A 58,027-nucleotide genomic window follows, 5' to 3' on the forward strand; every position below is an offset into this window, starting at 1 on the left:
TTCACACATTTTGTTTTTAATGTCTATAAAATAGTGTCTCCAGTCCCAAATTCTAGTTTGACGCCCCTGTACCAGAGGACGCCCCAGAGGGAGAGTGGAGAGACCGCTTATAAGCCGCTGCCAGGAGAGAGAAAGCAGTGAAAGTTGGACTGGGACTTTGCCTGACGTGTGCCCGAGAAAGCTGAAAGCCTGTGACTGAAAAGGAATTCGAGAGGAGCGATCCAGATCATGTTTATAGAGTGAAACGCCACTGAGCGTATTTTGTTTATCTTTTTGAAGAAACTGAATAAAGAGAGCAAGTCCCAGTCACGCCGACCCCTGTCTTCTTCCTTCCTATCATACGAACCTCTTCACACTGGTGTCGAAACCCGGGAAGGGAGAAGACTGCCGCCACGCAAACTCCGCCAAAAACATCACTTGCGGACATTGTCCAGTCGTTCGCGGGTCTTCACCAGGAGCACCATCAGGATCTGCTGGCCGTGAGGGAAGAAAAACAGAAGCACTTTGAAGCTCTCCTCACGGCCCAGCATGAAGACCGCAAGCTGTTCCGGATGGACCGGGAGATTCGGGCCGTTCACCAGAGACAGATCAATGACTCGGCCACTGCAGTTCCCCTCGCCAAAATGGGGCCAGAGGACGACCCCAAGGCCTTCATTGAACTGTTTGAGCGGGCGGCCGGGTTCCAATGGCCCAAAGCGGCCTGGCCAATGCGGCTACTTCCCTTGCTGTCCGGAGAGGCTCAGGTAGCCGCCCACCAACTGCCAGTCCAGAATCTCCCGGTCTACGACAACCTGAAGCACGCCATTCTCCAGTGGGTCGGCTGGACCCCAGAACAACACCATCAATGTTTCCTGACCCTGGACGAGTTTGGCGGGCCCTTCTTGTTCGCACACCAGCTCTGAGACTCGTGCCACAAGTGGCTGATGGCCGACAGGAGTGACGTCGAGGTAATCATCGACCGTGTGGCACTGGAGCAGTTTGTGGCAAGGCTGCCAAAGAAGACTGCTTAGTGGGTCCAGTGCCACCGCCCGACGTTGCTAGACCAGGCCATCCAACTGCCGGAGGACGAAATGGTGGCGTGCCGTGGGGTCGGCGAGCCATTACCAGCGGCTTCTCTCTCTCTCTCCTCCTTCCCCCTCCCCTTCTCTCTCCAAACCTGTCCCTTTGCCTTGGTCTCGAGGTGGTTTGCTTCCCCAGCCGGCGCCAAGGTGGAGAGGGGGTGTTTCGGGCGAACATTCTCCCACGTTCCAGCCGGCACAGAGGGGAGGATTTGTTGGAGAATCTGTGGAGAATTTGTTGGATATCTATGGAGAATTTGTTACAGGCGCAAGACAAACAGAGACACTGGGGGTATGTGGCAGAGGGGGCATGGTTTGGCGAGGTCTGCAGTGGGACATCAAAACCCAGAATCCACTGTTCAGCACTAAGGACCAAAGCTAGCGGATCCACAGTTGCATCTGAGTGCCTAGAAGAGATCAGTGAAAGGAAGGTGATTGTGCCCTCATTAACCCGGTGAAACTCCTTTTATTATGCCTAGGTTCGGATCATAGAAATGCCACTAACTGACATTAACAATCTATGGACACAGATTCAGCTGAAATGTACTGTATGAATGACAGGGAATACCAGTTTCTGAAGGAATACTGCTTCATTATGAAGCCTTTCAGTGTGGCACTGGAGATCCTACAGGGTGAGGAAACTTGTTTTTATGGGACACTTCAACCAACACTTGAAGTTCTAATGGCCAAAACTTTAGCAATGAAAAATGGCCTTTCACAAATGTGCACTAGGTTGCCTGAAATAATTGTTGGAGCAATTAAAACTCGCTTTGCCACAACAATTGACTCCAAGAATGCCCTACTGGCTGCCTAAGTTTAAACTGTGCCAGGTAAAAGAAGAAACCAGAAAAAGATCACATCAAATACCTTCTCACCACTGAGTGCCGCGCCCTAACAGTAGAAGAGCCTGCCACCCCCGAGTGATGCTCCTCAACCTGCTGCAGTCACCTCCTGTGAGGATGACTTCTTTTCATTGATGAAAAGCCTAATGCCATGGCATATGCACTCATGTCAGTGAAAACAGAGGTAACCTCTTATATAAATTCTGATCCAGTTATGAAAAGCCTGCATCCCTTTCCAAGAATTCAAAAAATGCACTACGCTATAATGCACCAACACCATCCAGTGCACCAGTTGAAAGACACTTCAATCTTGGGAGTCTGGTACTCACCCCAACAAAAGGCAACCGTCTTGGTGATGGACGCTTTCAGCTCCTTATTCTGATGTGATTCAACCTATATCTCAATCAAGTGGGTATAATGAAATAGGCCAGCCCCCACCATAGCCGCAAGCAAAGCTTTAATTTCCATTTACTTTAATTTTTCCATGGTCAATCCAAATTTCCTGTTGGCAATGTCTGACCGTTAATGAAGTGTCTGATTTTTAACCATATTTGCTGTGAGGCCTTGTGGGGCCAAACACCTTCATTTCAGTTTTGTATTTCTAAAAGTTTTTATTTCCTTTTTTTTTTCTCATATGACTTTCCTTATAACTGAACTTTTTTTTTGAGTTTGACTTAAAATGATTGAGCCGTATTTCCTGTTAGTTACCTGGTAGGCGCAAGCACTTTTTTGTATTCTCGAAAAGCGTCTAATCCTATAGTTTCATAGACCCAATTGCAATCTGTCTTGTTGTAGCGTAAATGGAAGCTTCAGCTTAAGTTCTGCCAGGAAGATTTAATCACTTCGTCACTTATTAACCTAATCTCTATCCAATCACGTCTTCATATTTCTGTACAAAGGTCGTACTTACACATGTTTGAGTTCGCAGATGCCGATGCGACAATTCACCGCATGCTGACGCTCCAATCATGGTGCAGATGCTGACGCGACAGTTAGTTGACGAACCTAACGTCTCGTAGGGTCGATCGAAGGCCCTACTATAAAGTAGCAATGTACAATATAGTGGCGTTAAGTCCATGTCAGCCTATCATTTGTTCCTTGGGCTGTCGCGGCAAAAGTCGCTCGTTCCTTAAGGCGAGCAAATCTCGCGTTCAGATTCAGACAATCACTTTCACGGAGGACTACTGGGCATGTTATCAAAGATACGGCTGCATTCTTCATCACCATTCTGGCGTCATAACTACATCAGCATTCATTGCAGGGTTATGGTTATGCTTGTCGATGGAAACTGGGTGTAGTATTTCTCTTCTCATTTTTGTGCAAGCGTGATTAGAGCAGCCGCACGCATATGGGACGCTGCACCTGCTCGTGCAACGCGATCGGTCATCGTTGTGGCTGGTTGTGTCGTAAACTAACCATATAAGGCCTTGAAAACATTATGCACGGGCTATCATTAATAATAGTTTTGAACAGAACCGATGGCACAGCATATTAGCCTCTATCTTTCTCCTCACAAATGCAAGCTAGGTAATCTCATGGGGTTTAAAGTAACAAGCACCCATTTAATCGGGGCTTCACAATGAACTAAATAAGCTGAAGTGCTCAGTGTTATGAGATTGCTGAAGTAAATTAACATGTTAATGCGCTCTGAGTAGTCTTAAAAGTAGGCTACAGCTTCGACATCATTGTATTGATGGCTCATTAAATGCTGCTATTTTTGTAAGCAATGAGTTCGCCATACAACATATTAAACTGCTAAATATCGTCAAGCTTAAAGTTCGGTCTCTTCATCAGGAGAGAAAACCCGTGAAAACATATTACATGGCTTCCTTTTCTATGAGGAAGAAATGTCGCAAATGTGCTCCTTGAAGATGCTTTCATATTGCATTATAAACATGCGCATCTATTGTATTATTTTTACAAATTAATTAATCAAATCAAACACGCATATTTTGTAATTGTGTGCTTTGTCTTTGTGTTACTTCTGGTAATTTAACTCTAGCTCCGTTATATTCACCTACTGATATCTGGAATTTCTGTATTACTAGTAGTAGTATATTAGTATTATTAATACTATTAATTTATTTTAGAAACGTTATAGTGTTGCGTATCACTCAACCTTCTGTGCTCAGACACAGTGCTTCAATTATGAATAAAACTCATATGCGTATTCTCGCTTGTACTCACAGCACCAAATGTTTGGCTAAGGTTCGCATTTAAAACAAGGTTCAACTAGAAGATATTTGATAGCAGCACTAATTTATTCTGTGCTCAATTAACTGCTTCACAATGATTGCATCCTGTATAGCAACTAAACCACAGCGCAGGAACAAAATTATTTAAATCTTCTATTAATTCGGTAAGTGAGCGGATGGTGCTCCCTTTATTATAATAATAATAATAATATATATTAATTATAATGCAATTTTCATTCCGAAGAATCTCTAAAATATAGTACAAACAATCAACACATAAAAGCTTTTCTGAACAGAAACAGAGCTGATGGTGAAAGCTACTGTAAGCTCCACAGTACACTGTGGTCCACTCCATGTTTACATTCTCCCAGCGCTAGCTGCTACATATTCCCAAGGCGGCTGTGTCTGATAGCGTCGCTGAGGCATGACAAGCGCAGCTAAGGACTAGATGAAGGGGATCGCTGCAGCACCATGCAGGAGGCAAACAAAGATTTCCGGGCACTTCTGTGGACCAAGCCATTCCACAGCTGCAATGCAAGCCAAAATCAGTCTCTAACGTAAACTGTATGGTCTAATCTGATTACACTGTGACTTGAATATATTGCATGTTCTACTCTTCATGGATCGAATGTGTTCCCTTGCAGGCAGAATTAGCAGTAAGTTAATTTATCCAAAAAAGAAAAAGAAAAAATTGTAGCAATCCGTAAGCGTCAAAATAACTAGCAAAGACATGTTAGCCTTGGGTAAAAGGAGTTTTCAGGATTCTGATATTTGTCTCAATCGCACAGTTCGAACCCGGATTAGGGTATCAAAGATGACTCTTGCATGATTATCTTTTTCATGTTTTACAGGGTCCAGTAGCTAGCTATTGTCATTAGCTAGTAAAGTGTCATCATATAATACACATATCTTTCTGCAAGGGCACATTCTGACATTCTCAATAATATGAGTCTATGTTTTGATTATTTCTTTTACTCATCGGTCATGCTGTTCTGTTGTTATAGTTCTCCAACTCGTATATGAATAGGACATTCTCTTGGATCGGGTTGCTACAAATGCAGCTCAGATGTGCAGAGTCTGCTTCCTCTATCAAGGTGCCGTGTACATGGTCATCATCAGTATTATAGTACAAGCCTACTGCTGTTTTAGCTGTGGAGCTTGTTTCCGTAAAAGGAAATATCTCTAAGCACAGTATCCCTAATCATTCTGCACTTTTCCTAATCTCCAACGGGTCTCCCATATCAAGAAGGCGTTTTAAAACTCACCTAATGAAAGACCTACATTATCTCATCTGTATATCGGACATTTTTCAGGATAATGTTCAGCCACAACTACTAAACAATGATTTTATGATGGTCAAGATGGTCTTCTTCAGCACTCTATAGTATGCTCAAATCTTCAGGTAATACTAAGAATTCCCATGTGTTTTAATAAGCATCAGGTAAGTTACACTTTATCAATGAACTCGTTTTAATTAAATCTTATACGGTACGTTTCCTACCTTCACGTCCATGATCAATTATCTTAAAAGGGGGGGTGAAACACTCATTTTCAGTCAATCTCATGTCAATCTTGAGTACTTATAGAGTAGTATTGCATCCTTCATATCTCCGAAAAGTCTTTAGTTTTATTATATTTATAAAAAGAAATATAGGCTGTACCGAGTCTTTCCAAAAAAGAAGAAAAAAAAGCGCCTGGAGGCTTATCGTGTGGGCGGAGCTAAAGAATGAGCACACCCAAGCGGTGACTTCCTCAAGCGTGCAGGAAACCATGGCTATCGATCTCAGCTAATAGATATATGATCCAGAATCAAATTCGGAGGCTGAAATAAATTGAACAGGAGAAACAGCAACAGCAGGACGTCCGTCTCTGTGCTATGTACTGTATTTAGTGGCCTGTCAACATTTGTGTGTGTTTACTCGCAGTTTATGAGGACATGATTCGGTTTATGGACTATTGTATGCGACTAAACCTTAGCAGTAGCAAGCAAAACCGTTTTGCACGTCAGACTAGTGTAACGTTATACATAGAACAACAATGGAGTAACCATTAGCGCATTTGAATGACGAAGCATGTGATCGTGTCGTTTACTGATGTTTACTCGCGCGACGATAGCCAACAGCACAGACATTTGAAGCAGTTTTACTCACCGGCTGCTTCCAAAGCAGGACCGAACCTTTATCACTGGGACCGCTCCGTCAAAACACACTTCTTTGGTATGATTTGGTGAAGTCCTGTGATAGCAGTGACCGTGGAAATCCACTTTGCGACGCGACTTTCAGGGCGGAGTTGGTATCGAGGCCTGTCTACGTCCAGCCTACGTGGCTATATCTGTCGGCCTATCGAGGCCTGTCTATGTCTGGCCTAACGTGGCTGTGTCTGTCCGGTCTATCGAGGCCTGTCTATGTCTGGCCTAACGTGGCTGTGTCTGTCCGGTCTATCGAGGCCTGTCTATGTCTGGCCTAACGTGGCTGTGTCTGTCCGGTCTATCGAGGCCTGTCTATGTCTGGCCTAACGTGGCTATGTCTGTTGGTCTATCGAGGCCTGTCTATGTCTGGCCTAACGTGGCTATATCTGTCGGCCTATCGAGGTCTGTCTACATTGGCTACGTACGGTAGAAAAGGTATAAAGATATTTATTTATTCATTTTCTATCTTGCAGGAACCTCAGGATTCACGTCCGGTGTATATTCTTTTCGTTTACCATTTTGGGGGGGGAGGCTAGCCCCGTCCGGTGGATCTACAACCACCTACTTTTGGGGGTCCGCTGCGCCCCTGCCTTCATCTTCAGGCAGGAATATGCTGATCCGCTACCCTCGGATTATAAACTATGGACGGGGCCTATGCCAAAACTTTATTATGCTTGCTGGGCTGTAAATAAATGTATGCGTCATTCATCATTCTATCTTCCGAGTCTTTCCGGTAGAAATGGAAGCTTCAGCTTAAGTTCTGCCAGGAAGACTTAATCACTTTGTCACTTATTAACCTAATCTCTATCCAATCACGTCTTCATATTTCTGTATAAAGGTCGTACTTACGTTTGAGTTCGCAGATGCCGATGCGACAATAACCTCCATCCTCCCCACCACCACCAGGATGGTTCCGTCCATACCTCCAAAGGCGGGTCGGCTGCGCCCCTGCCTTCATCTTCAGGCAGGAATATGCTGATCTGCTACCCTCGGATTATAAACTATGGACTATGCCAAAACTTTATTATGCTTGCTGGGCTGTCAATAAATGTATGCTTCATTCATCATTCTATCTTCTGAGTCTTTCTGGTAGAAATGGATTTAGAGGATTTTTAAAGGTGCCCTAGAATGGAAAATTGAATTAACCTTGCCATGGCGAAATTATAAGAGTTCAGTACATGGACATCACATACTGTGAGTCTCAAACATCATTGCCTCCTACTTCTTATTTAAATCTCGTGAATCCAAAACTCCATGGAAAAAAAAGTGCTTCTCACCATAAACCCAACAGTGACGCAAGCATTGGGGATCATTTATATGCACGCCCCCAACATTTGCATCTGTCCAAATATGTTCATTGTCAGGCGGAAATGGAGTGAATCAAGCTGCAAGCTGCTCACATGGACACACTTCATGTTCCAGGCTGTTCAGGAGACCTGAGGACTTTTCTACCCTTCCCACAAATAAAAAATGTCAACAGTCATGGTTGATGTTTATAATCCGATACCACAGCAATTTAATTCAAGATCGTTCGTTTGTTCGGCCCATTTCAAGCAAGCTTTAATCAGCGTCTTAAACTGAAGAAAGTGGCAACTATATTCCTGCAAGCAATAAGTAGCGATTTTATCCACTTACTGACTGTTTAAACAATTTCTGATTAAATTGAACGTTTCTTAGAGAGACAGCATTGTCGAGATAACGCAAGATGCTAGTACAGTAACAATAGGAAACACCAAGTACCATACAAAACTAAATAGTGTGTCTAATGACAAAGGGTAATATTATTTTGTATTACAAAATACAACCGTAGATACTTTGCTTAGTTCACTCTTTAGATGCATATAGGCCTAAGGGTCTCTATTTGTCCTGTGTTTTCTTTAAGCAGTTAGGCTATGTTTAGCCTATATGTTAATTTCTATTAACTAAAATGACCGACACAGAGTTGTCGATTGCCTCCAATTGCACTTTATACTTCCAAAGAAAGCATATGCTATGTTTATCATGCGCACTTTGCATGATGAACAGTTTTGTGTTGTGAACCTCTTGAATTCAAAGAGAATAAAATGACAAAAATACGAAAAGAACAAATGTGCATCTTGTCTTGGCATTGGAGTTTACATACAGTTATGTTGCATGCATCTAAAGGCTGCAACATACTCTGCAAGAACAGCGAAAAAAGTTTTCGCTTCCAGGGCTGCGAGAACCAAATGATGTAATTTTGTTCTCGCAGCCCTGGTTTGGGAGTTCTCGCAGCTTGTTCTTGACACATCGGCTGAGCAGAACTTTTTTCTTGCGTGTCCAAGAACTATTGTGTGATTGGTCAGACATTTAATGTGGGCATGGTTAATGCGGAGAAACGCAGATGATCGGCACCTGCTTTTCTCGTGAAGTATGAATGAAATGGCCATAACAAACTTTGTTCTTGTTCTTGTCACCTTGAGAAAACGAACACATTTCTTTGTTCTTGCAGAGTATGTTTCAAGCTTTATATGAAAAGACCAAAGCTATTCCCAGATATTGACAAATAACACTTTATATCTACCATACTTTTATCAGACTTGGATCATTTGTGATTTTGTCTGTCATCCTTTCTTGCATTGTCTTGAGCCTTTATTATGCCAATTAAATGCTATATTGGATAGCCAACAGTCATTATGCTACATTATATAGCCTTCTACTGGATATAAAATGCTCCGTAGTAGTCTACATTTTGTCATTTTAGAATTAAGTTCTATTTCTGTAGTCATTTTGGTGAAAGTAACTCAAAAGTAATAAAGAATGAGATGTAACGCATTACAATTCTGAGCCAGTAATATTTTAAGGTAATTAATTACTTTTAAATAACAGTAACAAGTAATATGTAATGTTTTACAGTTTGGAAGTAACTTGCACAACACTACATAGTTCTAAGTGAATAAAGACATCTTGCAAAATCAAAAAAGTTTTAAATCTGAAAGTTCACCATATATAAATGACAGATAGACTGTCGTTTTTACTACTTTGAGTAAAGATAAAGGAGGGAGTAAGATTTGTTTTGCAAACTTTAATGTTTACATCAGTCATTCATGTTAGCGCTAGGCTAACATTAGTGCTGTTATTGATACAGTTCTTGCATGTGCACCGCAAAACATTAGAAACACACACACACATACACACACAGTGGACACACACTTGTTAATGCTGATGGTGAGGAATTACATTTGAAACATCTCATAATGTACCTCAAACTGACTAGCATCACTAATTCTTCCAGTGTTTCATCATCGATTCAGACTCTCGCTGAGGTTGATGTAAAAATCAACATCATTGTTACGGTCTTTAGTGTGTACAAACGCTGAGCTAAAAAGGAAGCCTCAGGGCGGAGTTGGTGTTCAGTTATGGTAGCGGGGGTGTAGCTTCCAAAATACACGCTGTACATTGTAGACCAATCACAACAGACTGGGCCAACTGACCAATCAGAGCAGAGTAGACTCTCGTGTAACACGCAACTTTGGGCTTTTTTTTGGCAAGTCAGTTTAAAATAATTACGTGTTGCGTTTTTTTGGGCTTATTAAAAAAAATTGTGGTTGCTTGTTAGGAAAATATGTCAAGCAGCTTTGTTTCTTTACATTTGTAAAAATCACGTTTTTGCTTTTCAAACTCCAAGAGGTTTCAGTTTAATATGTTGCAGGCTCATTTATTGATAAAAAATAATTGATAATAAATAATATTGATGATAATAAATAATATAATAATATTGGGCTTGTTTTTGAAGTTGTGGTTGCTTATTTCTCTCGCGAGAGTTGGCAACACTACCATCAAGTATTTTGAGAATCATTGTGAGGTGCAGTGTATATTATGAGAAAATTATCTTTTATGCATGATAACATGGTGCAACACACTTATGTGAGTAAAACATGTTTTTTATATGTAATATTATTGTATTGTTATAGATTGTTTTGCTTATGTGTATGTGTCTAAAAGAACATACCTTTAGCACGCTGGACTCAGATATGTATGGGCCAGGGCTCGCAAAGCCCAATGTCCCGGGGCTATGTGTTTTCCAGATCGGCTACCAAAACGGAAGCCTGTCAGGAGGCCAATGAATCTCATAATATTCCTTTCTTGTTCTGCTGTGTTCTCTCTCTCTTAACTTGACATTTGAAGGGTGCTTGTGCACACGTGTGTGTGCTCACGGTTCACGCTTATATTGACCAATCTTGCGGGGTATGTAATACAAAAATAATAGTTCAATGAACCACGGGTGGATGAGAAATAAATCATTGTGTTTGGTTAAAGACTTTTATTCCTGTTGTCGCTTTCAAAACAACCCCTCCCTCGTGTGAACTGAAATGGCCAGGGGAGCTGAAGCTCATTAAATATGCAAATCTTATCCAATCCTTTCGGTAAGCGTTCACTTCCAAGCTTCCAGTGCGTCACGCCCATCAAATCCCAGCGTTTTGGAGAGAGCAAAAAACCAGTGTATAAAATAGCCTTTTACTTCTTAGTTATGATGTTTATGAATGTAAAAACTACATGAACATCATTAGTTGACCTCAGACAACAGTATAACAATTTTTAAAAAGCCAATTCATGACACATTTAAGAAAACTGACTATGCCACTCTGACATCACAGAGAATAATTGACGATACATTTAATTTTGAGGAACACATGTTGGTTGCACTAGTAAGGAACAGAGACATATATATATATATATATATATATATATATACATATATATATATATATATATATATATATATATATATATATATATATATATATATATATATATATATATATTTTTTTTTTTTATTATTATTTTTTTTATTTATTTATTTTTTTTTTTTTTAATTTATTAATACATTGATCACATTAAGATAAAAAATACCAGGTGAGCCACGCCACAACGTCTGACCATAAAAAAAATGTATTTTGCTGGAGGAATACGGTCGATCAAAAATAAGTCACCACAAAATTAACATATAGTACAACACCCAGTGCTCAAACCACCACCAGCACACTGAGGAAACAAGGGAGGATTCCTGGGGGAAGCCCTCAGCACCTAACAAAAGAAGTTCACAATTGCGCGCGCACACACACACACACACACACACACACACACACACACACACACACAGACAAAAACACACAAGATCAGAATATCACAGTTAACAAAGAATAAATCAAGTCTACGAACAAAAACATCTAATACAAACACAACAGAAAAATAATACTAAACAAAAAACACTTAACTGAAAACTACATTTCATAAATATCAATACAATAACAAAACAAATTAATAACAAAGTCATTCAACCTACATATAACAAACCATAATTGCTAATCAAATTAAACAAAAAAACAAAAACACGAAAAACATAGGTTGTAGGACAACGGCGATTCCTCGCATTCAATACTGACAAAAGGCAGAGGAGAAGAACCTCAAACACCTTAAAAGGGAAACACAATTGTTAAACGCCCACATGAATGCCCAATATTATCCCAACCCAATCAGGAAAAGACTTACCCGACAATAGAATCAGTTCAGGCACTCAAAACAAACCCTTTTCAGATGGTTTGGTTTCGTTTTGATCCTGCAGCATTGCATAAGCTGGTTTACATATGTATGAAACAAGTTAAAATCATGCTTACTCTTCAGATTAATGCCCAAACACACAGTACCACAATTTACTGCATTAACGACTTACCAAAGGAAATCAGACTTTCAGGAACATGCAAAAGCTGGCGTAGAGCTACAGTCAAATCACTCGCACATTGGAAACAAAAGGGAAACCCTAGGTTAATGGGAAATAATGTGTCTCGACAGGAATGAAAAGAGGCTATTTATAGGTGATCAGAAATTACGTGTCTCAACAAAAATTAAGAGGCCATTTATAGGTGGGCAAGCTATTCTAATTGATTTAATTTCTTTTAACACACAACATGGGAGGAGAGCACCAGGTCACATAACCAATCAATCAACTTTATGTATATAGCGCTTTTACAATGAAGATTGTTTCAAAGCAGCTTCACAGTGTTAAACAGGACAATATTGCAACAAAATTTGATTTGGCTAGTTTGATTTGAATAGTTTATAGAATTAAATACGACCTAATTAATAAATTGAATTTGTATATTTAGTTGAATAACTTGGATCATAATTTTAGTGTACCTAACTGAGCAAGCCAAGCTAAAGGCGACAGTGGCAAGGAACCAAAACTCCATCAGGACATGATGGAGAAAAATAAACCTTGGGAGAAACCTGACTCAGGCGGGGTGCCAGTTCTCCTCTGGCCTATTATTAAACAGTGTATGATTATTATTCTGGCAACCCTGCAAGTCATAAATCATATTAGATAGGAATATTCAAAATTTGGGGTATTACGCAAGAGACGGGTTTATTTAGTATGGCGCGTTGATTACATAAGAATATGAATACTTGAAAGATCAGTTTTTGCGCTGGAGACGAGTTTATTGAGGATGACGTGCAGAGTTTTGAGACCGCAACAGACGTGATGGAGTATAATCTGTTAAAAGCTCGCTTAAGTACTGGGGAGCTAAACCATTTAGTGCTTTGTAAGTAATAAGTAAGATTTTAAAATGTATGCAATGTTTAATAGGGAGCCAGTGCAGTGTTGACAGAACTGGACTAATATGATCATACTTCCTGGTTCTAAGAAATCAAGCTGCTGCGTTTTGGACATAAGCAGGATGTTAGAGCCAAGCACAGAATGCTGTGATGTCACCTATTGTATCCATTAGTTTTCTTATTATTATTAGGGTACAAGCACCAAATTTAATTATTAAAGATTGTTTCCTTGAGTCTCTTGTGCCATGTGTATTGTAAAGCCACTCTGTAACCTGACGACAACCTTGCTATAATCCCTAAACACTATAATAGTACTATCTTGATTCATGCCAACAGTATGTAATATTTGACAGAGTAAGGTTACAGGCTACACAAACCAGTTTATCAGCTCTGTACGTAATCAAATTTTTTTAATCTGTTTTCCAGGTTCTCTCAGTATCATCATGCTGCAACAATCAGTTCGCATAACCAAAGAATTTCTGCACAAACTGCCAGAAATCATCTCAGGGAAGCTCATCTGCATACTCGTCATCCTTATCGGGGTCTCGACCTGACTGCAGTTCATCATTGTAACCGACTTGAGTGGCACTGGCACTTTGGAGAGGTGTTCTGTTCACTGTACTGGGTAGATGGCAGACAGCCATATATGTATAGTGTTGTGTTAGTGAGCAGTTTGCTGATGCCAATGTTGTGGATCTAGTTGCCCAGGCTGGCGGTGGGGTTATGGTATGGGCAGGGGTATGTTATGGACAATGAACACAGGTGCAATTTAATGTTGGCTTTTTGAATGCAAAGAGATACCATGACGAGATACTGAGGCCCATTGTTGTGCCATTCATCCACGACCGTCACTTTATGTTGCAACTTGATAATGCATGGCCCCATGTTGCAAAAATCTGTACACAATTCCTGGAAGCTGAAAACATCACATGGCCAGCATACTCACAGCATACATGTTTGGGATGCTCTGGATCGGTGTATACGACACAATATCCAGCAACTTCACACAGCCATTGAAGAGGAATGAACCAACATTTTCTAACAACCTGATAAACGTTATGCAAAGGAGATGTGTTGTACCACATGAGGCAAATTGTGGTCACACCAGATATTGACTGTTTTTTTGGATCCCGCAGTCTTTTTTTGTGTTGTACATGTCTTATGCAATCAATTTTTAAAAGTTTTTCTAAAAACTGGTGGGACAAAATGGACTTTAGTTAAAAAAAAATAGTGGGGACATGTCCCACCTACATTCAAAACCTCACAATAAGCTTTTTGAAAATCAGAGATAACGTAATAGGGGCAGGGCCAGAGAACCAGTGATAAATGTGGCAGTACTTTAGCACTGTTTAGTACTTTGAAAGTAGCAGTATTTGCTTTACATCTCATTCGAAACCTGACAGTTGAGGAAACAGCAGTCAGATCACAAACCAGATGATAATGATGAAGATTAATACAGCGTTGTGTATTGCTGGAACCATACTTTTCAACATAGCAGGTAAAATCTTTAACATGACAAAAATGATATAAAAGTTTAATAGCATTAGTTTCAATTATTTAATAACTGACAAGCAACTAAATTCCAAAGAACTTTTGTAAACACATACACAAATACTTTTGACTGAATTGATGACAATGGTGCCATTATTTAAAATGATAAAATCTATGAAATTGATAGTAAGTCCATGGTTAAAAAGCTATTAATATTTTAAAAAGTTTAGTCATTTAGTATAATTTAGTGTATTTTAACTGTCAACTAAATATGTTTCCATACATGAAAGAACCTTTATTATAACCATAGTAATCAAGAAGAATTTTCTGTATATGAGATGCAGTTCTATAAAATCAATAAACACCATTATTCAATTTTATCTTGTTTTCATGAAATTGGTGCGTACCAGCTCTGATGTAAGAGATTAACAGTAACAGTTTATCAACTGTCCAAATGAGAGTCTAACTTGTATTTGTCTACCCACACAGGTTCCCTCTGCCAGTTAGATGGTAAGTTGTCATAATGACCATAAAACTTTTGTTCCACACAGAATGTCCAAGGCATTTTAAAAGGAATTCTCATATAATCTTTTCTCTCATTAGTATGTGGCCGAGCCCCTCTCAACACAAAGATTGTTGGAGGGGTGAATGCAGCGGCAGGGGCTTGGCCATGGCAAGTCAGCATTCATAATGCCCGTGGCCATTTCTGTGGTGGGAGTCTAATCAATAAAGACTGGGTTTTATCTGCAGCTCACTGCTTCCAGAAGTATGTTGACATCTTAAATAAAGGTTAAGATACAGTTCTAGATTGATAATAGTGGAATTAAAGGATACTTTATTTGTTTATAAAGGATACTTTATTTATTTATACTTTATAAGAATTGCCAAAAATGTAAAATGTTTACCTTAAAAATGCAATGTAAGTCGCTTTGGATAAAAGCGTCTGCCAAATGCATAAATGTAAATGTAAATGTACTTCCTGTATTTACAGCCTCGGTGCATCTAGCATTGAGATGTACTTCGGGCGTCAGAGACAATTGGGCTCAAACCCTAATGAGATGTACAGGACAGCGAGGAGAATTATCAACCACCCTAACTATAACGATTCTAGTCATGACAATGACATAGCACTGGTCCAGCTCTCTTCTTCTGTGACTTTCTCTAAATACATAAAACCGGTCTGTCTGGCGGCTGCTGGTAGTGTATTCAGTGCAGGTACAGAGAGCTGGGTGACTGGCTGGGGAACGCTTAAAGATGGAGGTGAGTGAACTGCTTGTGGGAACTGAATAAAAACAAAACTGTAAACCTCAACAATATACCTATGTGTGTGTGTGTGTGTGTGTATATATATATATATATATATATATATATATATATATATATATATATATATATATATATATATATATATATATATATATATAAAGATAAATGTTTTTTTTTGTTTTTTTCTTTCATAAAATTTGTCGTCTGATCTGTGTCACAGGCAAGTCTGCGAACATCCTGCAGGAGGTGAAGTTACCAATTGTGAGAAACAGTAAATGTTATGATGCTTATGGAGGGGGCATCACAAACAATATGATTTGTGCTGGATTTTTAAATGTTGGAGGAAAAGATGCATGTCAGGTAAGAAATCAGTCATTCATTTTAACTAAATTTCATCCAAAGAAATTTACAAAACACTACTCTCCAGTTTTCAACTTCCTGCACACTTTACACTGCCAACCCTAGTTGCTCTAGCCTGACGTGGTCATACTCAATTCTAGTCAGAATATGAGTCTGAAACTGCTCCATTGGGCTGTGATTATGGGGCGTGTTTCAACCGAACCAGGAAAGACATCAATTGGATAGAGCTATAACCAATCAGAGCAACGAAGCGATGCATTACGTTAGTTGTCAAATGTCAACAGAGCTCAACTGCACTGTGTTGCCAACTCCGCGTTTTTTATCCACGGGTTGTTTTCCATGTCCGCTTGTTGAAGCGACTATTATGTGATATGTAGACCCATGAATGTGAATTATAGCAGGCAACCTTGCCAAAATAGCACACATCTTACCCCCCAAACGTCATTTTTTTCTGCGCAGATGTGATCGTGAGGTGAAGCTGCGGTATCAAGGTCCCGCCCAAACTTCCACACTCAATCACAAGCACACAATCATGTTGCCACATGCCATTTTATAGCATTAAACAACTAAATTAAACCAAACATATTAAAAATATATATTTTTGGATATACGTTCAATGATAAGAACTACCTAAAATGACAGAAACAGTTTTCAGGGAAAAACTTGTTAAAAGTAGCCTAGAAATCTAGACGCACCCTAGCGGCAGCCAATCTAATCTGCCGCGAGTATTGTCTAGCAACTCTCAATACATTCTGAGCTGTAAAAACCAAACTCTGGTCAGGCCAATCACATTTTGGTGAGTCGGTGGCCGGGCTTACGCTTGCTTGCTACTAGTATACACAGAAGCTGATGAATATCGGTCTTTCGAATCAGCTTTGACTGCGACTCTGGAAGACTTGGAGTTAAGCTTTTCTCTGAAAAAAAGAACGGCACTGAAGTCATTCTTAAAAAGGGAAGATGTGTTCAGAGTTTTGCCGACTGGATACAGCAAAAGTTTAATCTGTCAACTAGCTCCGCTTCACTTTTGTTGCTCTGGTTGGTTGTAGCTCTATCCAATTGCGTGCAGAGGGAATTTCTAAAGACAACCATTTATCCTGCCCCTTGGATTGAGCCCTGTCAATGGTGAGTTTCCAGACCAAACATCATGATGTTGGTCTGGCTTGTCAGGCTATGTTTTAAAGTGTAATTAGATTTTTTGTTTGTTTGTTTGGCTCATGTGTAATTCGTTCCATGGAGAAGACAGGGATCTTTACTGCAGCCGGAAAACAGGGGGTGATCAAAATGTTTTGGCTTCACTTTTCAGGATGTTTTTGGCCAAAGTCAAAAAAAAATTCTTGGTGATAAGAGAAAAACACTGAGATTTACTGAAGAATAGTTTGCAGTTTCATCAACAGAAGACAGCTTCAAGTCTCACAAAGAGTTCGAAACGCCACGTTCCCTTTCGCCCCGTCGCATCGCCTCACCCTATCGTACCCACAATAGTTCTCCCAATAGTTATACTCTTCAAGGTCTATCCACGTCATTACTGCAAGGTGGATTCTTATTGGCTCAGAGAAAATAACCAGTCATGGTAAATTTCCACACATTGTCAGTTAATCTGATGCACGTCTCCACAAGTGGTTTAAGTAAAATAATAACTGGAAAGAATCATTATAATATAGGAAGACAAATAATTATGAATTTAATTAGGATATAAACAGGTATTGAAGCAGGAGTGGATTTCAGAATCCCCCTTTCAGCTTCCTCTGCAAACAATTGAAAAAGAGTGCGCTGGCCTCAGGAAAAAAACTCGCAATTTGGTGGACACATGGCCAGCATACTTTTCCCATTGGGCTACACTAATGCATACTTTAGTCTGTAACAATTCACTGTATATTGTCAGAATATAAATGCTGAACGTGTATCAATGCAGGGAGAATCTGGAGGTCCAATGGTCAGTAAGAACAGCTCCCTGTGGATTCAGTCTGGCATTGTGAGTTTTGGTGAAGGATGTGCTGATCCCAAATATCCCGGTGTGTACTCAAGAGTTTCTCGGTACCAGGACTGGATCAACTCTTACATGGGCAGCAACCCACCAGGATTTGTCAAATTCAACTGATTGCCAATTAATTCAGAAATTAACCCAACATACTTTTATTCTCTATTTCGTTCACATTCTCCATAATTCCTTTCACCTTCTCCCTATATCTCCTTTCCTAGAGATTATTTAAACAGCAATTATTAGGGTTCTTTGATGAAGAGGGTATTTGAGCTGTACATGCTCTCATAAAGAGCTAAAAAGAGCAGTTATTTTGTTATTTTGTCATTTATTCTTTATCTTTTCGCCATTATAAGAGCATAAACTAATGAAGTTCAGCATGCTTGTGTCCTAGATTTAGGATGTTTGCATAACTAGTAGACATTGACTTATATAGTTTTTTTTAATAACACTACAGATTATTTGTATGTTTATGTCTGATAACCGATCAGGGATTAGGGGGATGATTCTTGTTGAAAATGTAATCAATTACCGTGTCATAATCAGACTTGAATGAACACAATAAAGGAACTGACTTTGGGGAAGGTTCTCTGTCTCACTATCTTCATACTGTCTTAATATTTTTGTGTAAATCGTGTTAATTTTTTTATTTTATTGTTTGATGAAAACAACGTTTAAAAGTTTGTAACATTATGTCTTTACCATCACTTATGATCAATTTAATGCTTCCTTTTTGAATAAACATATTAATGTCCTCAAAAAGAAAATCTTGCTGAGTCCAAAATTTTCAACATCAGTGTACAAAATAAATGTTAGGCAGCAATGTATAACACTGATAATAAAAAAAGAAAATTGTTTATTGTGCATCAGATCATCATATTAGACTGATTTCTGAAGGATCATGTGACACTGAAGACTGGAGTAATGATGCTGAAAATTAAGCTTTGCATCACAGGAATAAATTACATTTAACCCTTAAAGACCTAGAACATTTTTGGGGCGCCTGATGTGCCTCTACTTTTCTTTGTTTTTCTCCCCCATTCTAGCAGTTATCATCAAGTGCTATATATCATTTTAAACAGGAGAACCTGACGTTTCCATCTAGCTCATTTGATGTCCCAATTTTACATTTATTTATTCTGAGAATGGATTAAATTAATATAATTTCAAGAAAATTGGCAGCAAAAATGTGATGTTTTTACTGTGAACTCGAACAGAACTTCATGAAGTTTGGATTTTTTCCTTTAGAAAGTTAGACTTGGTTGAATAAAAACAAAACTGTAAACCTCAACAATATACCTATGTGTGTGTGTGTGTGTGTGTATATATATATATATATATATATATATATATATATATATATATATATATATATATATATATATATATATATATATATATATATAAAGATAAATGTTTTTTTTTGTTTTTTTCTTTCATAAAATTTGTCGTCTGATCTGTGTCACAGGCAAGTCTGCGAACATCCTGCAGGAGGTGAAGTTACCAATTGTGAGAAACAGTAAATGTTATGATGCTTATGGAGGGGGCATCACAAACAATATGATTTGTGCTGGATTTTTAAATGTTGGAGGAAAAGATGCATGTCAGGTAAGAAATCAGTCATTCATTTTAACTAAATTTCATCCAAAGAAATTTACAAAACACTACTCTCCAGTTTTCAACTTCCTGCACACTTTACACTGCCAACCCTAGTTGCTCTAGCCTGACGTGGTCATACTCAATTCTAGTCAGAATATGAGTCTGAAACTGCTCCATTGGGCTGTGATTATGGGGCGTGTTTCAACCGAACCAGGAAAGACATCAATTGGATAGAGCTATAACCAATCAGAGCAACGAAGCGATGCATTACGTTAGTTGTCAAATGTCAACAGAGCTCAACTGCACTGTGTTGCCAACTCCGCGTTTTTTATCCACGGGTTGTTTTCCATGTCCGCTTGTTGAAGCGACTATTATGTGATATGTAGACCCATGAATGTGAATTATAGCAGGCAACCTTGCCAAAATAGCACACATCTTACCCCCCAAACGTCATTTTTTTCTGCGCAGATGTGATCGTGAGGTGAAGCTGCGGTATCAAGGTCCCGCCCAAACTTCCACACTCAATCACAAGCACACAATCATGTTGCCACATGCCATTTTATAGCATTAAACAACTAAATTAAACCAAACATATTAAAAATATATATTTTTGGATATACGTTCAATGATAAGAACTACCTAAAATGACAGAAACAGTTTTCAGGGAAAAACTTGTTAAAAGTAGCCTAGAAATCTAGACGCACCCTAGCGGCAGCCAATCTAATCTGCCGCGAGTATTGTCTAGCAACTCTCAATACATTCTGAGCTGTAAAAACCAAACTCTGGTCAGGCCAATCACATTTTGGTGAGTCGGTGGCCGGGCTTACGCTTGCTTGCTACTAGTATACACAGAAGCTGATGAATATCGGTCTTTCGAATCAGCTTTGACTGCGACTCTGGAAGACTTGGAGTTAAGCTTTTCTCTGAAAAAAAGAACGGCACTGAAGTCATTCTTAAAAAGGGAAGATGTGTTCAGAGTTTTGCCGACTGGATACAGCAAAAGTTTAATCTGTCAACTAGCTCCGCTTCACTTTTGTTGCTCTGGTTGGTTGTAGCTCTATCCAATTGCGTGCAGAGGGAATTTCTAAAGACAACCATTTATCCTGCCCCTTGGATTGAGCCCTGTCAATGGTGAGTTTCCAGACCAAACATCATGATGTTGGTCTGGCTTGTCAGGCTATGTTTTAAAGTGTAATTAGATTTTTTGTTTGTTTGTTTGGCTCATGTGTAATTCGTTCCATGGAGAAGACAGGGATCTTTACTGCAGCCGGAAAACAGGGGGTGATCAAAATGTTTTGGCTTCACTTTTCAGGATGTTTTTGGCCAAAGTCAAAAAAAAATTCTTGGTGATAAGAGAAAAACACTGAGATTTACTGAAGAATAGTTTGCAGTTTCATCAACAGAAGACAGCTTCAAGTCTCACAAAGAGTTCGAAACGCCACGTTCCCTTTCGCCCCGTCGCATCGCCTCACCCTATCGTACCCACAATAGTTCTCCCAATAGTTATACTCTTCAAGGTCTATCCACGTCATTACTGCAAGGTGGATTCTTATTGGCTCAGAGAAAATAACCAGTCATGGTAAATTTCCACACATTGTCAGTTAATCTGATGCACGTCTCCACAAGTGGTTTAAGTAAAATAATAACTGGAAAGAATCATTATAATATAGGAAGACAAATAATTATGAATTTAATTAGGATATAAACAGGTATTGAAGCAGGAGTGGATTTCAGAATCCCCCTTTCAGCTTCCTCTGCAAACAATTGAAAAAGAGTGCGCTGGCCTCAGGAAAAAAACTCGCAATTTGGTGGACACATGGCCAGCATACTTTTCCCATTGGGCTACACTAATGCATACTTTAGTCTGTAACAATTCACTGTATATTGTCAGAATATAAATGCTGAACGTGTATCAATGCAGGGAGAATCTGGAGGTCCAATGGTCAGTAAGAACAGCTCCCTGTGGATTCAGTCTGGCATTGTGAGTTTTGGTGAAGGATGTGCTGATCCCAAATATCCCGGTGTGTACTCAAGAGTTTCTCGGTACCAGGACTGGATCAACTCTTACATGGGCAGCAACCCACCAGGATTTGTCAAATTCAACTGATTGCCAATTAATTCAGAAATTAACCCAACATACTTTTATTCTCTATTTCGTTCACATTCTCCATAATTCCTTTCACCTTCTCCCTATATCTCCTTTCCTAGAGATTATTTAAACAGCAATTATTAGGGTTCTTTGATGAAGAGGGTATTTGAGCTGTACATGCTCTCATAAAGAGCTAAAAAGAGCAGTTATTTTGTTATTTTGTCATTTATTCTTTATCTTTTCGCCATTATAAGAGCATAAACTAATGAAGTTCAGCATGCTTGTGTCCTAGATTTAGGATGTTTGCATAACTAGTAGACATTGACTTATATAGTTTTTTTTAATAACACTACAGATTATTTGTATGTTTATGTCTGATAACCGATCAGGGATTAGGGGGATGATTCTTGTTGAAAATGTAATCAATTACCGTGTCATAATCAGACTTGAATGAACACAATAAAGGAACTGACTTTGGGGAAGGTTCTCTGTCTCACTATCTTCATACTGTCTTAATATTTTTGTGTAAATCGTGTTAATTTTTTTATTTTATTGTTTGATGAAAACAACGTTTAAAAGTTTGTAACATTATGTCTTTACCATCACTTATGATCAATTTAATGCTTCCTTTTTGAATAAACATATTAATGTCCTCAAAAAGAAAATCTTGCTGAGTCCAAAATTTTCAACATCAGTGTACAAAATAAATGTTAGGCAGCAATGTATAACACTGATAATAAAAAAAGAAAATTGTTTATTGTGCATCAGATCATCATATTAGACTGATTTCTGAAGGATCATGTGACACTGAAGACTGGAGTAATGATGCTGAAAATTAAGCTTTGCATCACAGGAATAAATTACATTTAACCCTTAAAGACCTAGAACATTTTTGGGGCGCCTGATGTGCCTCTACTTTTCTTTGTTTTTCTCCCCCATTCTAGCAGTTATCATCAAGTGCTATATATCATTTTAAACAGGAGAACCTGACGTTTCCATCTAGCTCATTTGATGTCCCAATTTTACATTTATTTATTCTGAGAATGGATTAAATTAATATAATTTCAAGAAAATTGGCAGCAAAAATGTGATGTTTTTACTGTGAACTCGAACAGAACTTCATGAAGTTTGGATTTTTTCCTTTAGAAAGTTAGACTTGGTTGTTTTACACTTCCAGATTAAATTTTGTCTACATGTAACAATCCCTCAGCAAGTTATAGCCATTTATTATAACATTATTCTAGGCGTTTCTAGGTTTTTGAGTGAAAACTCAAATTATTTTATTTACTGATAATGTGTCCAAAAAAGTTCAAGTAATAAAGTAAATAGAAAGATTGTTATATAATAACAACACTGAAACAAACATTTTTCTTCATAGAAATATATTATAATTTGAACATAAAAAACAAACGCAAACAATACATCAAGTTGTGACAACAAACCATATACTGAGGCTACTTTTACATGTGGGCGGCTATTTTCATAAACGGACATTTCAACCTCTCTGCACATAATCTTCTCAAACACAAATTGAGGAAAATATAATAGTGAAAATTGTGTAAAAAACAAACTACATACAAATAGAGAAATATACTGACTGTGCTCTGAGAGAGAGCGCTTTGCACGCGTTTATTTCTATTTGGTTTCATGATGCATGCAAATTCACACCAACGTTCATTTTTCAGAGAAACGTGATTCGTGGTTCAAAAGACCAAACACTGTGTTTATTGGTTGAATTGATCAAAGTTTCAACGAATCTGGGCATAGGGGGGTGGGACTAATACAAAAAAAAAATCTGTTTGGCTCAGGGGAACAACCCACGTGTGTTTCCTGGACAAATCAATGGTGCATATTTTGTTGACGCATCCACGCTGACTATGGAGCCTCTGAATGATCAATCGCGAGACATATTATACCAATGGAAAGCGGAGATTCTCCTCTTTATGGTGCAGTTTACAGCATACAGATTGGATTAGCGGTTTAAAAGTTATTAAACATTTTAGAACGATAGTTATTTTTAGTCAATGCTGCATATTTTTATGACGCATCGATGCTGACTACGGAGCCCCTGAATGATCAATCGCAATTAATGTTATACCATTAGAAAGCGGAGATTCTCCTCTTTACGGTTTACAGCATACAGATTGGATTTGCGGTTTAAAAGTTATTACACATTTTAGAACGATAGTTATTTTTAGCCGCGGGCGGCTGTCTCGGTCTTTAAGGGTTAAAACATGTAGTAAATAGAAAACAGCTATTTAAAAGTGTGATAATACTTCACAATATTACTATTTTTACTGTGTTTTTTATTAAAGCAAGTCTGCATTAGCCTAGAAATCTAGACGCAACCTAGCAGCAGCAAATCTAATCTGCCCGGTGTCGTCTAGCAACTCTCAATACTCTTCTGAGCTGTAAACGCCAAACTCTGGTCAGGCCAATCACATTGTGTATAGAGTCGGTGGGCGGGGCTTAACATAATGACGACAGCCGAGTTGTGTTTGCGTGCTTCTAGTAAACACAGAAACTGGCGAACGGCGGTCTTTCGAATCAGCTTTGACCGCGAATCTGGAAGACTTGGAGTTAAGCTTTTCTCTGAGAAAAAAACGGCACTTTTTTTCTCAGCAATAACTGATAAAATGTTTATCTTGTCTCTGGATAAACGCTTCTGCCAAATGCTTAAATTTAGTCCGAGAGCGTATTCAAGTGAATACACACTATGCTGTCCATGTCCAGAAAGAGAATAAAAACATCATCAAAGTAGTCCATATGTGACATCAGTTAGTTAGAATCTCTTGAAGCATCGAAAATATATTTTGGTCCAAAAATAACAAAATAACAGCATTGTCTTCTGTTCCTTCTTTTGTTTTCAAACCTCAAATAAAGATTCAAATGATCATGAATCAGCAGATTGATTCATGATAACAGCGCAACACTGTTAATCTGCATCCTATTCCTTCCTCTACTAATATTCCTCCCTCGTTTTCTCTGGGTCTATGGAATTGTCAGTCAGCTGTAAACAAAGCTGACTTCATTCCAGCCTTTGCTACTCAATCCACTCTGAATATCTTGGCCTTGACTTAGACCTGGATCCGTCCAGAAGACGCAGCAACCCCTGCTGCTCTCTCTAACAACTTCTCTTTCTCACACACCCCTCTCCACACTGGCAGAGGTGGAGGCACAGGTTTTCTTATCACAAACAATTGGAAATTCTCAACCCACACCTCTCTATGTAATAACAACTCATTTGAATATCATGCTATTACAGTTACAGCTCCTGCTAAAATCCATCTTGTGGTCATTTACTGCCCTCCAGGTTAACTGGGCACCTTTGTTGAGGAACTGGATGTGCTGCTATCCTCATTCCCAGAGGATGGCAGCCCACTTGTAATCCTTGGTGATTTCAACATCCACCTGGACAAACTGTATGCTACGGATTTTCACTTCCTTCTATCCTCATTCAATCTCAAACTCATCAGCTCACACACCCACAAATCTGGCAACCAACTTGACCTCATCTACTTACACAACTGCACTACAGAAAACATTTTGGTCAAACCCTTACACTTCTCTGATCATTACTTCATCACATGAACATTGACGCCAAAGTTCAAAATTTTCTACTCGGGCGTAGATGCGAATTAGCTATTACATGAGTCGTTAGGCCCAAACTCGACACAGGACGTACTAGTGGAGAGTGCGTGTAAATCACCCACTCGCTTGACTTAGGCCATAGCCAGCAGAAAAGTGGTTTTGAATGAGAAGGGGGAGCCCTTCTAATACTGTGGAAGGGTCCTGTAGGGAAGCCAACCAGTTGGAGTGGAAAAGGAAATGACGTGCTGTACAAAAAGTTGCGAAATCCAAAAAGGGTGTTTTATTGGAAGGTGGAAAAATATTTACAGTGCAGGAGAAAACAAGAATAATTAAAAACTGTACAAAAAGAAAACAAAACAGCAACAATGTGCTAATTTGGCTAAACCAAAAGGCCCAAGTTTGCACCACTGATCAGTATGTGCTTCCACTGAGTCCATAATCAGAACTGAAATCCTCTCAATCAGCAAGCCTAAACCTACAGGGCATACCAAGTAATAGAAATAAATTTAAATGTTTGTAATAACAATACAATTAAATACTGTAGTTACCCATTTTACCAAGACAATCTTCCAAACGGCTAATACAGCAGCCATTAAGGAGTTTAACATCCAATTAAAGGGCAAAACATCTATTCCCAAATCCTACCCCTCTGACATCACACCAAAATGGTAGCTTCCACAGGAAGTGATGTGGCTGCTGCTTTAAAAGACAGTTTGACCTAAACAAAAGGTTTGATTGTACAGAGTGTATTGGTGAACCGGGAAGCACACAATCCCGTCCTCGGACTATGATGGCCAGATTGCATCACTATCCGGATAAAGAGAAGATTCTGCGCCTTGCATGGCGGTCGTCGACTTTGATGTACAACGGAGCGCGCATACTTATCTTCCCGGACTTCACCTCTGACGCCCGTTTCACACATACTCCGTCTGCAGTGCGTGTGCGTTGCGTATTTTTTTCCGTACCCATGTTAACGGATGACAGCTTTCACACTGCACGCGGATGCGGTCCGTCAGTCCGTTCCAGGAGCGTTGCGTCTGCAGCAGTGCACGGATCGTTTTCGTACCGAGTCTATTTTTTGCTGCGCTGCGCTGCGTTGCGTTGCTGCATTAAAGTGATAGAACATTGTTCGCATTAAAATAAACATGTACTGACGCGAAAATCTAGTAATTTCAACACGGATGCATATCATTTAAAATATACTCTTGTTTCAAAGTCAACACATGGCTTTTTTTCTCAAGTAAAGCAACAAAACGACACCTTACCTGACATTTAGGTAAAAAAATGTGCCATAATGGAGAGCACTCGTACTTTCTTGGAGGTGAAATGCAAAGTTATTTTTGACCTGCAGGATTTCTTTTCAAAGGGTTTAAAAACGAAAGAAAAGACGAGAGTCGTCTGTTTTTGAATAGCCTATTCTAAGTTTCTAATTTAAAATGTTTATGATTTTAGGCTATAACCTATGTTTAAATGTTTTGCCTTTTGTGTGAGCTAAATCTAAAGTATATTAATATATAAATATGAATTAATGAATTGAAAAAAATGTTGTTTAAATGTAGGCTTGTAGCCTACGTTAACCTGTCTACTCAGAAAGATTAAACAAAGAGAATTGCAATTCTGATGAGCCAAGATCAGTAACAACTTCTGGATTTTAAATAAAAAATCATTAATAAATGCTGTGTTTGTGGTATGTAAAAGCGGATCAGTTGCGGACTGCAAACGCAGCATATGTGAAAGCACTACAGGGTGTGGGGCTCCTGCAACGCACACGCAACGCAACACGCACCGCACACGCACTGCAGACGGAGTATGTGTGAAACGGGCGTGAGGTACTGAAGCAGCATCAGGCTTTCAACGCCGTGAGGAAAAGACTCAAGGAGGCGAATGTTCAACATGGGTTGCTTTTCCCTGCTCGCCTTATCGTAACTTACAATTCATCCAAACATTTGTTTGACTCTGCTGAGAAGGCTCAAGCTTTTGCTGAATCTATTACTGGCGAAGTCGGCGCGGCAAAGTCTGTATAACTATGTCGTTTTAGCAGTCAGCAGACTGGACAAGACCTTGTGACCTTCAAAATGTTCATCTTTTTTCTGGACTTTGTTGCCTCTAAAATTTTCTTATTTTTTCTGGACTATGTGAGTATATTTAAATAGTCGGTGCAGATCAGTTTCATTTGCGTGTTTGTCAATTTTCTTTTCTTTATATGAGCACAAGGTGTGGCGCAGTTAATTTTCAGTGATTATCTCTCTGTTTACCAATTTCATTCTTTTTGTTGTAATGGGATTTGAGGTGCAGTTCAACCTCAGGCATTTTCGTATGTCTTTTTCGTTTTGCTTAATTCTTTTTGCAATATTGCTACTCTTTATGTTGCCTTACGGCTCAACAGGGTTTTATATACCGCTTGGTTTGGGGAAGCGGTTGGGACGGGGTGGGTGTTCTTTGTGTTTATTGTCGTTTATCTTTGTTTACCCTTCATTTTATCTGTGCTATTCTATTTTTGTTGTTGAATTGACGCATCCAGTAGAATGGCACCTAACGTGATTTCACCACAAGGAGACGTTTTCACACTTCTCAGCTGGAATGCACGTGGTCTGAACATTCAGGTGAAGCGAGCTAAAGTGTTTTCATATTTACGCTCCATATTGGCTGACATAATTTTTCTACAAGAGACACACATTAAACATGGGGTACAGAAACGCTTAAAGTGTAGTTGAATTTCCCAGGTATTTCAATCCACCTTCTCGTGCAGAGCCAGAGGGGTTGCAATATTATTTCGTAAATCAGTTTTGTTTAAACATATATCCACTTTAACCAGTGGTGGAATGTAACGAAGTACAAATACTTCGTTACTTTACTTAAGTACATTTTTCACGTATCTGTACTTTACTTAAGTAGAATAAATAGTGCATACTTTTTACTTTTACTTTGTTACATTTTGCAGCAATTATTATACTTTCTACTCCACTACATTTCTACAACGTTTCGTTACATTTTCTGATCAGTTTCAGGGCTCGAGATTAAGGCTTGCCCGGAAAATAATACTGTATGTTATAGGATAATGAATTGACGGTTGCGCTGTTGAGGCTCGCGCAGCCTCTCGATGAGAAATGGAAACAAATCAGCCCCGCTCACACAAAGAAACTCAGTAACATACTATATTAAAAATTCAAAATGTTTAGTTTTTATATTTTATAACAGTTAAAAAAACATCACATGACACGACCAACAAGTTTAGTTTTCCTGAATACCATCACGACAGAAAATGTGACACTGATTTCATTTGACAGTTCCATAAACAATTAATTAACATCAAGTCACTTACATTTTATTGATTGCTTTATTGATTTTGTTCTATAGGGCTTGGGCGTCATGACGTCATTACTTGGCGTGGCGGCCATGTTGATGGCATCCTAGGCTGCTACTCGGACTACTGCGCACTGTTTATAGACGTACTCCCTCTCAGTCGTGTGTCTTAATTTGATTATTTTGCTTTCATGCTTGGAGGCGCAACCACGGACAAGAAGTAATAACAGTACGATGTGCAAAAAGCAAGAATTGTCACACAATCAGATGTTTTTTAGTGTTTATTTGCAAGTAGTGCAACCTGAGAACACAGAAATGTGGAATGCTTCAAGGCAAAAGGTTACAAATAAAAAATGAACACAGTGCAAGTTGTTGCACTTTATATAACGGAGTGCACTTTATATAACAATAACAAATACACTTTTTTTTAAATAAATTATTTCAATACTATATAAGCAAATAAATAGGTATCTATAAAATAACAACAAAAGATACAGAAATGGAGGAAGTGCAAATTATAAATATAGTAAACAATAACATAGCAATAACAAATAAAAACGGAGGCAGAGCAATTTCTTATATAATAATAATAATAATAATAATATATACGTTTCGGTTAGACTTTATTTTGATTGTCCACTTTAAACATTCTACTACCTATGTACGTTTTCAACAGCATGTCAACTAACACTAATTAGAGTATTAGTAGACTGTAGGTTATGGTTATATGTGTTGGGGTTCGGGTTAGTAGAATAAGTTGAATTGTAGTTGCAAAGTTACTTATAGTCAGGAGAATGTCTGTTGGGGACCAACAAAATAAAGTTTTCGTCGTCGTCGGTGCTCCGCTCTTTCTTTGGAAATTCACGTGGATCCAAAACGTTAATAGTTCCGATTTTGTCTCTATAGCGGTCCCTGCCTTCCCTATTTAACGTATCCCGGTAAATTCCACATCCCTTTCAGGATTTTAACATGTTTTTTCTTTCTCCCAACTCTGCTTCTCCTCATTCGACTTGCTGTATGTTTACATTCGCGAGGCCATCAACATGGCGGCGACGTCCCAGAATGCAACGCGGTGCCCAAGCCCTATTTCATCAGCGAAAATATTTCCAAGATCAGATTTCCACATCCGAACCATAACGTATTGCACAGCAACAGTGCGTTACTGAATCAAAGATTCAATGCCCTATTCATAAACGACTGCCTCATTTATGAACGAATCAGCCGTTTGAACGAATCGACTCAATGACTCTCTCATAAGGATTCACCCACCGCCATCTACTGGTGGTTTAGTTAACTTTTTTTTTTAGTTAAAACAATCTCAGCATTATTTAGTGCAGTTGTAATTTTTTCAGTGTTAATTATTTAATTTGATTGGTAACAACCCTATTGTATCTTATTCTAATTTAATTTATTAATCAAATTTAAGAATATAAAGGAAAGCTGAAGCAAAGCCCATATTTAATAAGATTAGGGGAAAATGTCTTTTATAAAAGGTAAAAATATCATAAATATGAAGATTTAAATACATCAAAGCTGATGAGAATGTTGCTTCAGAAAAATGACATTTAACTTTGCAGATAACCAAAATTAAGTCAGAATGTAAACTGGGCAACAGATGGTAAGAACAATTACATTAACCCAAAACTAACTAAATTAAAATGCCACCGCTCATACTGTTTTCTTCTTTTTAATTATTAGAATTAGACATTAAGAGAATACATTTTTATGCAAGTACTTTTACTTTTAATACTTAAAGTACATTTAAAATCAGGTACTTTTTAGTTTTTACTTAAATAGGGTTGTCGTTGTAGTACTTCTACTTTTACCAAAGTAAATATATTTCTGGTTACTTGTACTTTTACTTAAGTACTGAGATTCAGTACTTCCTCCACCACTGACTTTAACAGACCCCAACGGTCGTTATGTTCTTGTCACTGGCTTAATTGCTTCTCAACACTTTACTTTTTTAAATCTCTATGCCCCTAATTATGATGATCCTGCTTTTTTTCGTAAAGTATTTGATCTTTTACCTTCTCAAACTAATACTCACTTTATAATTGGAGGCGATTTTAACTGTATATATACTGTTCGTTCAGATCCTTCTCCTAATTCTTCATCAGTCATTAAGCATCTTTCCGAGTCACTGGATATTGTCGATATTTGGAGGCTTCATCATCCCGCTGATAGGCATTACTCGTCCTTTTCTCATGTTCACAAATCATATTCAAGAATATCATTTTTTTTTAGACTCTAAATTACTACCCTCTCCTAAATTTAATTTAGGAGATAGGTTTACTTCCTGGGTCAGCATGTTGTACCACCGCCCCTGTGCATCAGTGTTAACTAATCTTGATAGATCGCTGCAATTTGAGTTGCATAGGGGTACACGGCAGGGGTGCCCACTTTCACCCCTGTTGTTTGCTATTGCCATAGAACCTTTGGCTAAAGCCATTCGACATCATCCGCAGATTTCACCCCTAAGCTTAGGTCAGGTAGATCATATAATATCTCTTTATGCGGATGATGTTCTTTTGTACCTTTCAGATCCTGAGTGCTCTATTCCCCCTCTGTTGGACTTGTTAAATTCATTTAGTAGCTTTTATGGTTATTCTGTTAACTGGCAAAAAAGCGAAATTATGCCCGTGAGCAATAATATCGATCCAGTTTTTATGCAGAGCCTGCCATTTAAAATAGCTGTGGAAAAGATAAAATACCGCGGTGTGGTGGTCCCCAAGAATCCAAAGGATTTAGTTAAATTATTTTTTTTTGCTTTACTAGACAACCTAAAGCAGGACATAGAAAGATGGAGATCACTCCCCATATCAAGGATCGGCCGCATTAATGCAATTAAAATGGTGGGCCTTCCTAGATTTTTATATCTATTTGTAAATCTGCCCTTTTTTTTTTTACCCGAATCATTCTTCAAAACTCGAGTCCATTATTATGCCTTTCATCTGGGGTTTCAAAACCGCTCGTATATCTAAAACTCGTGTATAAACCCAAACGCGTGGGGGGAAAATTCGTCAATATTACTGGGCAGCAAATTGTAGAACAATAATGTATTGGCGGGATTCTTTTCCGGAGACTGTTCAAATAGATACCCCCTCTTGGCTAGCGATAGAACAAAGTGCCGTCCAATCTTCTCTCTCTGCTCTGCATTTTTCAGCACCTTTGCCTAGCAAAGAGGTTCCCAAAAATAATTTAATCCTTAACAACTCCATCAAAATATGGTACCAGCTTAGAAAAGTAAGTAAGTTACCAACTACTTCCCTATTTACTCCTATTAGTTATAATCATGCATTCACACCCTCGCTTCCCTAAGTTTTTAGGGAATGGCAAGGTAAAGGAAATCTCAGTATGAAAGATTTGTATGTTAATAATGCATTTTCCTCCTTTTCTCTACTCAGAGAGAGATTTGACCTTCCCTTTTCTCACTTTTTCAGATATCTTCAAGTCAGGAACTGCTCGTATAAATATTACACATTTTGAAAGGTTGCCTTCAGAATGTAAAATATTTGATTTATTTTCCAACTCTCCTAACACTAAAGGCCTAATATCCTTATTTGTAAACACTTTTAAAGATAATGCAGACTTTTCTTCCCTTCATCTAAAAAATTCTTGGGAAGAAGACTTAGGGATTCAGGCTTCTGAGACTGATTGGAACAAATGTCTTTTATCTGTTTACTCTTGTTCTATAAATTCATAGACATCAACTTATTCAGTACAAGGTATTACATAGACTTCACTATTCTAAAACAAAGCTTAGCAAATTCTATTCTTCGGTCTCCCCTATATGTGATAAGAGTAAGGCTGCCGAGGGTACCCTGGCACATCTTTTTTGGGGCTGTGCCCAGCAAACACAGTACGTTGTGACAACGTCGTCAGTTAGTCGTCATTTGGTCAGCGTGACATTACTTTATGACAACGTTGTGAGGACGTCGTGGTAAAGTTCCATTTTTAAAAATTTTGGCTAACGTTCCAGAAACGTTGTGGGAACGTCCTCAAAAGACGTCGCTAGTTTATCCCTCAGAGAACGTTGTAAGGACGTCGCGGTAAAGTTCTATTGTTTTAGAATCTTGGCTAACGTTCCAGAAACGTCATGGGCACGTCCTCAAAAGACGTCGCTAGTTTATCCCACAGAGAACGTTGTAAGGACGTCGTGGTAAAGTTCCATTTTTTTTAAATCTTGACTAAAGTTGCAGAAATGTTGTGGGCACGTCCTCAAAAGACGTCGCTAGTTTATCCCACAGAGAACGTTGTAAGGACGTCGTGGTAAAGTTCCATTTTTTTTAGAATCGTGGCTAACGTTCCAGAAACGTCATGGGCACGTCCTCAAAAGACGTCGCGTGTTTATCCCACAGAGAACGTTGTAAGGACGTCGCGGTAAAGTTCCATTTTTTTTAAATCTTGACTAAAGTTGCAGAAATGTTGTGGGCACGTCCTCAAAAGACGTCGCGTGTTTATCCCACGGAGAATGTTGTAGCGACGTGGCCCACTGGTCTTCATAACTTTCCAAATTGCATTATTAATTTACAAGTATTATCAAATGTATGCCATTTTGATTTATATGGGACATTTACTTAATTTATCAAATATTCTAAATGAATCCATGTTTGCAAATCGTATTGGCAAAAACAATAAAAAATCTAACAAACAAAAAAAACACAATTGTCCCACTATCACGTGCGGTGCCGGGAGTGGCATTTTGCATCTGAGCGGGTCATAGAACTTCAAAATGAGTTCTAAATTCATTATTTATTATTCTTGATTTGTATTCATGTAATTCTTGCTGCGTGACTTTGACGTGGTGATGGGTCAAACACTGGAGCGGCGCGGAGTTGCCATGGAAACGGTGCAGCAACACAACAGACAAGCCGCAAAACTTCCTCTGTCGTTGTTGTTTTCACTATAATTTCAGGTGAGTTGTCTTTAAAGTTACACAAATAATACACACAACTGTTACTGACATTTTCCTGACATTTCTTATGTGTCATTGACACGCTTCTGTTCTGTTGAATATTTACTTTATAGAAATGTAGAGTCTTTGGAAAAAAGTCCGTAAGCACATCAACCGTTTTCCGAACAGTAAGTTAAGTTAACGAGGCTAACGTTAACTCTATAAAGTTAATCTCTTGTTTAGGCTTTGAGTCACATGTGTAAATGATAGTTTTATCAAGTTTTTTTTTTCTTCTGGGAATTGAATGGGTCATTGAAGGTGGCTAATTAATTCAACTAACGTTAACGTTATGTGTTTGTTGTTAATCGACGAAGCCACTTACATTAACTTAATATTAACACGGAGCGCAAAAAAAACGTGTTAACATATAATAAAATGTTCTGTGATTTTCAGAAGGGACAAAATAACCCCTCTACAACAGAGGTGAAGCTCCCAGCAAGTTTCCAACATTTCTGAAGGAAGCTGCTGAAAGAGAAGTAGAAAACACAGGTGAACTGAAAAAGGTGATTGATTAACCTTGTCCATTTTTAACAATATTTTAACCCATTCTTTCTCTTTTCTGCATTTAACCTTTGCTGTAGCTTCTTTCCTTTTAATAAACCTGGCGTCGTATAATTTATATATTTGGCTCTGATAAATTGTTGATGCTTCCATGCTGATGCCCTGCAGCCTGCACTGTAAAGTTAGCAGAGTTGGAGCAGATCTCCTGTCGGACAACATCTCTTAAATGGTGAGGATTTACTCACCTGCAAGCCATCCTATGTGTAAGTTATATGACATTATTCTTTCAGACGAACACAATCAGAGTTATATAAAGAAATGTCCCGGCTCTTCCAAGCTTTATAATGGCAGTGAATATTGCTTGGTTTGCTTGGTGATAAGCGGTAGGCTACGCAAGTCGACTTGCGCTAAAAAGGGTGACCCCCCCCCCATGCTATGTTTTGTTTTGCTCTAATTTCTGTACTTCTGCGTTCGTCAATACGCATGCGTCAAGGGTTATTCTTTTTAGCGCAAGTCGACTCGCGCATTGCTGACCACTGGAAGCTAGTTATTTTAGTCTATAAAGTTTTAAATATGGATATTTTTCTCACACAAACATGCCACTTTGCTTCAGATGACCTTTTTTAAACCCCGGAGCTGTGTGGCGCAATTATATGACGGATAGATGCACTTTTATGGACTTCAAAAATGAAGCATTCACTGCCATTATAAAGCTTGGATTAGCCAGGACATTTTTAAATATAACTCTGATTGTGTTCGCCTGAAGAACCTAGGGATGGCTTGGGGGTGAGTAAATCATGGGATATTTTTCATTTTGGGATGAACTAACCCTGGCATTATCACCATGTGACTAGTAAGTAAAACCTCAAACATACAATAATGTTCAAAAGTTTGGTTTTGGTACAATTCTTTGAAAAAGGTCTCTAATGCTCACCAAGATTGCATTTGCTTGATTAAAAAAAATCAGTAAAATCTAATATTGAAATAATATTTAATTTCTAAATAATTGGGTTCTATTTGAATATATTATAAAATGTAGTTTATTCTTGTGATCAAAGCTTAATTTTCAGCATCATTACTCCAGTCTTCAGTGTCACATGATCCTTCAGAAATCATTCTAATATGAGGATTTTATTCATCAAAGAATCCTGAAAAATGCACCATGGTTTACACAAAAATATGAAACAGCACAACTGTTGTCAACACTGCTAATAATCATAAATGTTTTTGTGAGCAGCAAATCATCATATGAGAATGATTTCTGAAGGATCATGTAACACTGAAGACTGGTGTATTGATGTTGAAAATTCAGCTTTAATGACAGGAATATTAAAATAATAATAATAAGAATAATAATAATTTTACAATGTAAAATAGCTGTTTTCAATTTAAAGGGTTAGTTCTACCAAACCTTTAAATCCTGTCATCAATTCCTCTCCCTCATGTTGTTACAAACCTGTAAGACCTTCATTCATCTTCAGACAGCAATTTAATTAACACTTTCAAGGCCCAGAAAGGATGTAAAGACATCAATAATTACAACGTTAAGGAGACTGGCACAGGCTAGATCAAAATTGTGGAATTAAGTTATTTTTGCACACAAAAAGTATTCTTGTTGCTTCGTAACATTAAGGTTGAACCACTGGAGTCACATGGACTATTTTAACAATGTTTTTACTACCTTTCTGGGCCTTGTGTTGCAGTCTATGGAGGGGTCAGAAAGCTTTTGGATTTCATCAAAAATATTTTCATTTGTGTCTGAAGATGAACAAAGGTCTTACAGGTTTGGAACAACATAAGGTGAGGAATTCATGACAGAATTGACATTTTTGGGTGAATTATCACTTAAATATATATTACAGTTTGTACTGTATTTTTGATCAAATAAATGCAGCCTTGGTGACTGTTGAGTAAAAGAGACTCTTTCAAAAGCATAAAAAACATAGATTAGCAACATTAATAAGGTTCTCCTCTGTTTCAGCTGCCAGAAAATGATGAAGATGTGACAGTGTAGCTTGGGATAAGGAAGAGGATGAAGAGGAGGAAGAACATGTAAGTAAAAAAAAAAAAATTATACCTTTTTAACAAAAAGCAATACACCTACAATAGTATGGCTTTTTTTTCAGCTTCCAGTTTACAAAGATCCAAAGTGAATATATAGAGCCCATCCTCCTATCCTATCCTCAGAAGACCCTGCCCTCCGCTGGTGGGGTAAGAAAGACCCTCTTCCTCTTCTCTCACAGCTCTCCATCTCCCTCGGCCTCATCAACACTGTCTGAAGAACAAAAAAAAAACCTGTTGATGTATATTTTGGCCCAATAATACAGAAAAGATGCTAGGACTCTATGTAGTGTTTTTTTACATATTTCTTTATGAACGTAGGACTATAGCTCAAGGACTATATATCTTTTGTAATTGTCACATTGTTCAGGTTTAGCTACAGGTAGTGAAGCAATAAAGCACATCACCACCAGACATTTGTAGCAGGGGCCTCACAGGACACGCAGGACATTTCTGCAAATAAAAGTAATAATAAAGAAACTGATAGCTCTTTTTTTCCATGTCTTTTTTGTGCTAAATTATTGAGAGTAGTACCAATATGAGTATTGATAAGTATAAGTGAGAAAATACTTAACTACTCCCTAATAAGACAATAAAATATTTTAATAATTGGTTACATTTCTTATGTTGTTTGTTTAATTAATGAATGGACGTGTTACATTTCTGTACTCATAATTTGTTGACACTTTACACTGTTTAAATGTTGACTTAATATTTGTACAAAGTAACACTGAATAAATGCTGATTATTAAATTAATGCAGTGTGGTTTTGAGCCATTTTCTATTACAATTTAATAGGGGTTTGTATCGTTTTTTATTATCTACGAGTACATAATCCCTAAATATATTAACTAAAATCAAAACAAATGTATTAATAAGGTTTTACAGCAGAGAATTCAATGTTTGAGTGTATCAGTTCTATGTGGATTTCAAGGTTATGGACCAAGCACATCTTCATTTCCCGGACTAAAGGTGAGATTATTCAAATAAAGGTGGACGTGGTATTTTGGTCGTTAGGACGTACCTGCCACGTTCCAGTGACATATCATAATCACGTCGCCACGACGAATACAGGAATCACAAAGTTACGTCGCTGGAACGTTACCTGGTATGTCGCTGCGACTAATATGGTCCATTGAGGTTACGTCCTCACAACATGCCAGTTTGGTCGTTGAGACGTGATCATCACGTTATAGCAACGTACCAGTATAACGTCGCCACGACGATTATGGGAATCACAAAGTTACGTCACTGGAACGTTATTAGGTACGTCGCTACGACGAATATGGTCCTTTAAGGTTACGTTCTCACAACGTGCCAGTTTGGTCGTTGGGACGTGCTCGTCACGTTCCAGCAACGTCCCACTATAACGTCGCCACGACGATTATGGGAATCACAAAGTTACGTCATTGGAACGTTATTTGGTACGTCGCTACGACGAATATGGTCCGGTCCGGTTACGTCTTCACAACGTAACTGTGTTAGCTGGGTGCACAAATTCAGAGTTTTTGGCTAGACATTTTCCAGTTTTTTTGCTATGGTCTATAACTGTGTTTTGCTTCCTGACCCAATGATAGCAATTCTTGTTTGGTCAGACTCATTGGAGTCTCTCAGTCCAAAGGTACGGTTACCTGTTCAATATGGTATGATTATAGCTAAGAAAGTTATAGAAGAAACATATCTGGAAGAAAAACACTAGGCCTCTAATTTCCGACTGGCTAACCAGACTAACTTCTACATTACATCTGGAAAGAATTAGATACTCCATTTCCGGGAAAGCTGCAAAATTTGACAAAATGTGGGAACCAGTTTTTACTTTTTTGTCGAATCAGAAGGACTAATTATTTATTTACTCTTTTAAGATCTGTAATAATCACTTTCTGCAATTGATTTATACTTGTAGCACAGGTTTGCTATGTATATTGTCTCCTTTGGGTTTTTTTTTCAAATTGCACAGATTTGTGTTGAATGAAGGGTCTTGTTGTCTGTTAAAGGTGGCTGTGCAAGGGGCTACTAAAAAATTAGCTTAAACAATGTTTAATGAAGCGTTGCAACGAAATTAAGTTTGTTGGGATAACCACATTTTTGTTTTGAAGTCTGATCTTAAAGGGATCCCATGGTGTTGAGACTTGTATGGCTTAATATAACATAAATGATGTCTCTTACTGAATTATGTGGTAGAAAACCCATGAAAGATCTACGTTATTTAAAAAATCGATTTTATATTTGGACCATGGGCGGCGCCATTTTGTTTGCGTTCTAGGTTGATGACGTAGAGTGGTTGAACTCCTCAATCAGCTGGCGTTACCCGTTGCTATTTTTACCACAACGCAACTCGAAAATTGTTTCAGAGTTAAACAAAACCAATGAATTCCTTTGTAATTATACTTAAAACACACTCAAACATACATGTGCACACAAACTCACCTACACAAGTCACAAACAGATCGGCGGGCGCGCACACACACACCTGACTGCTCTGTCTCAATCGCATGCATCATCACCAAAACATCCTGCCTCTCTTCCTCACGTTACTTTATCCCATCGTCCTACCTAGATATTTCCCTCTGCTGGTCACATTAGGCATTATAGTTAATCTACTATCAACAGTCTATCTGGGGAACAGGATGTGTTGAACAGGATATACACAGGGAATAGATTGAGGGTTATGTATGCGCGCGCAGTGCGTGCGTGTGTGTGTGTGTGTGTGTTCGCGCCGATCTGTTGGGTTGTGTGTGTGTTCGCGCCGATCTGTTGGTGTGTGTGTGTGTTGCTGTGTTCGCGCCGATCTGTTGGGGTGTGTGTGAGTCTGTGTGAGAGAGAGAGTTTGTGTGCACATGTATGTTTGAGTGCGTGAAGTCGGACAGCTGTTTGTAAATCGGCTTTACTCGTTATTGCGGTGGAACGTGAGACTGAATGACTGCACTCGAACATGTCCACTATGGTGTCGGACAACACTACAAATGTCCGTCCCTTCAAATAATGCCCTATTTAAGGGTATAGGGTCGATTTCAGATTCAGCCCCTGTCGTGGAGACTGAGCAGCCCAACATCTCGATTGAGACAGAGCCTGTCGTGTGCGCGCCCGCCGATCTGTTTGTGACTTGTGTAGGTGAGTTTGTGTGCACATGTATGTTTGAGTGTGTTTTAAGTATAATTACAAAGGAATTCATTGGTTTTGTTTAACTCTGAAACAATTTTCGAGTTGCGTTGTGGTAAAAATAGCTACGGGTAATGCCAGCTGATTGAGGAGTTCAACCACTCTACGTCATCAACCTAGAACGCAAACAAAATGGCGCCGCCCATGGTCCAAATATAAAATCGATTTTTAAAATAACGTAGATCTTTCATGGGTTTTCTACTACATAATTCAGTAAGAGACATCATTTATGTTATATTAAGCCATACAAGTCTCAACACCATGGGATCCCTTTAAAGTAATAGTACACCCAAAAATTATAATTCTCATTATTAATGTAATTTACTCCCTTTGTACCTTTATGCTGTTTCAAATTCATACAACATTCTTCTTTATTCTCTCCCCCAGTGGGAACTCCTGAAGACTCCATCAAATGCTACCACAAAGTTTTACGTCTGGTAACTTGTGGTTTCACTAAAGCTGAAGCATACAACAAAATGAGTGTTGACAGAAATACCATTGTCATGCAAGCCCCCATTGCTGAGTTGGCAATTGCAAATCCTGAAGAATGCAAAGCTTTGAGAGCGACCTTTAAAAATCTAGAGATCCTCAGATATCTGTCTCGCACGGTGCCTGGATCTGCCTAATGTTGAAATTATTAAAAAGTTGAAAGAGAGCAGTCCCCTTCTTGATATCACAAAGAAGTGAGGTGTATGCTGCCTAAAGGGATAGTTCACCCAAAAATGAAAATCATCATTTACTCACGCTCCAGTGTTTACAACCCGGTATGAATTTCTTTCTTCTGCTGAAAATAGAATATATTTGGAAAGATGTTTGTAACTAATCAGATCTCGTGCCCCAATGACTACCATAGTATTTTTTTCCTACTATGGTAGTCATTGGGGCCCGAGATCTGATTAGTTACAAACATCTTTCCAAATATATTCTATTTTCAGCAGAAGAAAGAAACTCCTACTGATTTGGAACCGCTTGAGGGTGAGTAAATGATTTTAATTTTTGAGTGAACTATGCCTTTAATAGTCTAACAATGTTTGTTAAAAGAAAAAAAAAGTATAATTTTACTTTAGGTTGTAGTTAACATTCACTTTTCACCCCAACACTTTTAAATATTGATTTTTATCAATGATGTAATCTTTAAACTTTATGGTGTTCCATGTGAAGTAATATAAAACTTGATTTAGGTGCACTGAATATTGAAAAAAGCTGTATAAAAGGTTTGTTTTACCTTTTCAAATTGTTCTTTTTTAAATGCTGTTGAATATGTCTAGTAGAAATATATTTAATATACTGTTGTAAATAAGAATAACCTTGGTGCTGTAAACTTTTTTTTAGATGACTTACTTGACAGTACACATTATTACTAACTCATCATTAATTACATATAAAGTAACATGAATTCATGCCTTATTAATGCATCATCATATCATTTATTTTCTTGGAGGAGTACATCTTTAAAAAGTTATCAATTACACAATTTCTATATATATTCAGCTCATCAAAATCAGATAGTATTACGTGTTTTTTGCTGATTTTTAAAGAAGTGGAAGAGCAGAGGTGTTGTGCCTGAATTGGGATGGTGAAGGAACTGAGTGGTAAGAGGAAAGTGGACACATTTTGAAGCATGAAAAAAAGACGAATGTATGACTGAGCATTATTATGATATCAAGACAGTAAACCAGTCCAAAACATAACCAAAAGCGATAACCATAATCTCTGCTAACTGATTTTTATTTGGAAAATGTAATCTACCTAACGAATAAGTTAGTGTAGGACAGCGCGTGAGAATATAAGATAGATAAATAGATTAAAAAATGTTAATTAATACATGAATTAACAACCAGGAACTAACATGTAATTAAGGTGGATATTCATGCAGTAATTAATGTGACTCATGTCATAGTTATTGTTAGTTCTTCATTAGTTCTTGATTAGTACATGTCTTAACTCATCATTAGTTCATACTCAAGTAATTATTAATTTAGGTATTCGTACATGATAATTCATGTACTGTTATTGTAAAGTGTTACCGTAGTATTTATTAATTAAAAAAGGTTTGCTGTTCCAATAAAGCTCAGTGTGCTTCCTTTAATCTCATCCACATTGAACGTCTGTGTAAATACTTCATAAAAAAAACTTTAAATATTAACTGATGGTTGTCACTTCAAGTTAATATTTATAAAGTTAATCTTTTAAAATATAGTATAAAATAAACAAGAATTTTCCCCCAAAGGGTACAAACATTAACCCATAAAGCACAGCCAGACTTTTTGCATTTAATGATGCAAACCTTAATTTAAATAATTTTGTTATTTAAAATTAAATTGTGTGAGAGATTAATCTTTTATTTTAACATAACTTCTTGAACTCAAACCAATACCATGTGCACTAAAATGTCTCAATGTAGATTTTGCTGAGCTTAATAGGCATGTTTACCCTATGTACACTGTTTTGACCAGCAGGGGTCACCAGTGTGTGGCGTTTCAACCCCTTAGAAATGGCCACTAACTTGCTACCTACTGTGCAGTACACAGTGCATACTGCCTTCTATGTTGTAGGAGTAGTGTGTGAAATAGTGTAAAACATGCAACAAATAATGTTACAGTGTACGTTTGACATTACAGCATTTCTGAATTTCTAAAACTTTTCTTTTAATGTTTCTTTCACTTTCTTAAAACCTTAAACACAAATCACCAAACTCAAGCTACACTGTCAAAATCTTACTATATCAAACAATTGCTTCAGAACTATGTTATCTTTACCCAAAACCAAACACTGTTTTCAAATAACACACACATCCAGCTTTCCTGTAGCTCAAACAGTAGAGCATGGTGCTAGCAACGCCAAGGTCATTGGTTCAATTCCCAGGGAAAGCAAGAATTGATAACAATGTAAAATATGTACCTTGAATGCAATGTAAGTCGCTTTGGATAAAAGCGTCTGCCAAATGCATAAATGTAAATGTAATCCAGCTAATGCATAAACACAACACAGCAATCATTACACACTACAAAGATAAATGCTGAACACTGAACTCAGGGCAGAGCAGATACATTTTTTTATCATCAAGTACTTGCATACATAAAATGTAGTCACAAACTAAATATGCAACAGATCGATTGTAAGCAATGTCCTGAAATCATTCTGCATCAGCATCATGCCTCTGGGCATGGTCAGGCCACAGGACCTCATCAACGTCACAGGCAATCCGGTCCCTTGATAAACAACGGGGAAAGAATCCTTCTCCTCTTGGTGAGATTAAAGCCAGCTTCATCCAAGAAGATGCACTCAAGAGGCCTCTCCATGGAATCCAGTTGAAACATTCTCTGCAGAAATTAACGAACACTAATTTTTGAAGTAATGTAAAGACAGCATTCCAGGCTTCATGCCTCTGTATACATGTGCTACATTACATTGAACACAGTAAAGATGTACAGTAACTCAATAGTGCTGTATAATTGTTGGACATAATTACTTGTACATACTGATATACGTAGCAGCTCTTTTACCCTTTCAGAATTTCTCTCAAATGGTACACTGTAGGCTTGTTTGAGACTTATCAGGTTGCGTTTCAGGACACGGTCAATTGTTGAGAGACTCACACTGTTGATTCCGTCAAAACTCACATTGTCTTCCTCAACTCGCTGTTGTATTTCACGCAGACGAATGAGATTATTTTGAAGGACCATACTGACAATCATGGTCTTCTGCTGTTGTGAGAACATACTGTACTGTAAGTTTGAGGGACCACAAATGAAAGTAAACTTACCTGTTCTCTTCTCTGAATGTCCTGACAATGGATGCCACAGAGAACCTGCTTATATTTGGTTGAACACGCAGTACTGCTTCCCTCATACTCATTCCATGAACCAGAACATGGTGTATGATTGTTGCTCTAATTTCATTGGAAATGATGGCTCTTGTTCTTCCTCCTCTTCCATCTCTTCCTCCTCCTCCGTCTGAAGTCAGAGAATAACAGAGACTGTTTCTCAATATGCGTTCTTGTCTGTACTTGTGTTCTCATGGACTTATGAATCGTCATCAGTGGCTGCCCAAGTACTGTTCCAATTCAAAGTTTACATCTAGTCAAGTACAGTTCAAATCCCATATGTCTCCTTGATCCGCCCCTTTTATCAAGGATGCATCAAGAGGTGACTTGAGTGGACTTCAGACAGACTTCTGGGTATCCCAGAATGCATCTCGCTCTTACCAACAAGCGTCATTAGTTGATGAGAAAACCCACGTAATTTAACAATACTACTGTTATTGTGTTACGAAATGTAGTTTTTAGACTTTTTCAGGCAAAAATGTACTTGTTTAAAGCTCAAATCTGTGGTTTATTTATAAAGAGCGCCTATTTGAAATTTTCATCTGCTGTTGTGAGATCCAGTCGACCACCAGGCGCTCAGCGCTCATTAACCCGGCGAGAGCAGCCTTACCTCGGCTAGACCTTCTGTCGTCTGCCACTGGCTCTGATGTCCTGTAGTCAAACATGAGATATAATCCGTCTTGTGTATATCTATAGGGCAATCTTTGGTCTAATGAATCTATAATTTGTTCCCTGGCTATTTGTTTTGGCTGAGGGCAAAGTGAAGTAATTTATTTATTTGATCATTAAAGGGGTAATGAATTGAGAAATCAACTTTGCCTTGAGTTTTTGATATATAAAAGGTCATGATAATATAAGATTATCCTATAAATTTCAGAGCTGAAACTTCCTTTTTAGTCAAAGAAAAGCTTTTATAGACACAAGGCCCAGAAAATGATCGTCAGCTTAATTTGTACGTCATAGCACTATGAAACACACCTCTACAGAACGTGTAATTCAGTATAGTGATGGGAAGTTCGGTTCTTTTCCGCGAACCGGTTCTTTCGGACAGTTCATTTCAATAATCCGGTTAAAAAAAACGCATCACCTGTTCTTTGACGTCATTTCTATCATCCCGGCGGATGAAAATACATTCAAACACATTCATATAAAGAATTTTTAATCAAAACTTCATCATCATCATCTTGGATACATTTTTTTTATTTATGTTTTGCAAAAGCACTCAATAAAGCCACTGTCTTGCAAACACTGATGTTTTACACGGATTAAATAAACTTACATTGACATAACATAAACTTAAACAAATTCTCAGTTCACCCGTGCTCATATTATCAGCATCAGTTGTCCGAGAGAAACAGCATCAGCTGTCCCACTTGGAGAGAAACAGTTCGGTTCATGACGATGATATCACGCATGTTCAGTATCTCAGCTCACCGGTTCTCAGAATCGAACATGTCCGAAAGATCGAACGTGTCCGATAGAAACGGTTCTCGATTCTGTACTGGTGATCTGAGAACCGCTGCAACCCGTTCCTGACTCGAGAACCACTGTAGCAGTGTGTGTGTGCTGAGCTGCGACTGCTGCAAGCTGAATATGTAGTCTATATCAAACCTACTGTTTTGATTACATTTTAAAATGTGTATCGACTTAGAAATTAAATAAGAAAAAAGCTTTTTTTTAAAATACCATGCATTATTGATAAAACAACCGTTTTACAATCCATTGTTTCCAAAGCTTTATGATGTTTCCATGTTCGTTCCTCTGAACAAATAACACGTATGCCCAGCTCATCGGCTCTCAGTATCGAACGTTTCCGACAGAAACAGTTTTCAATTCTATCTGTACTGCTGATCCGAGAACCGCAGCTGCACGTTCGGTTACACACGCATGCTCAGTATCAGCTGCTCATGAGCTCTCATCAGTTCTCTTAAACATGTCTCACTTCAGCTAACGGTTGGAGTTACAACATCTTCAAGATATTAGTTTATTTCTAGTGGGAGAGACTGTCACTCATGTCAGAAAGTTAGTAACTATAGTAACTTGTGGGATCAGCGCTGATTTGAGACACGAACCGTTTAGAACGATTCAGTCCGATTTGGTGAACTGGTTCGACCGGTTCACTATAAAGATCCGGTTAAAAAGAACGATTCATCCGCGAACCGGACATCACTAATTCAGTAACCCCGTCCACCGACTTATGGAGCTGTTCGGTCGATCACTAGCCAGCAGCAATAAACATGTGGAAGAAAATAGCAAGATATTGTGGAAGAACAGTCGCTGCATAAGCTTCCTTCGGATCATAATATTAGGAATGTGTGATACTTCATTTATTTTTTATGAAGTTCCAGCTCACGTGGGGAAGAACTTTTGTGTGTTCACTTCATTTCACTGCGGAATCATTTGTAAACAACTCTCAAGTCTCATTTGACAGAAAGAGACTGGGTTGTGTATGTCGTCATATTTAATTTTATTACAGTTAAGATAATCATGTTTAATTTAAAAACATTTTTAAATGAAAATAGCCAGGGTGTTGTTTTATATTTCATTTTGTTATAAGTATATGCAGTAAAGATAATCAGTGTACACATTGCCTGAACTACATTTGTGTGGGTATTCTTATGTTTTACGATGTTCTTAAACGAAAACGGAAAGAGGCAGAGTGGAGTTTTATAACATATTTCGTTTTGTTGTAGCCTAAAATATACATACAGAGATAACCTGAGTAGCCAGAGCGAGCTGAGTGACGCTATCAGGAACACTGCTGTTCCGTTTGCAGAATTATTGGACTTCCTCTGGAGTTTGTTCTCCTGAGTCGAACTTAGCAAGTCTGAACTAACAAGGATGCATGCCTGAAGTTCACATACTTGGTTTTGAGAAACGGACAGAGTCTATGAAAATGAGGCTGCCATCTGCTGGTACATAAGGGTACCGCAGCTGACAGATGTTATATAGCCCCACCTCGATGGAACGGCCTCTAGACGCTCAACCCTGGTGGGAGGTGGAGCGGAGGGGGACCCGGGGACAGGAAGGTGGGCCAGGACCATGGAGCAGAAACAAACGTAGGAGCAGAAGAGCAGCAAGCTGGATGTAGGGAGTTCCTAAAACCAGTAACGGTTAAGGCGAAGCACGCTGGACAGAGGGTCTCCAAGGCGAAGCCAATGAACACCAGAGCCAGGCAGATGGAACCAGAAACTCCCAAGGCCAATCAGCAGCGAACCAAGGCCAGGCAAACTTCACAAAACTAATATGGCAGACAGACTTGACACCCATATTAGTGTTTGGAATGGCAGAGTTTACCAACATAGACACCAGGCAGTATTCAAAGGGAAATACAAGATCTAAACTGACCTTAGGAGAAGGCTTGGTGTCAGGTTTGTAAAAACAGGCACAAAGTGCCCAGACTCATTGACAGAAACAGAATCACAAACAAATCCATATGCTTAAACAGGCTCAGGAACAGCCTCAGGGGCTTAGGAAAGCCAGCTTTTTTGACCGTACTCAGAAATAGATCTGCAACGTCCTCAATTGACGTCCTCAATTGCTTCATCAACGACACCCAGGAACACAGACGGTGTCCATGACGGTTGAAGACTGAATGGTTTTATCCTTAACAGGAGGCCTTGAATTGACAATCCTGATCAGCAACAACTCAGACATATCTGTGCTGACAACTGATGGTTCCGACGTGACTGTGCTGGCAGCCAGCGGCTCTGACTGGGCTGCGCTGGCGGTTGGTGGCTCTGACTGAACTGTATTGGTGATTGGTGACTCTGACTTAACTGTACTGGCAAGCGATATAAGCAGTGGCCCACATAGCAACATGTGCCCTGCGTCCCAATTCGAATACTATACATACTAAATATACCCAGATAGCATGGTGACATTGATTCAATGTTGAAATTCCATCAGAATCATCATTTTGGTTGAGGTTGAAGTTTCAATGCTAAGTAATATTGGATCAATGTTGAAAATTCAATGCTAAAACCATACTGGACCAATGTTGAAAATTCACTGCTAAATAATATTGGATCAATGTTGATAATTCCATGCTTTTCAGTGTTGAAAAGACAAACATTGAATCAATGCTGATGTTTGGTCAGCTTAATTCTCCACCGGTGAGGCTTACGGTCAATCTATCTGTCACATTATTCAACATGTTAAGGCAAGTCCAAATCAATTGGCTACATTTGTGTGAATGCGAGCACATTTATTATCCTCAAAGGATACGATGAGTACACCAACGAGTATGTGGATTAACAAAGAATACATAAATGTAAATTTTGTAATTGTAAGCCTTTCTTTACATTTTTCTGGAAGAGTTAAAATTGTACGTATGTTTGATGTCTGACTCTTCCAATAAGAAAGCTGTAAAAACTATGAATCTTTTTAAAAGGTATATTATTTTCCTGCTTACTGGCATGTTGTCATTCTGTGTTTCATGTTATTATAATAAAAAATGCAAAAAACAAATAAAAACAAAGAACTTCTACCATAAATTTAATCTATCAGTTTTAAATAAATAAAAATGTAGCCTATTATTATTATTTAAATCATGTAGAATGTACATGCTAGTAGAATGTGTCCCTATCGAATGCGCCACAATCCATCCAGCAGGTGGCGGTAATGCACCTTCAAGACATCCACCAATCAGATCAAAGCAAGCGCAGCTGAACAGACTTCAATCGCGAAAAAGAGACACAGGACGACCATGTTTTTTAGAGGTAAGTAGGCCTACAAAAATATATTTATACAATTCATCTCAATTTTAATTTAGTATTTTTATTCATCTTTATGTTTTACAACTTGTGTGTTTCTGAGAGTTTTAGTGAACTGCAATGTTAATAATAGTCACACAGGGTTGCCAACTTTTAAGTTTAGGTTGGAGTGAGATTTTTTGAGGGCCGGGGGGGGGGGGGGGGGGGGGTAATGCTTTTGATCTTGATTCAGTATCAGTTAATATCTAGTATATATACTGTACATAATAATATGTTTGTTTTGGCACTAGTTTAAACATGGGTCAAATTATATGTGCCATTCCTTAATATTCACTCTTGTGACTGCTTATATAAGTATCATTATTCATTAAAAAGATTAGGATGCAAGTTATTTAAGTTTTGAAATTTCACATTTAAAGAAATCTAGTGTTTGATCATCATATCTAAATATTTATTAGAATGCAAAGACTGCAATATATTTTTGAGCAACTAGATTAGATACATGTATATTTATTAAAGAGCCATAAGGCACCTAATGGCATTACAAATAAACATTAATATTTTTTAGCCACAAAATGACTAATTTGCCTCTTTGAATTGGAATTCTCTATTTTAATATTAATTACTACACTAATTGTAATATAAATTTTAGAAGAAATACAAATATTAGAAGAAAAATGTTTTAAGGGGTCATTTATTGACAATAATTGTTGCACAAATAGTATTTAGTACCAAAAGATCTCCTCAAAATATTCAATAAATATAATTTAATGAGTATGAGTGTGACCTATTAGTAAAGAATACCTGAGGGCTAAATACAAGAATAGCATTAATGTTAACAATGTTGAATCTCTATCACTCTCCATAATAAAAACGATCCTGTAAATATGGCTGACTTAATAATCAATAAACACTAACACTAAGCTGTACTGTTTACCAAAACTTGCAGCAAACATCTATATGGTGAAACTGTTGTGTATCCGCTTAAGCCATTTAAATTCATTGGCGCAGCGCTAGAAGTATTGAGCGCTCATGGGCCACGTGACCAGCGCGCGCCGCAGGGAGACTAGAGCATGCAACTCCGCTTTTCAACGCCTCTGGCTTTAACATTGTGCCACATTAGCGCCAAAACGCTATTTATTGTTTGAATTTCATTAAAAAACATTTTAAAAAATTAAAGCTTATAGCTTTGTTTAATATCAAAAGCAGGTTTGGCAATTTGGCGTGAGATTGAGTTGGGCGGAGTGAGAGCGTGAGACAGAGCCTGAAAGCGTGAGAATCACGCCAGATGCGTGAGAGTTGGCAACCCTGGTCACATGAGCACCCTCGTAAGTTACACAACCAACGGCCAGAAATTTAATACATTGAGTTTCAGTTTGTTTTTCACCAAACCATATCATATTTGTATTCATTTTTTTTTCTTAAGATTGGCATATACACTGTGAATTGCGTCCGAATTCTGACTCGTGCAAATTTTTTTTTTTTGGTCGTGCGTCGTTTGTTGTGAGGTGTTCATCTATTTTATGAGATGATTTTTGTATTAAGATGATTCATCTGTGCGTGCAACGAGTAAAATGAATGTGCGGCGCGGATCCACAAACGTATCTTACTCGGTGCACGCACAGATGAATCATTTTGAATCATCCCATATTCGTCCAGTGTATAAACGAGAGGCGATCGGAAGGTTAGATGAATTTCTGGCTTGTCAGTAATTGTGTTCACCACTCGTGAGAGTATCTCACAGCTGAAGCAGAACTAGAACTGATTGACCTGTCAGCGGTGAGGGGAAATACAATCAGCTCGTAGATCTGCTTCAGCTGTACGATATCATCACGAGAGCAGATCACAATTACATCCTTACAGTTTAATCTTAAATGCAGCAAGAAAAAAGAAAAGAGTGAGATCTTTAAGTTCTGTAGGCAGCTATGTCAAACTACAGAAATTTAGTAAACAGTTGTGCCTTCAATTCGTGTTGTAAAATGGAAAAAAAATCTCTTCCAAACCACCATGTAGCCTATACAGCTCCTCCTTTATTTTCTTAATTTAACTATTTGGTCATTCATTTACTTGTTTCATTTTCACACTTTATTTATTTACTATTAAATACAATAATATTATTAGATAAAACACCGGATATAGTCACTTTGCTTTTTCATTCATTGTTTGTCTGCAGGTCCTCTAAAGTCTATTTTAAAATGCATTAAATAGTCCTGAATTTAATGTTACCGTTTTAACTGGGATATCAAGATTTTGATAAAATTTCATGTTTCACTTCATTTTGTAGTAGGCTATATTTGTAATGTATAATTAATCACATTTCCAAATATTTACTAACTTCTTGTTGTTTTAGATGCCGTGAATGCTGATAATAAGAGGCATCAGAGTTTATCTTTGCTGGGACGGTGCAAAACTGGCTCCATTACAACCTGAAAGGCTTCGGGACATTGCTCATGGTGGAAACCCCTGAGTTTGGAGTATTTTATTCTTTCTTCTACCTTCTTTCTTTCAGTAGTACTGTGTCATTTCTGTATTTATTGGCAAGTTTACATTTGTATTTACTTCCATTTTGCAGATGCACGTTGTCATGTTTTTCCAGGCTCTTCTCATTTGTGTTATAAATTCAGATGTAATTGTTTTAAGTCAATGTGAGATTTCCTGTTGTAACTGTGGGGGCATAAATAAAGACATTTGCATGTAAACTGAAGGATGGTGTTTACTTTGAGTGACTTTTTGATGCAAAATCATATCGACTGCAGCCACACATGGTCTCTGATTAAAATGAATAAAATAAAGAGACAAATTAACTGGCATAGAATCCTGCTGTACATAAAGCAAGATTGATCTATTTTTCATTGTTGAAATAACATTATTTCACGGTGCAAACCTGATGAAAAATCAATGTTATATTTCAATATTGATTCAATGATATTTTGATTGATGCATTAACATTGATTCAACATTGATTCACTTAAATAAGTGGTTTAATTTTAGTTGTTAAACTATTAATTTTAAGCCCATCTTGATCTGTTTTTCATCGTTGAAATAACATTATTTCAGGGTGCAAACCTGATGAAAAATCAACATTCTCAACATTGAGATCTCAACATTGATTCAATGATATTTTAGTTGATGCATTAACATTGATTCAACGCTGATTCACTGTTTGTCTGCTATCTGGGTAGTACTCAAAAATAGAATTAGTATGTCCCAAATCGTGGTATGTTGAAAAGAGTATTCCACAGATGCCTGGATGGTTTACTATTTCCGTTCCGAATTTGAAGCACAGATCGATGCTCACTCTTAACGGCTGATATTACCACAACCCATTGCAAGTTGGACGAGGATTCGATTAGAACTACAAACGCGGATAAAAAGCGTTAAAAACTACAAACATGATGGATGTGCAAGTCCGACGATTAAGTAGAGAGGTTAGATAAAGGAGTTTGAGCGACCAACTATCAGTATTTAACCTGAAAAAAAGATATTAATTCAGTGTTGTCCACATTATATTTCACCTGCAGCAGCATTGTGAACTTTTGTAATGACACGTGTGGTTTTAAATGCATCATTATATTTCAACTGCAAAGACATGAGAAGTGTTAACTGCCAGATATGGGCAACAAGCAGCCCATAACACTGCCACATGTCAGCCAAGAGCAAAAAAATAAACCAGAACTGGACTTTAACTGAGCCACAAAATCTGTGTATAATAAATATAGAGTCATTTCAGCATTAATAAGCCTGTTAACAAGCAGAATAACTGACTTATTCCTGTGTCAACCACCCCTACAAACTAACATCCCAATCACAACTCCCAATTGTGTTAAACACAGCTTCACTGTGAATATTGAAATATAACACTTCACAAACTTAACCACTGTATCAAATAAAACACATTTATAGGCCTACATATTATTAACCAGTTTTCCAGATTTTTCCTGCATCTGTTGGTGTGTGTGAGCCAGTATGCCAGATCGTCTGCAAAATCAAGATCTTCTAGCTGTTCAAAATAAACTCATCAAAAACCAAAGTATTGCGTATCAATAGCAAGAACAACACACCCATAACCATGTACGAAAATTTCTTAGAGGATGTAAACTGCTTCACATACCATGGCAGCATAATTTCAAAGGAAGGTGGCACGGAGGACGATGTTCAAGCCAGGGTCCAAAAGCTAGGACAACATTCAACATGTTGTAACAAGTACAATTCGGTGCTGCTCCTTTAATGCTGAAGGCACCTCTTTTTTTGACTCGTTCTCTGAGGGGGCAGTCCTTCAGATGGAGTGCGAGCTGTTAGCTGCATGTATGTTTTCTGATGCTCTTTGTCGTTTATTTTCTTCTATTAAGTAACGCTGTCGTTTGTGCAAATTAACGTTACCCCATGTGTGCATGGGAACGGAGCTAATAATAAACTCCATGTGAAACGCCAGATGGCCGGCCTACGTGAGTTTGCTTGCTCTTAACTGCCTCCATTGCTCCAGCTATCCGGTCTCTCTCTCTCTCCCGAAGCGTTACAATGTTAAACAACATTTGGAAAGTAAAAAACTTGTCACTCAGGACCAAACTGCAAATCTTCAACTCAAACGTAAAGACCACTCTACTATATGGCTCAGAAACCTGGAAAATCACCACCACCATACTCAACAAACTGCAGACTTTCAACAACCGGTGCCAACCTGTGTGAACTCACCAAACAAGACCCAATAGAAATTCAAATACGGAGGAGGAAATGGAAGTGGATAGGGAACACACTGAGGAGAAAGAACTCAATCGCTAAACAGGCGCTGACATGGAACCCACAGGGCAGGAGGAAAAGAGGCAGACCGAGAACCACCTGGAGAAGAACCACAGAACAAGAATTGAAGGGAGAAGGGCTGATGTGGCAACACCTGGAGGGCCCAAGACCGGAAAGGATGGAAGAGCTTAGTCGATGGCCTATTTTCCCATGGGAATTTAAAGACTTAAATAAATCAAAAAATATTATTAACCCATCGACAGCCAGTGAAGACATCAGTTTGGTTTTCATAATTGTTGTAGTTATATATTCAGTTTGTTCTGTGTCTGTCTGATCATAAACTTTAGTAAACATAACTTGTTTGTTTAGAAAGGTTTCCAAATAATAAACCAGTATGCTACTTTTAATAGCTGTGCACTATTTCTATTTTTTTTTCAATGAAAGTAGGTTTCATCTTTTATCTTTATCTTCTTTTAAAAGACGGGATTTGGATGAGTCTCTTGTAAACTTGGTGTTGAAGGATTTGCAGCCCTTCACCGTCATGGAGGATGAGGGTTTCATGGCCGCTTAAAACGATGGTCACCGAAAGGTACAACGACACCCAGAAGAAGACAATGCAGGACTTATTGAAATAGCCTATGCATTGTGCACAGAGTGGTCGGTGTCCCTCATAGCGTGTCTCTTTTGTATAGAATGCGAAATCATTGGCTCTAGGATGGGTCGGGTGTGTCATGTGCCGTGAAGTAGGCTACGTAATCTAGCGCATCTGTCTTGGCAGCTAGCCAGTTACTACAGGCGGCAAATTGAAGCAGTGAAGAAGATTGTACGTTGTCAAAATTGTTTGTTGTTAGTGTTAGCATGGGTGGCGAGACAGAGGACAGAGATGACAGTGTGTCAACAAAGACTGACAAGCCAGTAAAAAAGAAAATGAAACAATGAAATGTGTAGTGAACAGCACATTCCAGGGCCCAGACTGATCTCATGAAATGGCGTATATGTATGACACACCAATTAATATGCCATTTTGGCGTGTTATCAAGACGCATAATCGCTTTTTAGTGTGTTTATCAACGCTGTTTGGCCTCCATTGACTTACATTACCTTGCGATTGCATGTTAATTTACGCAAAGTTCTCCTGAGAAAAAAAACTAGTGTTCGTTTTTTTTCCAAACCTCAAATCAAGGAGGGCAAAGCATGTGAGTTTTAATCTTTTACAACCCACAAGTGTAAAGATTACCTCCGAAAAGAGAAAAACAAAGATATACATATATATACAAACTGCAATTCTTAGGCACATTTGACCGATATACAGCACCACTGCGTTGTTTTAGCTAATCATTAAGCGCTAGCTAGATAAGTTACGCTACTCATTCGATCATAATATGATAGATAATAACTTTCTTAAAATAACCCAATATATCCTGTGAATTTGCATCTGTGTTAAAGTGGTTCATGTAATTTACATTAATTTACCATCAACTTGTTTTAAAGTTTTTAGAAATGAATATTAAACGAATACATGATATACAAACGGGCCATGAGAAAGTTGTTGGTGAATTGGTAATGCCCCCCTTTACACTTTTTAACATCTTCATCAACTTGACTGCTAAAGATGGGTGGATGTGTAGCAGGGTGAGTAAGTTCCCTCCCCTGTATTTAGAAAGACGGCCTATCAGCATTCGAGGCCTGCCTATTTAAAACCCTGTGTCCTTCCTGAGGGTGCGTCATTGCAAGCTCCGCCTCCATGGAGAGGGCGCGCCACCATTCCGCGAGGGAATGTTTGGTCTGCAGCCCTGCGGTGATAGTGTGCAGGCTATTGTTATGTGTAGGTAAGCTAAATCGTATTGTTTGCCCGTGTTAATATGGTGTTTGTGCTTTCAGTCCCAGTGGTTTTAATGTAAATGCGTGTGAGCCGTGGCAACTCTTGCTGTGAGTAATTGTACAGCTATGCGTTTCTGTGACCATTACTCGGTACGTATGGTTATCCTTTTTGACTAACATTTTAATTAAGTGATCTAACCAATTGTTGTTTTAGCAGGAGAATCAGTTCCTTCACGGACGTTCGGCATAAATAATGCTGGGGTGACTGTCTCCTGCATGAAATGAGTTTGGGCTCGCGCTGCTATGTTGCTACTACAAGTCTGACTATTGTATTGCCACTTGGTTTTCCTACAAGTCTGCTGTTACCACAGTTTCATCATTGTGCTGTTTAGTTTTATCTTCCCAATAGTAACTGTTTCTGAGATTATTGCCTCTGAGTTCTGAGCAGCCTTGCTGGTCGATCTGTTTCCGCCGACTGCCACTTGTGTGATTCTAGTGGCTGAAAAGTGCAGCTACTTCAGACTCATAAGTTTACACAAGTGTTGCGCTCTTTCAATTTTTATAGGTGGAACAAGTAAATAGCTTCCTCTCCAAGGTGGCTTTGACTACCAAGTACATGACAAAAGCTGGTAAGTACAATTGTGTTGAACATGAAAAAATGAACAGTGGAACCCTCCATCTGTACACCTAATATCTGCTGTTTCAGTAGCTTACACAGCCAAAAAAAACATCCCACAATCAGTTCACTATTCTCCATGGTTTTATTAGTCACTGTCCTACAGACCATCACCCACAGGTAGCCTACCAGGGATCAACTGTACACAAATTTGGCCAAATAATAGCTGTACCTCATGTCCAAGAAATACCATTGTAATTAGTATTAGTTGTTGTGTAAATATGTGTTTGAATTGCTTTACAGCCAGGATGGACATAATCACTATACATGTGATTGGGTGGAACCAGAGGAAAACAGGAACCTTGCACATCACACTCATTCAACGATATCACAACGTCTACACAAAACTCCCAAATGAAATAACGTTCTAGTCAGAATATGCTACATTATGTTCATGTAGTGTCTTTTTGGTTATTTATTGTTAATTTTTTTTTGGATTGCTATTCTTTTTGTAGGTGGTACAGAAAAAAAAACTGATTGAGGAACAAAACCTCAATGAACTGATGGCACAGCTGAACTGCACACCAGAAACACAAGACCAGTGGGTGACAGATGTGAAAGAGTGGGCACTAAGAGGTATGACAACAATGCTGATAACCAGTTAATTCTTGCTTTTCCATCCAACCTTTTAATGCGCATTGAAACTACTCAAATAACAAATCCCGGATGGAAACCTGTGAAATGCGCATAAATAATTGATTCGCTAGAGGGGGGTGAATTAACTCTTGATGTGCATAAGGTGTGATGGGAATTAAGTTGATGTAAACAGTTTATTTGGATACATTCACATTTGTTGTATTGTGACACCTCATGTTTTAATGGCACAGCTGGGTAGACGTCTTTAAGAAAATGTAATTCTTAATGCATATAACACATGGATGGAAAAGCAAGCAGACATTTTCTTAAGCAGAATTTCTTGAATGTACATACAATATGCAAATTAGTTAGATGCTAACACAACTGTAAGTGATGGAAGCAGATGATTAAAGGGCCTTTTCAAGGGCATTTTAAGGGTAACAAGAAAAACATAATTTTCCATCTTTGGCAAAGGTAAAGGAAGCCTGGAAAAACGGCAGAGCAAAATCGAGGGACTGTTTCTCCATTTGCAGCAGAGGAGGAAAGATCTACATTCTCGTAACGGTCTGTAAACGGTCTCCAAAATGACCCACACCATTTGAGGACTCTCCTGTCTCCACCAGGTCGTGTCAGTAAAGATTTTCATATCAATAAGGTTGATGTAATCATTATAGATATATTTTCTTGCATACCCATGTTTAAGGCAATAGTACCCAAAAAATTAGAGAAAGACGGCGGATATCCTCAATTAAAGACAACCTGACAGAAGCCATCTCACTGGACAACAGTTCATCTGACCAGAAAATTGACCCTGTGGAGGCAACCAGTGGAAGAGGAGGCTACATCTGGCCCTGGGAGGAAGAACAAAATGGTCAGACCAGACAATTTTTTCCCCCGTAAAACGCAGTTGAACTCTTAAAGATTACTTTTACATTGACAGCGGTTTGAAGTTGTTTTATGATTACAAGAGAAGGGATCCGTTTGTAATCAGCGTAAACTGTTACTTGTTTCCTTTTTATGTTTTGTCTACAGCTGGGATTGGATTAGATGTCAAAAGAACGGTGTTTGACCAGGTGATGCTTGTGAGTAGACTCGAGATGACCCAGCATTGTTGTAACTTGCAGAGAAAAGTTGAGGAGTTGCAAACTGTCATTGACACCGGAGGCCTTAAGTAAGTAGTCAAATAACATTTCCCCCTCACACTGAATTCATGAATGATGGTAAACTACATACCAGTGCTTTGTCATTTAATTTTTATTCAAATAAAATGTATTCTGTGATCTCTTTTAAGGCTGTTTACAGACGCTGTGCAAGGAGGGAAGCGGAGGCCAAAGATGTGCCCTGCTACATCACACTACATATCACCTGCAAGAAGTCAAGAGACCGTACACCTTGGTCTTCAGGGATCAACTTGACAATGAATATTTCCATAACACAGAAGATGACCATACAAAGGAAGACAGCAGTGAGGAGGAGGAAGACATGGAGGATGAATTTACAGAAGAAGAGGAAGAAACTGCAGAAGACTGACTTGCAATCTATAGATACTTTCAATTGAATAGAGCTAGCATTCTTTGTCTCCCAGTTGTGCCTGCAGGCCACCTGTTAACAGCTTGTACTGAGCTCCAGTCACTGGTTCAACAGCACACACTCAAACAACACACACACACACACACACACCCTCTCACACACTCATACACCGCACTCACTAACTAACTCACTCACTCAACCAGTCACTCAACCACCCACCCACTCACTCACACACACGCGTAGTGTTTCCATGTTTTATGGGGATTTTCCATAGGCGTAATGGTTTTTCACGAATTTGTGTGCCAATATAATCTTAGTGAAAGTGGTAAACATATTTGGCTTGCTGTCTGCTATAGAGGGGCTCAGAGAGGATATTCTACCTGAGCTCCGATTGCCATCAAGATGGCAGGGCACAGCAGCGGCAATCTCAAAATGGCAGGACACAGCGGCGGCAGTCTCAAAATGGCAGGACACAGCAGCGGCAGTCTCAAAATGGCAGGGCACAGCAGCGGCAGTCTCAAAATGGCGGGGTATTGCAGCGGCAGTCTCCCAAGATGGCAGGGCAATGCAGCGGTGGTCTCAAATTGGCCGGGCACTGCAGCGGCAGTCTCAAAATGGCGGGGCACTGCAGCAGCGGTCTCAAAATGGCAGGGCACTGTAGCGGCGGTCTCAAATTGGCGGGGCACTGCAGCGGCAGTATCAAGCAAAGCATGGCATCGGCAGTCGCAAAATAGTGAAGCACTGCAGTGGCAGCATCAAATTGGAGGAGCACTACAGCAGCAGTATCAAAATGGTGGAGCACTGCAGTGGCAGCATCATAATGGTGGAGCACTGCAGTGGCAGCATCAAATAGGAGAAGCACTGCAGTGGCAGTATCAAATTGTGGAGCATTGGAGGGGCAGCATCAAATTGGAGGAGCACTGCAGCGGCAGCAT

General features: G+C 38.5%; 1 protein-coding gene and 1 long non-coding RNA gene across 3 annotated transcripts; both read left to right on the top strand.

The window, feature by feature from the left end:
* The first annotated feature begins 14,299 nt into the window (after nt 1-14,299).
* LOC137049493 (trypsin-like) lies at nt 14,300-18,071 on the top strand. The gene is made up of 6 exons (XM_067428018.1): nt 14,300-14,354; nt 14,837-14,857; nt 14,951-15,113; nt 15,339-15,607; nt 15,834-15,973; nt 17,886-18,071. The coding sequence occupies exons 1-6, from the start codon at nt 14,300-14,302 to the stop codon at nt 18,069-18,071; spliced, it is 834 nt and encodes a 277-aa protein (XP_067284119.1).
* A 15,151-nt stretch (nt 18,072-33,222) lies between these two features.
* On the top strand, nt 33,223-36,252 carry LOC137049495 (uncharacterized). Of its 2 annotated transcripts, XR_010899621.1 has the most exons (4): nt 33,223-33,451; nt 33,884-33,993; nt 35,973-36,043; nt 36,118-36,252. It is a non-coding gene; the product is annotated as an uncharacterized lncRNA (long non-coding RNA). The 2 variants fall into 2 exon arrangements; XR_010899620.1 differs by lacking the exons at nt 35,973-36,043; nt 36,118-36,252 and adding an exon at nt 35,695-35,948.
* Nucleotides 36,253-58,027: the final 21,775 nt, after the last annotated feature.

The sequence above is a fragment of the Pseudorasbora parva genome, chromosome 20, assembly GCF_024679245.1.
Source record: "Pseudorasbora parva isolate DD20220531a chromosome 20, ASM2467924v1, whole genome shotgun sequence".
NCBI lineage: Eukaryota > Metazoa > Chordata > Actinopteri > Cypriniformes > Gobionidae > Pseudorasbora > Pseudorasbora parva.

Excerpts from the sequence above, each read along its gene's own strand:
- LOC137049493 (XM_067428018.1), top strand. The coding sequence starts at position 14,300 with ATGAAGATTAATACAGCGTTGTGTATTGCTGGAACCATACTTTTCAAC. Across the intron at positions 14,858-14,950 it reads TTCCCTCTGCCAGTTAGATG|TATGTGGCCGAGCCCCTCTC; the intron begins GTAAGTTGTCAT and ends TTCTCTCATTAG. Across the intron at positions 15,608-15,833 it reads GGGAACGCTTAAAGATGGAG|GCAAGTCTGCGAACATCCTG; the intron begins GTGAGTGAACTG and ends TCTGTGTCACAG.